Genomic DNA, 72,089 nt, shown 5'->3' with positions numbered 1-72,089 from the left:
AACAATTTGTTGAAGGAAAAAATAAAAAAAATTGAGGAGGAGAAGATGATATTGGAGTTGCATGTTGCGGATGTCATCGATGATCACAAGATCAAGATGGATGCAATGCGCTTGAAGATTAGAAAGATTAGAAAATATGCCATTCATACCGAGGCTTGGTATCATTATGCTGTTGGATCAATTGTTACCTTGGTTGCGATTATGATCGCATTTGTTTTCGCATTGAAATGTTTTACATAGTTTCAATGTATGGTTTAATTAATTAGATGCTCTGGAGAGCTATATGTTTTTAGATGAGAACTATGTATGCACTTTGGTTTTAATGTGATGATGAACTTCTATTAATTTGGACACTTAATTACATATAATGCACGCAGATGAACCGGCAATGGATGTACGGTGACAGACACACCTGCGAGTACATTAAGGGCGTGCATGAGTTTCTCGATGCGGCTGAGGCAAACAAGCAGAACGGTTTTATGTGTTGTCCATGCACTGAATGTGGGAATACGAGGTCTTACTCTAACCGGAAAATCCTTCACTCCCACCTGCTTTACAAGGGTTTCATGCCACACTATAATGTTTGGACGAGGCACGGAGAAATAGGGGTTATGATGGAATACGGCGAAGAAGAAGAGTACGATGACAACTATGTGCCCCCTGAATACGGTGATGCTGCAACCGGGGGAGCTGGTGAAGATCAAGAGGAACCAGACGATGTGCCCAATGATGCTGCAACGGGTGAAGCTGCTGAAGATCAAGAGGAACCAGACGATGTGCCCGATGATGATGATCTCCGCCGGGTCATTGTCGATGCAAGGACGCAATGGAAAGTCAAAAGGAGAAGCTGAAGTTCGATTGCATGTTAGAGGATCACAAAAAGGGTTATACCCCAATTGCGAAGATGGCAACACAAAGCTCAGTGCCGTACTAGAATTGCTGCAGTGGAAGGCAGAGAATGCTGTGGCTGATAAAGGATTTGAGAAGCTACTGAAAATATTGAAGAAGAAGCTTCCAAAGGATAACGAATTGCCCGACAGTACATACGCAGCAAAGAAGGTCGTATGCCCTCTAGGATTGGAGGTGGAGAAGATACATGCATGCCCTAATGACTGCATCCTCTACCGCGGTGCATACAAGGATCTGAACGCATGCCCGGTATGCGGTGCATTGCGGTATAAGATCAGACGAGATGACCCTGGTGATGTTGACGGCGAGCCCCCCAGGAAGAGGGTTCCTGCGAAGGTGATGTGGTATGCTCCTATAATACCACGGTTGAAATGTCTGTTCGGAAACGAAGAGCATGCCAAGTTGATGTGATGGCACAGTGAGAACCGAAAGAAAGATGGGAAGTTGAGAGCACCCGCTGACGGGTCGCGGTGGAGAAAAATCGAGAGAAAGTACTGGATGAGTCTGCAAAGGACCCAAGGAATGTATGGTTTGCTTTAAGAGCGGATGGCATTAATCCTTTCGGGGAGCAGAGCAGCAATCACAGCACCTGGCCCGTGACTCTATGTATGTATAACCTTCCTCCTTGGATGTGCATGAAGCGTAAGTTCATTATGATGCCAGTTCTCATCCAAGGCCCTAAGCAACCCGGCAACGAAATTGATGTGTACCTAAGGCCATTAGTTGAAGAACTTTTATAGCTGTGGAATGGAAACGGTGTACGTACGTGGGATGAGCACAGACAGGAGGAATTTAACCTTAAGGCGTTGCTGTTCGTGACCATCAACGATTGGCCCGCTCTCAGTAACCTTTCAGGACAGACAAACAAAGGATACCACGCATGCACGCACTGTTTAGATGACACTGAAAGTATATACCTGGACAAATGCAGGAAGAATGTGTACCTGGGCCATCGTCGATTTCTTACGACCAACCATCAATGTCGAAAGAAAGGCAAGCATTTCAAAGGCGAGGCAGATCACCGGAAGAAGCCCGCCATGCGTACCGGTGATCACGTACTTGCTATGGTCAATGATTTACACTACATAATCTTTGGAAAGGGTCCCGATGGACTAGCTGTTCCGAATGACGCTGAGGGACACGCACCCATGTGGAAGAAGAAATCTATATTTTGGGACCTACCCTACTGGAAAGACCTAGAGGTCCTCTCCTCAATCGACGTGATGCACGTGACGAAGAACCTTTGCGTGAACCTGCTAGGCTTCTTGGGCGTGTATGGGAAGACAAAAGATACACCTGAGGCACGGGAGGACCTGCAACGTTTGCACGAAAAAGACGGCATGCCTTCGAAGCAGTATAAAGGTCCTGCCAGCTACGCTCTTACGAAAGAAGAGAAAGAAATCTTCTTTGAATGCCTGCTCAGTATGAAGGTCACGACTGGCTTCTCGTCGAATATAAAGGGAATAATAAATATGCCAGACAAAAACTTTCAGAACCTAAAGTCTCATGACTGCCACGTGATTATGACGCAACTGCTTCCGGTTGCATTGAGGGGGCTTCTACCGGAAAACGTCCGATTAGCCATTGTGAAGCTATGTGCATTCCTCAATGCAATCTCTCAGAAGGTGATCGATCCAGAAATTGTACGAAGGCTAAGGAGTGATGTGGCGCAATGTCTTGTCAGTTTCGAGCTGGTGTTCCCACCATCCTTCTTCAATATCATGACGCACGTCCTAGTTCATCTAGTCGACGAGATTGTCATCCTGGGGCCCGTATTTCTACACAATATGTTCCCCTTTGAGAGGTTCATGGGAGTCCTAAAGAAATATGTCCGTAACCGCGCTAGGCTAGAAGGAAGCATCTCCATGGGCCATCAAACAGAGGATGTTATCGGGTTTTGTGTTGACTTCATTCCTGGCCTTAAGAAGATAGGTCTCCCTAAATCGCGGTATGAGGGGACACTGACTGGAAAAGGCACTCTTGGAAGAGACTCAATAATATGCAGGGACGGATATTCTTGGTCTCAAGCACACTACACAGTTCTACAGAACTCTACCTTGGTGACCCCGTATGTCGATGAACAAAAGAACAGTCTGCGCTCCAAACACCCGGAGCAGTGCGACGACTGGATTACATGTGAACACATCAGGACTTTCAGCAGTTGGTTGGAAACACGTCTCAGAGGTGACAACACTATTTGTGATGAGTTGTACTTGTTGTCCAGGGGACCATCTTTGACTGTATTGACTTACAAAGGATACGAGATAAATGGGAATACATTTTACATGATCGCCCAAGATCAAAAGAGCACCAACCAAAACAGCGGTGTCCGCTTTGATGCAGCAACCGAGAGCGGAAAGGACACATATTATGGTTACATAGTGGACATATGGGAACTTGACTACGGACATGATTTTAAGGTCCCTTTGTTTAAGTGCAAATGGGTCAATCTGTTAGGCGGCGGGGTACAGTTAGACCCACAGTACGGAATGACAACAGTGGATCTGAAAAATCTTGGGTACACTGACGAACCGTTCGTCCTAGCCAATGATGTGGCACAGGTTATCTATGTGAAGGACATGTCTACCAAACTGAGAAAAAGAAAAGATAAGGAAGCGAATACATCATACGATGAGCCAAAGCGCCACATAGTTCTTTCAGGAAAAAGGGACATCCTGGGAGTGGACGGCAAGACAGACATGTCTGAAGATTATGAAAAGTTTCATGAAATTCCTCCCTTCAATGTCAAGGCTGACCCAAGCATCCTGATAAACAATGAAGATTATCCATGGTTACGGCGCAATAAGCAAATGACACAAGCGAAGAAAAAGTGAAGACTTTCTCCCGCAACTATTATGATGATACCATGCCAACTTTGTAACACATGAACATGCTACCATTGTCCGTTTTGTACATGCACATGTTATGTGGGTGAAATTATGATACCATGCCAACTTTCAACTTTTTCAGAGTTCATTTGAAATGCTTTCATGTCTTATGGTTCGGCCCTCGTAATACCATGACCATTAGTCCCTGGCCCATGCCAACTTTCAACTTTCTAAAACTAATGGCACTAACAGAAAGTTTATAATTTTGCTCCTCGCCCCTGGCCCATGACCATTAGTCTCGGTTTGTGCCACAAACCGGGACTAAAGGGTTGGTCCTCGTTGCGGGCAGAGTTTAGTCCCACCTCGCCAACCGAAGGGGGCTCACACCGGTTTATAAGCCCTTCCCTCTCTGCCTTGTTGAGCTCCTCTCAAAGTGAAAATAGATGCCCTAATAGAGAAAAGTTTAACCTAAATTCATAGTGAATTTCTCTGAAATTCATAGAAATTTACTAGGAATTTAGGTTGAATTTTCTCTATAAGCGCATCTATTCTCATTTTTATTAAGTTAATCACAAACTTGTGATTCAAACAATTTTCAAAGAATTCAAATTTTAACTATTCAAATTTGAAAACTAATGGCACTAACAGAAAGTTTATAATTTTTCTAAAACTAATGGCACTAACAGAAAGTTTATAATTTTGCTAACCTAAAAGCAAACCGAATTAAAAATTAAAGCAAAAAACAAAAGAAAATAAATAATGCAAAAAACAAATCAAAAAACAGGAAAAAAAACTATTTTTATAGTAAAGTTAATCACAAAATAAAATAAATAAAGCAACAAAGAAAACTAAAAAACTAAAAAAGTGTTTTCAAATTTGAAAACTAATGGCACTAACAGAAAGTTTATAATTTTTCTAAAACTAAAAGCAAAAAGAATAAAAAATAAAGCAAAAAACAAAAGAAAATAAATAATGCAGAAAACAAAACAAAAAAAACTGGAAAAAAATAGCAACAATAAGTATTTTGTTGTAAGTAGAAACAAAATAAAATAAATAAAGCAACAAAGAAAACAAAAAACAAAAAAAGTGTTTTCAAATTTGAAAACTAATGACATTAACAAAAAGTTTATAATTTTTCTAAAACTAAAAACATAAAGAATTAAAAAATAAAGCAAAAACAAAAGAAAATAAATAAAGCAACAAAAAAACAAAAAAATGCCACCTACTGGGCCCCCACGGCCTGAATACGACTAGAAACCCATCCAAGGGCCAGGATTCAGGCCCGCAAGAGGCGCAGTAGGCCCACAGGCATAGCACTGACAATTAGGCCCGTAAGCCTGCAATGGAGAGGAGCTCGAGAGGGGTGCGGCAGTGGGGCTTATAAACCACTGCGCACCCCTCTCAACTAGCGAGGTGGGACTAAACTTTCGACGCAGCAGCCGCACAAGGCCTCTTTTCAGCAGCCCAAAGGGCGGGAAGCAGCGGCCTTTGGTCCCGGTTGGTGGCACCAACCGGGACTAAAGGTGGCATTAGTCCCGGTTGGTTTCACGAATCGGGACCAATGCTCTTGCTATATATACAGCACTTAGCAGTTTTCGACCAAATCACCCACTTCTCCCCCGACGCCCCTGCTCCTCCTCGTCGCCGTCGCCGCCCGAAGCCCCTGCTCCTCCTCGTCGCCATCGCCACCGACGCCATCAGGCTGCTCGCCTTCGCCGTCGCTGCCGCCACCGACGCCGTCAGGCTGATCGCCTTCGCTGTCGCCGCCGCCCCCTGTGAGCACAGCCCCTCCCGTCTCGCGCCCCTGTCCTGCGCGGCCGCCGCGCCGCCGCCCCTGCCCTGCGCGGCTACCGTGCGCCACCCCTGCCCTGCGCTGGCGCCGCGCGCCGCCCAGCCGCCACTGCCCTGTCAGGCCGGCGCACCCCCCCCCCCGGATCTGTTTTTTCATGTATATATGGTGTTTTTTTCAGATTATATGTATATGTGTGAGTATATGATTGTATGTATATATATGTTCTCTGTGTATATATATATATGTTCATGTATATATGCAAAAGATAGATGCTTGTTTTATATATATATATGCTTGTTTTTTATATATATGTAATGATTTTTTTATAGAATATGATGTTTTTTTCATAGATGATCCCATATATGATGTATGCATGAATGTGGATGAAATATAATGTTTTTTGTTCATAGAACATGATGTTTTTTTAATTCATAGATTTTTTTTTGTTCATGATCAGGCGGGACGTTGAGGGATAATAGATGTATTTTTTCAGAATTTTCTATCGTGCATAGACGGATTTTAGACCACGGGAGCACCCCCTCCCTATCGTTGCAAAATTTGCTAAGTGATATTAAGAAAGGAAGGAAAAGAAGGATAGGAAAGAAGAAAATAAGAAGAGGAAAGAAAGAACAAGAGGAGAGGAAGAAAAGGAGAAATAAATAAGAAGAAGAAAAAAGAAGAAAAAGAAGAGGAGAAGAAGAAAGGAATAGTGGAGAAGAGAAAATAGAATCGGGAACTAGGGTAGAGGTTCGAGGGTTCTATAGGGTCGAGGGTTCCAGGGTCGTCTAGGGGTCGAGGGTTCCAGGATCGTCGAGGGTTCGAGGGGTCTAGGGTCGCCGAGGGGTCGAGGGTCGTCGAACATGAGAGGAAGAAGAGGATAAAAAAAGAAGAGGAATAAGTAAAAAAAGAGGAGAAGAAAGAATAGAGGAGAAGATCTCCTCTATTATCTCCTCTATTCTTTCTTCTGCTCTTTTTTTTCTTCTTCTTCCTCTTTTTTTATCGGGAACGAGGGTCGTCGAGGGTCGCCGAGCGGTAGAGGAGAAACCCTAAATAGAAAGTATCGTCGGTGTGAGATACATGTACCGTCGGTGTCAGACACTACATCCACGATACTTGCTATTTAGGGTTTCCTCTACCGTTCGGCGACCCTGACCCTCGACGACCCTCGTTTCTGATAAAATAAAGAGGAAGAAGAAGAAAAAAAAGAGAAGAAGAGAAGAAGAAGAAGAAAAAGAAGAGAAGAAGATTTTCTTCTCCTCTTTTTTTCTTCTTCTTCTCTTCTTCTCTTTTTTTCCTTCTCCTCTTTTTTTTCTTCTTCTTCTCTTCTTCTCTTTTTTTTTCTTCTTCTTCCTCTTTATTTTATCGGAAACGAGGGTCGTCGAGGGTCAGGGTCGCCGAACGGTAGAGGAAACCCTAAATAGCAAGTATCGTCGGTGTGAGATACATGTGGCCGTCGGTGTCGGACACTACATCCACGTCCCACAAGTGGCGCGGGCTTCGACGCCCACATCACTTGTGGGACGTGGATGTAGTGTCCGACACCGACGGCCACATGTATCTCACACCCATGATACTTGCTATTTAGGGTTTCCTCTACCGCTCGGTGACCCTCGACGACCCTCGTTCTCGATAAAAAAAAGAGGAAGAAGAAGAAAAAAAGAGGAGAAGAAAGAATAGAGGAGTTCATCACGGTCTCCTTCTTGCACCGGCATTGGGTCACCGGAGCCGTCCTCACGGTCTCCTTCTTGCACCGGCATTAGGTCACCGGAGCCATCATAATCATAGCCAGCTGCTTCCAGACCATCGGTGTCGTTGAGAAACAACGAGCAGACGACATCACTTCCTCATGCGATTATGTCCCCCAACAACTCTTCTTGTACTTCGTCTCGGGCGGTGTCCATAGTTTCTACAAATATTGACAACATGGCAATTATTATTCAAACATGACAGATGGATATATTAGTGGCAAACGTAGAACTAATATTAATTAGTGGCCTCGATGCTGCTTCTCTAGGGTTTGGGGTGGCCTCGACGCTGCTTCTCTAGGGTTTGGGGTGGCCTCGACAACGCTTCAAGGATAAAAAAAGAAGAGGAGACCGTGATGACGTCTCCGGTGACCGAACCGAGTCCGGCCAGGTATATATATTAGTTAAGCTTCTGCTGACTAGCTAATTGATGCATTCATTGTTTTGGTATGTACACATATTAATTAAGTCTTTGTTCTTTTTTCTAGCCCTCCGGATCGAGCACAACTTCGGTAAAGAGACGAGGCCCGGAGAAAAAGTTGAGTTCGGATGAAAAGTTTGAGATCATAGCAATCGCGCCCGACGGCCAACCGATTGAACCCCTCCGGACAAAGAGCGCATTTGTTGCTCAGTGCGGGGTTTTGGTTAGGGACAAGATCCCGATCAGCATCCAGCAATGGTTTAAGCCAGCTACAGAAGACCCTGAGGTGTCTTATGTCAATGATATGCAGAAAAATGATCTTTGGACTGAGCTGAAGTCAAATTTCACCCTACCGCCAGAGGATAATCCAGAGAAGCCAGTTAAAGAGCAATTAATCAAGTCTTTTGCTCTTAAGAGGATGGCAGAACTATTCAGGAGGTGGAAGAAAGATCTGAATAAGTTTGTCGAAAATAATGAGACACCAGAATTCAAGGGCAGATATGAGAAGATCAGAGATCACTGGCCCGCATTTGTGGCCCACAAGACATCGGAAAAGAGTAAGAAGATGTCGGCGACAAACAAGCAAAATGCTGCAAAGAAGAAGCATCACCATCGCACGGGGTTAGGTGGCTACCTCGTAGCCCGGCCCAAGTGGGACAAGACTGAGAATGATCTGGTTGATAAAGGGATCGAACCAGAGACAATTAACTGGCCAGACCATTGCCGGACTTGGTTCTTCGGGGCTGGCGGAACCTTGGACCCTGTAACAGGGAAGTGCATTTGGACGAACGATCAAATGGACATACCAGTCAGGAAGCTTCAGCAGTATATTGAAGCAGCGCAGCAAGGGACGTTCTTTCCAGACAGAGAGAACGACAAGCTCACAATGGCCCTCGGGAATCCTGAGCACCCTGGACGGACACGAGGCACGCCAGGCTCCATTCCGTGGAAGGTTGGGTTTCCGGACACAGGCGGTTACAAATCCCATGAGAGGAGGTAAAAAGTGCAGCAGACCCAAATGCAGGCGCTGCAAGCAAGCGTACAAGCGATAGAGGAACGAGAAGCAAATCGCAGCAAACGTACTGCCGAAGCTTCCCCCGAAGCTACCCCGCCATCTCAGCGGAGAAGCAGCGTGGCTTCCACCGAGCTGCTTCAGCCGGAGCATGCCTTGACGGCTCCTGCTAGCTATCCCGTGGATGCTATCACGGAGTCTCAAAATTGCCACCTTATGACGCAATGGATGAATTTGAAGGTCAAGGCGGCTGTTGGCTCTGTTTATCCTACTGAACCCGGCGCAACTTTTCACTGCCGGCCATTCCAGAAGGATATGCTAGGGTGATGGTGGATGAAATAACGGAGGGATTTGAGGACCTCCAGCTTGACCACCCTACCGGTGAAGGGAAGACTAGGCTGGGGTCTGCTCTGAAGACTCCATGCCTATGGCGGAAGGAGCTCATCAATCTTTCGAACTGGATGCCTCCGCCTCCTCCTCCTCCTCCGGCAAGTCAGGGCACTCCGTCTCCTCCACCGCCTCCTCCTCCGGCGAGTCAAGGCACTCCGCCTCCTCCACCGCCTCCTCCTCTGGCAAGTGACGATCAGGGCACTCGACCGGCTCCTTCTCCAGCGCGTGGCGGCACTCCGCCTCCTTCTCCGCATGCGTCGACGCACCAGAGCAGCCAGCCTCCTCCTTCTCCGCCTCGTCAGCAAGGGCGGAAGAGACCTGCCGCCGCTCCGGCTGCTCCGGCGCGTCGTAGTCCTTCTCCTCCGCCTCGTAAGCAAGTAAAGAAGACAACCGCTTCGTCTGCTCTGCCGGCGTCTAGCACTACAGCCAGAGGCAGGAGGAAATACAGATTTGGTCCTTCTCTGAAGACTCTAAAGAAGTTACCATACGAGAGGACCCCGGAGGAGAACGCCGAGATCGCACGAACCGAAGTGGATGACTGGTTTCAAGGGTTGAAAGCAAAGAGACATCCACCTCCGGAGGAGAAGGTAGGTCCGGTGAAAGCGAAGCGCACTCTGGCTGCCCTGACAAAACCACCCAAGTCTCCGCCGAAAGGAAACTATGAGCGCATTATTGGAAAGGAATTTGCCGAAGCGGAGCGGTCGGGAAGTACTGTTAGTGATCAAAGGCTGAAAGAACGACGAGCTGGGAAACAAATTGCCCAGCTCGGCGAACAAGCGAAGCAATCGTGCCCCCCGCTCAAGGTGCCTAGCGACAACGTCGCTAATGATCCGAGGATGGTGCCCGGTTATAGCAATCTTGCCGATTACCTGCCCGACGATGTACATTATGAACCCATGGAGGTGCAGATACAAAGATACGAGTACGGGAAGCCTCTCGTCAAACATGAAAGATCTCTATCAACGATGATGCGAAGATTGCATGATTGGTACTTGAAAATCTGCAGAGACTCTGGGGGGAGGAGTACTTTGTATGTGAAAGTTAAAAAGGAGCATGACCTCGTTGGAATTGAACTGTTGCCTGTTCCATTTGAGGAGTTCTTTCAGTTTTTCAATCAATTGGCCCTCGATAAAACAACGGTCACCTGCTACTGTCTGTAAGTAGTACTACTTCTGTCATTAAGTCTCTCTATATAGCTCAGCTCTTTCATTGCATGTATTTATAATCATCCTCACTATAATGCAGATTGAAGATCGCCGAATTGAAGAAAAGACAAGTCGGTGATATTGGATTCATTAACACATATCTCATAGATGCAACTCAGGTTAAATTTCATGCCGCAGATACCGAGGCCAACTTGCTATGATCGTTGGTAATAAATGAAAACAAAGATATAATACTCTTTCCTTACAACTTCAAGTGAGTGTTACTGTCTAGTGCGTATTCGGTTTCCCTTATATATATATATATATATATATATATATATATATATATATATATATATATATTAGTCAAGGTCATAGTAATGTAATTGATGAGTTATGCATGTGTGTGCAGTTACCACTATATTATTCTAGAGATTAAGCTTAAGCAGGGACTAGTAACTGTCTTAGACTCAAAACGAAAAGATCCCCAGGACTATGCGGACATGACTCAAATGCTCGAGAAGTAAGTTAAATCGATCATTATCCACCATATCAGCAACTTTGTTCATTTTCTGATATATCAAGTAATTGTTTTCTTTGTATGGCAGGGTTTGGAAAAAATTCTCCAAAAAAGCTCCAGGACTCCCGAAGAAGCTGCAATTTAGACACCCGAAAGTAAGTACAATAGTAGCATGTTCCGCGCATCTTCTATTGATTTGGCATTCTTGCTTATCAGTTTGATTGACCTCTATTTCTTGTAAAGTGGTTGTGGCAGGAAAAAGGGAATGATTTCTATGGATACTATGTTTGCGAGTCCATCCGCCACACGACCTGTGAGCAAGGCTACACTGACGAACAATATGAAGTACGTAAATAACAACATTCACAATTTTATTTTATTACCATCATTTGTGTTGAGTTTCATTCATATATATATATATATATATATATATATATATATATATATATATGTATGTATGTATGTATTGACCCCCTTCTTCAAATTAGATGTTTCGGAAGCGGGATGAACTCCTAGCACCAGCTCGCATGCGAACAATTCAAGAGGAATTGGCGGCATTCTTTCTTGACCATGTGATCGCTGAAGACGGAGAATACTATGTGGACCATGAGTCCGTATGATTATATTTGTAAGAGATAATTATTGTATATATGTAGCCGGTAATGTCGGATAGATATACGAGAACTTGTTGTTCGACCAATCTCTCGGAGAAGGAGGGGTGGTCGATATCACTTCTCTCTGTATGCATATATGTTCATGACGATCTTCTAATTCCTTCGTTTGCTTACTAGCTAGCTAGCGTGTCTAGTCCTCTCTATACGTATGTATAGTACGTAGCATCGACCAAGCACGGACATAAGAGAGGACACTTCTCTCTATTAATTATAGCTAGCTAACACAATATATGAAACACAGGCCACGTGGAGGCCCATCAGTCCCGATTCTGGATTGAACCGGGACTAAAGGGGCAAGGCATTAGTACCGACCCTTTAGTCCTGGTTCAGGAATCGGGACAAAAGGCCCTTACGAATTGGGACAATATACCCTTTTTCTACCAGTGTAATAATTCAACCAACTTATCTTCTTTGCTTCCATTTCATCATTCCCCAGACCCCGAGGACCTAGCCGAGCTTGGCTGGGAGTTCCGGAGTCGCCTATTTAGTTTATTCAGAATTAGTTGATACCAACCATGGAACATGCTATGCATATACTCTAACTTGGCGATCACGCCACTGCCACAGCACGCATGTTAGCATCATCACGTGCATGCTGGCCTTGCTCAGCAAATTGGGCCTCTTTGGAGCTATCTCGTCTCAAATGAACGCTAGCCCATGGGCCTGATTGTTCCATCGAATAAAGCTCTGTGTCCAGAAGCCATATATTTATTTCCTAAAAAAGCCACATATTCGTTTCTGAAAAAAGAGTCATATATTCCTCTCTCTCTAACCTCTTTGCCGTAGATTTTTCACCGTTGTAATACCCCACTAGATCATGATTGGAGCGTGTTGCTGCACCCTCCTATTTTTTCAATATATTGATAGTACTATTTACAAATATATTGACGTGGAAGAACTAAATTCCTATTTTCAATGGTAGAACTTCTGAACCATCATGTAGATGAACCAAATATTTATCATTTTATGTAACTGTCCACTTCTATAATTTCCATGTCATATTTTCCTTCCTCTTAGGTTCATGTCTACCAAGATTTTTGTAGCACCTCATAAATTGGACCATAAATCTACAACCCAACATTTATGACCACCAATGTGCCAAAAGGTGATCGAGAAGGAAAGTGATTAAGTGAAGCCAAATGGCATTCCATGATACTGACTACTATACTAATCTTGACAAAATTTCTCAGCAGGACACGTCAAAATAATAATAGTGTGACATCCTTATAAAGCAATATTTTCTCCTAGTTAGATATATGTAAATGACATCGGCGATACAATTAGAAGATGGTGTGGAAAGGTTCGCAGGCTCTGAGTGAATGGATTAACACTTTCAACCATTGGTGTGTTTGATACTCTCAATGTTTAAATCCTATATTTGCATAGAAATAAAACAGTACTACATATATATAGAACCAAAATGCAACAATGACCTTTCTATTCAGATCAATACAAATGAAAATTTAGTATAAATAATAACAGTCAAAGACACTGCAAAAATACTACTTCGTTCATAAATGTAAGATGCTTTGGATATTTCAATATGGACTACATACAGATTGAAATGTGTGAACAAACATATTAAAACATGTCTATATACATCCAATTGAAAAAAAAAAGAGTTAGACCATCTTATATTTGTGAATGGAGGGAGTATTTAGTGAGCTGTTTGGCTGCAGTTTGGTGATGTACAAACTCACCTATTTACAAACTATGCAAATATGAGTATACACTATTCTTAGTTCTTACCAAGGGAAGCTACATAATCAATGGTAGCTTTTGATGGTTCAGTGCATGTACAGAAATCACCGGCTGGTCGCAGCAACACCAGTTTCTCAATGAAACTGATGAACGGGAAGATGAACATATGTGAGGACTAAACTGGACTAAACTAAAGATGCAATGCAAAGGGTAGTATTATGATAAATTTGTACGCATCCAGATAAGATGCAACAATGCCCTATTGCTCATGATAGACCGCTGTAATAGGTTCCGAAGAAGAAAGTCATATAAAGTAGGATGACTCATTTGGCAAGAAACCCAAGAAAATGTAATACATCTTTATTCTAAAATGTAATGTAAGGAAAAGATAATTCAAGAAATGAAAGGACAATACGATTTGAACAACTATTCATCTAAAGACCTTAAGAATGAAGGGAATGTTTATTGCAAATACTAATGTAAGAAGAAAGAAATTATTCCTATAATGTTTTTATTCCAAATCATAATGCTAATAATTTGGCATATCATCATTGTACTGCAAAGTTATAGCGATTTGCCTATATATAGATAGTAATACAGACCTAATCTTGGGATTGCAAATGCTACCCCCTTTTATTTTCCAACTAAATAACATAATCAGTTACTTGATACGGAGTTAGTGGACATATTTTCCATCCATATAGCCTCTCAAAATTAACCATTTCAATCAAAACAATGCTTGCCTTACGTCATATGAAAGTCAACACAAATGTGTTTCATCGGAAGAAACATTCCTGCTATCAGTGATCATTAATAGATCATATTGTAGATGCCACCATCCAGTCCAACATACGAAGTTAAATTATGCAAGAACAAAGATCGTGCATTAGTAGTACCGAAGTCAAAATTAATTTCAATTCTTTGTAATCAAGAATCCTCATCTCCAATTAAATACTCCCTCTATATCACAATATAAGACATTTTTTGGTCTAGATTTAGGTAAGAAATGTCTTATATTTTGATACGTAGGGACTACATTGCCATGTCATCTTTTTCATTGATCCATAAAGTCCGCCAAGATTTCTAATTTTCGTTGTTACCTAAATCCTAGCCCCAAATCCACAAGCTAAATCACATGAACAAAACCAGGTGGAATCAAACCAATGCAATCCAGACTAAGATCCAACTGTAAACGGAAAATGAAGAAATGAAGCAATCAAGAAGAGTTGTCGCAGCAGTTGGCTAGGAAAAGCAAAGCAACATACCTGATGCTCAATTTTGTGGCTCTCCTTCGCTCTACATGATGAATGCGATGTGATATTCACTGATGGTCACGATTGGCAAGTACGGGTCGACCATTCAAGCGGTGGATGAATGTTTTCGATCCCTGATCATCAGTTCTAGTGAATGAAGGACGTCTTTGAACATGACTCATTGCACGGAATCAAATAACGACATCAACTCATGCGAGAGAAAGAGAGTTGAGGGCGTGCGGAGATGGGGCTCACATGTGGTGGCGACATGAACCAGAGTCGCCGGTTCACCACCGCCATGGTTAGGGCTACCAAGGACCTACGGGAGAGAGGTGAAAGGGTTTGAGATGAGCGAGCTATCATGGGAGAAAGAGAGATGGGCCGTCGGCGACATCACCCGCCACCAGACAGATAGGGTGCACCACCGCCATGATCAATCGATCCATCCCCGAATCATCCTCTCACCTCTCACGTGGCGCCGAATCCCCTTCTCATTTCTCTCGTAGCAACCGAGCAGTTCCGTGTGTTGGAGCATTTTTTTTTCCTTCGGGAGGGTTAGCGACCGGGTGGATCAGGCCTTCAAAAAACTCACCAGAGTAGCGGCCCATTAGGACAGGCGGCCCAGCTCACGGTACATTGTGGCTGAAACGAAGATCTAACGGCCAGAAACTGTTCGAACGCATAATCTAACGGTTGAAAACGCTGATATAGTGAGGCATCTCAGTTTAGGCTCAGTTTTACTGTGTAAAAAACCCTAAAAGATTAAGATTTGGACCATATAAAACATCAGACAACCCTCCGCACCGTCCTCTCGAGTGCCCAAATCCCCCAGCGCCGCCACTCCCATAGTGCCTCGGAAATGCCGAACTCGCAAAAGCAGAAGGCCACCGTCACGCCGGCACCGCGGCGCCGCCTGCCGCCCCGCATGGAGTACCGCGCGCGGTCCGACGAGGCATGGTACGGCGCACGCGTGGTGGTGCAGGACGGCTGGCTGCGCGTCATGTTCGAGAATTTCCCCGAGGATGCGGACGAGTGGTACAATCCAGGGGCTGACCTCGCATCCCCGGGCGACGTGGACGCGCTCCGCGCCAGGTTTCGCCGGGCGTGCCTCGCCCTCGACGACGCCCATTGTGGCGACCTCCGCCCGGGCGACCAGCTCTGCCTCGCCTGCGACATGCACGGCGGCGAGATCAAATACTACGACGCCGTCCTTGAGGCCGTACGTCCTCCGCGCCGCGTCACGCCCTACCCAATGCATTCACCACACACATATACGCATGTTGTAGGAGTAGTAATAATTGGCGCCGACCAAATATGCAGGTAGAGAAGGCGCCTCACGGCACCGTGGACGGCGAGGAGCGGTGCGCGTGCCGTTTCACGGCGCGCTGGACGGAGGGGCCGCGCCGCGGTTGCTCGGACAAAGTGGGCGTCGAGGTGGTATGCTGCGTGCAGGAGTCACCGATCCAAGATCCGGTGCTGACCGAGTTCCTGGACCATGTGAGAAACCGGTTCGGCGACGACCAGGAGGAGGCGACGGCGGCGTCTCAGCAGGCAGCCCCGAGCGGTGAGGGGGAAATTGCGCCGGTGTCCAGCCTCACATACTCCTCGAGTAGCTTGTCTTCTTCTAAGGTACTATTATCTCCCTGAATTCATTAATCAAATAGTAATTACTTGCAGGTTTGGGCTGTTTGGATTGGAGCCCTGGACTGCCCATCCAAAAAAAATTGGTTCATTGACCGGGTCCGGGCTTTCTCGCTGATGGTCACTAATTATGTGGTGCGCCAAAGCCCGTCTCGGTTCCTTTAATTCAATTCTAATAACCAGTGAAAAAAATAGTGCGCTACAGGAACATAGTGTCGGTTTAAAATCCACCTTTGGTGTACTATAATTATGATATAGCATGCTACTTCCTTCGTCCGGAATTACTTGTTAGATAAATGAATGTATGTAGATGTATTTTAATTTTAAATACATTCATTTTTATTCATTTCTGTGACAAGTAATTTCGGACGGGGGAGGGAATATATCGCACTATAGCATGCAATAAATGAGATATTATACATTCATTGATATAACGATCTATTGCTCAGCACACTATAGCGTGCTATTAGTGGCGTTATAGCGCTCTTTTTTTTTGAGAAATTCTAAGCCAAACTGTTGGCGAGTTGTCTAGGAAAAAATTGTCGCCAATCATTTGGCTGATCTATGTCTGACAGGGCGGCGGGGGTTGTCCGATATATATTTGCCTAGTTGTGAAGAGTGTTGGGCGACACATGGATGGAGATCCTAGTGGTAGCCATAGCCCCGTTTCTAGAGGAGAGATCAGACCTGGTTGCACACAAGTATGTATGTATGTACTCTTCCCAGCGTCTTTCTGCCCCATTCCTGACCTAGAAACGAGTCTTCCCCATTTTTGGGTGACGTCTCCAACTCCCAGACCTAGGGTTTCACCCATGTTTGCCTGGTGCGAACAGAAGGTTAGAGGTGATCCACATTTGTTTGCGAAGTAGTTGCCTCCCCGTTTCGTCCTCCTGCTTTCCTTCTCTCTGGCCCATTTGTTATTTGGCTTCTAGCCGCAAGAGAGGTAACCGCCAAGATGGTTTTGGTGATGGGCGATAGGAACACAATGTTGGGAGGTCTGACTATGGTCAAGACCACAGTGGCAGCGCGATGAGATCGGGGAATTTGGAATCTCTTCTTCGAACAGATGCCAAATCCATTGGCGCCAAGCATGCTGAGATGTGGCCGCCAACAACCAGCCCCCGGCCCCTAGAGCAATAGGCGCACACGTGCAGCTGCCTGCGAGTGTGGGTCACGCCATCGATACTCGACAACAACCTAAGTAGGCTGACGAATCCTCAAGGGCACGAGCATCCGGCCCCAAATCTTAAAAACATGAAACTTAAACAACAAGGGTGAGAGCCCCCCCCCCCCCATCTAACACCCTTAGCGCTCTTAGAAACAAGGACCAGCGGTGTTATTCAATCTAACATTCAAATTACCATTTTAAGAGCACACTTCTAATCTAGTCACACCACACAGGATTAAAACCCCACTCAACATGACAATCCAAAAGAAAATCTTAGTTGACCTTATCGTGGGCCTTTTAAAAGTCCAATTTAAGAACAATACCAACTTTTTCCAAATGTGACGTGATGATGGATCTCATGTAGAGTTAAGATACCATATATGATATTTCCGAGTTATTTTTCTAGGAAAGCATTCTAGTGCTTACTAATCAACTTATCACCAATGGGATCTACTCTAATATCCACTTTAGTAATCCATGTGTAAAGGCATTTAAGCAAGCAAATAATTCTAAATTGTTGAATTCTACTAGCCCGTGAGATTTTATTAAACAAAGTTATAATACCATAATTAAGCCCATGAACATCGAATATCCGAGTATGAAATAATGGAATAGGGCAATGACATAATACTGCACCGCATCCCACAGATTTGAAAATAATCCAATAAGTATATTGCCACACCCGGGTGCCCTATTGGCATCCATGGAAATAAGGCTTATTTCATTTCTTCCACATAGAAAGGTCTAATAAACATTACATTATCCATGTGAGTCTCTTTTTTATCCCTCATCATACCAAGTACCCAGGAATAAATTGAAAAGGTGTCTAGGAGCTAGACGAAATAAATCATAGTACTATTGAGTAGCATGAATAAGGAGATTTCCAGTTCCCTCAATACACACATCACCTACAATTTAGAAGTGTATGATATATTTTTCTCTTTCTGCCATTAGCAATTTTATGAAAATATGAGGTATTTTAATCCCTTTCTGAAACTACCTTTGGTGTCATTGTTTCAACCAACTGATTTCTTCATCGGTGGGGGTGTTATTGAGTTCCACCATAATGTCAAGTCTTCTACAATACAAGCCAGGAGGGAGAGAGCTTAATGCAAAAAGGTCATGTAACTCAGGGAGCTCTTCCCTAAGATTTTATTTCCTCTTTTTAGAATGCCCAAATTGACTAGCCCCATAAGTTAAAATGTTGTTTAAAACTCTTAACTTTTATATTCATAACATATATAGGGTCTTCAGAGAAAATACTCTTATTCCAAACTTTATCCACTTGGGGGTGGGGGATTAAACATTTTTTTCATCGTGAGATCAAACCTAAAATTTGTAGCTTCAGGGGGTATAGCCACCTCACCACTAGAGGACAATAACAAAGGTGTGGGGTCTGATAAATCTATAACTAATTTCCTCAAATTAACAATGAGAAAATATCTTCCCAGTCTACAAACATAAGGAATCTTTCAAGTTTTTTCTAAGGTGTGGTGTTTATGTTTATTATTCCAAGTGTACTAGCCCCCATTCATATGAAACTCGCTTAGACCAACAGTATGAATGATAGATTTAAAGACATCTACAACATGAGAGTGGTGCAATATTTTATTTTTCTCCTCACAATGACTAAGAATATTAAAATCACCCAAACCAAATAAGGGATATCCATATTACAACAATATAAGCAACCAGTTCAACTAGAATTTCCTCTTTATGCTCTTGATGAGCTGCTCCATACACTGCACGTAAGCCACACTTAATATTTTTAAGAATATCCCAAAGACACATTTCTAGAATATATTTACCACACTAACAAGGAACAATTTATGGGTTATCTTTCCGAGTACAACACATTATCCCTCCAACTTTCCTATAAAACGAATCATTTCCCAACAGAATATGCTATAAGGATCATACTTTCTACATAAACTAGGAATACAACCTTTCTTCATAGTTTCCTCATGCGCGAGGAAATCCAGGAATTATAATTTTTAAATCACAGAGGCAGGAACCCATTCTCCTCTTCCCTGGCTCCCAACGATTCCAAACAATACCTTCATTTATATTTGTCAGGAGGATTTCTTACCTGGATCTCCTAGGAGGATGGCAGATTTATTGTTTTTATTTAGGGGGGGGGGGCATTTTTGTTTAATCATAATCATTGGTTTAGAAACCACCACATTAACTTTCATGTATCTCTCTTTTTATCTAACAAAAGTAAGAGATTCTTGATCAATGGTAGTGTCACAGATCCATTCTATGTCAATAGGAGTATGCTCCCCTTTTTCACCAAAAATGTGTAAAGTAGCAACATCAACAACATGTATGTTAGTGTCTATGCACATTCTAGATTTTCCAAGTTCTCTAGGAATATCAACAAAAGTAAAATCATGATCAGTGATAATCACACGACATTTAGCAGCCCTAAGCATCAAATCTTTGTTGGTAAGGAACCAAAGGAGTTAGATCCAGGATTAATAGGACTACCATCCAGATTCCTCTTCCTTGTCAAAGAAACAACTCTTGCTTCCACACATATTTTTGACTAATTCTCATATTAGCTTCAAGGAGAGGGGAAGAGCAAGAATCACATATTCCACCTAATCAGGCAGAGTTGCTAGGGGACTGGACCACATGTGTACCATCAATGTTTAAACCACACGCTTCATTGTCCTCCACCTCCACTACCTAGGGGTGTTAGTGACCACCTCCACATTCCGCCCAAAGAAAACAGAGACAGTAAGTGTATCGCAGGCTACCTGTTGAACAAGTTTGTGCAAGTTCTCATCGCTAACTTACACATCACTAGTAGAGGAAATCATCCAATTACACTAAAGAGAAACAAATTTATTATTCCCCTTATATTCTCACTTTCACCTTCAACTTTTTAAGATTTTTCCTGAATAGTAGACAAGTTTTCCTATACTTGTCATTAGGAGTAGAATGACTACATCCAGCAAATTGTTCTTTAGTGGTATCATGAGTTTTGGTCCTTTTATATGATGGAATACCTTTATTATTTTGAGCACTCGCATTAATAGGACCAATTGTCCAAGCGATCGATACAACACCAGCCCATTCCTAAATAGAAAAAATAAAGCTTATAGTTTCCCTAGCTGAAGCACTACCCTTAACCATGGTAATAACGATATCGTTCGAACAATCTTTAGTTTGCTTAGCGGTACATGAATCCTGTGTATAATAGAATCCTTGCCCTTATCCTGAAAGCCACACATTGGCGCTATACATTTCAAAGGAAGAAACTCGATGCATATCGAAGCTAGGCCCCCCATCTTTCCACTTCTCTCACAAAATGCTTGAGGGCAATGAACACGAAAGTGACCAGGAGAGTTGTAGATCTGACAAACATCATGCTTGTAGATTGTATCACTAAAAATGATTACTAATGAATAATAAAATGATATGCTTGTGGGTTTAGATCCTAATCTTAAGGGGCGGTTGTACTCCATTATTTTGATGAAATTGTGAATCTTATTGAACTTGTGTATGTCTTAAAATTTTATTTCCAAGTTCTTTTAAAGCTTCTGCATTAAGGGGTGATGAGGTGGTGTCCTCATATGCGGACTTGTTCAATTTTCCAGATTGGACATTTTCCTACTCCCTCCATTTTTATTTAGTTTGCGTATTAGCTTTGGTCAAAGTCAAGTTTTGTAAACTTTGACAAAGTATATAAACAAAAATATTAACATATACAATAACAAATCAATACCATTAGATTCATTATTGAATGCACCTTCACCTCATATTGATTTGCTATGTTAAATGTTTGTATTGTTTTCTATTAACTTGGTCAAACTTTATGAAGTTTGACTTCACTCAAGTCTGATATGAAGAGTAAATAAGAACAAAGGGAGTATGATGTACCTGGGGATGCTTGTTAGTTACCATTCACTTAGGGTTGGAGACTAGTATTTTATTGAGAAACTTGACACATGGATTGGTAATATGTTGTCCACAAGAAGGAGGCATATTCTACTAAATTCTTTATTGTTTAGCAGTTCCTACTATCTTATTCCCATGTTTCTGATGAATACAACATATGTGGAAAAGTTATATAAACACAGAAGAATACTTTTTTGGCAGTGGTGCAACAGTAAGAAAAGATACTATTAGGTCAAATGGTCCACAATATGTAGATATAAGGAAATGTGGGTTTGGGTGTTAATGATCTCATGAAAAAGAACATTAGTCTTCTTATTAACTGCTGGTGAGAATTAGAAAAGCATGTGCATATAGGAGGATGTGATTAAAGCCAAATACCTTAAAAAATTTGATTCCCATAGTTGGAAGGCCTTGCTCAAAGTTAAAGACTAATATATGGTAGCGAGGATAAGAAATTTTAATTTAGATGATTTAGCTAGATATTGGAAAGATTCTCTATATAATAAGCCTCCCATGTGTGACAAATCCCATGAATTGTCTAACATCTATAATATTCCTGATTTCACTATTAAGTAATGTATCTTGGATATTGAATCTACCTCTTTTATAAGGATATTGCCCCTGAGCTTAATAAAGAATGGAAGGATGTTAATCTAACAATGGAGATTTGCTCAAATCTAGGGCTTGGGATGATGTTTACTAGGCTATGGGCAAGAAATATTTTTTCAATACAAAATCTATTTATGAGATGCTCGAGATGCATCTGAATGGGGGACATTACAGCTGGATTTCAAAAGCTAAATACCTTTTAAATTCAAATCTTTTTGTGGCCATTATTTCAAAATGTTGTCTTCACAAGAAATTTATTGAAAAAATAGATTGGAGTGGTAATCCTAATTGTTCATTCTCTAATGAGTATCACTCAACTCATCACTTATTCTTCCTATGACCTAGGTCTAGAGTTCTTTGTTTCGTCATAGGATATGTATTTTTAACAGGGTTATGCCCTAATAATATTTTTCAATATTATTCTTGGTGCTTACTTTTTTTGCCTAATGGTGACCATTTTTAGGTTGATCATGCCATTGTTGTTTGTGCCATGTTAAATCACTGTAGTAAGGCAATCTTTGAGGCAAAGATCCTAGAGGCTCCTTTTAAGATTTTGTTTGATGCTTGTGCTTACCTATTATCTTGGACAGGTATTAAAAACTTGAGTGGATGGATGCTGTAAAACAAGGGGTTACTCAAGGATAATGATGTGTCTATGATGAAGATATGTGTGATGGTGCATGATGCTCAAGCGACGACTAGGACTGATCTGGAAGTCTGGGTGCTTCGTTTGTTGGAGATGGTTTGCTAGTGCTTTATATAACTCTATTTTTCATTTGGTTGTGATATCAGTCTGTAAGACTTGTGCAGTGGAGGTGCTTTATATAACTCTAGCTTCTCATTTGGCTGTGATATCATCCTGTAAGACTTGTGCACTGGAGGTGCTTTATATAACTCTACTTCTCATTTGGTTATGATATCAGCTCTGGAGGTGCACCTTTTCTTATTAGGAAAATTTTCTTCACAAGTGCTAGCAGGTTTTCGTCCCATAGTGCACATACCGATTGCGAGTGTGTGTAGTGGGTCTCTTGTTAGTTCTTAACTCGCTTCTATGTCTTTCCTGTTCTCTGTGACTTACTCTCTACACTATTATATGTCCGTTATGTGAGTAATGGAAACGAGTTTAGCCCGGTTCAAATCATTGATGGACATAAATGTACTCCATCAAAGCAACGGAAGTAACAAACCACGATGTGTCTTCACTGAATCATCTGGCAGTAGCCATGTGTCGCTATACATCGGGGTGAATGCTTTTGTTCAATCAAACACCTCGATTGGTACTGAGTTTTTTTGGATCCTCCCCGGAGATATCCATGCCCTTTTCCTTTGGTGGAGTAGCGACAAATTAGGTGAATCATAGATGTTAGGTGGCAATATTTGTGTTTCTAAGAAAACTCGGTGTGGGAAACATCAATTGCAACAATCATTTCTATCTCATCTACACAAGGAAAATCTTTAGCATGATGTTTTGTTCAGTAAATTCAGAGAAATTAAAGGAAACTTCATCTCTCCGAACTTAACATACACCTTTTCCTTTTGGCAATCAATAACAACAATACAAGTATTCAAGAAAGTTCTACCAAGGATAATGGAAAAAAAGTTATATTGCCTAGTTCCAAGTATTAAGAAATTAGTAGGATACTTAGTCTTACCACATAGAACTTCAACATCTCTAACAATAGATGAAATACTAGACCTATATGGTAGTCTAATGGTCAAAATAAATTTCTTCTATAGAATAAGGTGAAATATCTCCAGCAACTTCTTGACAAACAGTAAAAGGAACAACACTTATGCTAGCTCCAATATCACATAACCCATGATAACAATGAGTACCAATCTGAACAGAAATAACAGGCGCACCAACATCATTAGGAAGCCTTTTATGGTTAACAATTTTAGTTGCTTCCTCACAAAAATGAATAACATGCCCATCCACATCATCGTAAACAAATCTTTAATCATAGCTATCTGAGGTTGTGTTTTAGTTTGATCATAAGGTTTATGAGATTTCTATGTACTTTTATAGGTTACTATAGTTACCATAGAATTTTGTTTAATTCTAATAGAGACTAAACGCTATGCAGGTGGAGGTTCTCTCCTAACCACATGGGTGGCAAAGGAGACCCATCCCAACAAATCATTAGCAGCAAACATATCTATAGTTGATCAAAGTAGCAGAAGAGAATAAAAAATAGCAAGCACGGTAAACTTTTCTCTTACCAAGAGTGCTACACACCCCAGAAACCGCACTAGAAAGAGTCTTAATAGCCCACAAGTGTACATGATTTGGCGTAGTCCTTTTGATAAGTAAGAGTGTCAAATCGAATGAGGATTAGAAGGAATTGCTTTTTGCAAGGAAGTGAGATTCATTAGAGTGTTCGACGGTTTGGTTGAAAGCAAGAGGATTTGCAAGAAAATAAATAGTAAGAAAGGTCAAGTGGGGCAATCCTTAATTATGATAAGGATAAATTGGTTATTTAACTTATAGGTATGAAGGTGTGCACGAGGACACATGGGAGTTTTGTCAAGTTAGTTTCATCAAGATTCATTGAGTTACCATTCATTAATTTGATAGTTTGTTATGTGGTGAAACCTATGATAAAATGATGTTCTTACTTGAACAAACAACCTATTTATGATTAGACTCCTTGTGCAAGCATCCACAAATACAAGAGAGTAATTAAGATAGCATCTAACCATAGCAATAAATCCTAGGGTTCCATGATCCCTCATGCAACAGTTCATAAACCTAGGGTGTAGTAATACCTATCACTCCGGCCACCCAACCTTAAACAAACTACTCACATGATGCTCTTCTCTGGGTGCTTAAAGGTGAAGTGGTGTGTAGTCAACGTTCACACAACACCACTAGAGAACTACACCACAACACAATATCAAATGTTGAACTAGATTCAACTTCACAAGATTACAGTAACAAGATTTATCCCATGTCCTCAAGAACTGAATGGAATACTCACAACACATCATATGTATCATGATCAGTGGAGATATATGAATCTTTCACCAATAAAACTTCTAAGCATCAACTATAAGGAGTAATCAACAGCAGAAACTAATCTCAGCAAGGGATCTGAGAACAATGTTCATAGAACAGAGAGATGGGGTGAAGGGAGTTGATGAAGATGGCAGTGTTGATGAAGATGTTGATGGAGATGATGATCGGAGTGTTGACGATGACGATGGCTTCGAGTTACCCATGTTGGAGGGATGGATCTCTGACGAGCCCGGCCCCTGGCTTATATAACAAACCAGGGGGCCTAGGTTTATAGGACTAGGTAGGCTATGTTGGTGGAAGTAGAGTCCTCCACGGCTTTGGTATCCTTGGATTATACTCCAAGTCTTCCGGAATCTTCGTGTATTTAGTCATGGGTCGTCCAAAGTGGCCCAAGACGGAACCGACTTAGGGGTTCTCAACCTTGCCCACCTGGCCGAGAACCGATGTGGTGCGAGACCCCTTAGCCGGGACAACATCATTGCGCACCTAGATTACATAAGATAAAAATGGAAATAAACAATGAAGTAAAGCTGAAGAATAGAATCGGGTAAAAACAAGCTAGAGTAAATACCTATTATGGAGGTAAAGTATGTCAGGAAATGCTCATTGATGTACCAATGGCATGTGGCACTGCTACTGAGGCCCAACACACCTGTAATCAGCCACAAAGATAAAACATAAGCCATGAGGGAAATAAGTATTGAAGAGAGGTCGATAGTACACAAAACAGGCACATGAACTATGAAATGGAGGACCACTACCTTTTAACATCTTGGGTAGCATGCTCACAGAGATCACAATGACAACATCCTTCTCACTTGCGGTAAGCACCCCATCAACGGGAAATTCATTTGCATGATTGACCCAAAGAAAAGCCTAATCTAGGATCCTTGCAGTTAATAACAAAGGTTATAGTCCCAACATGGCAAGAAGAAATATGCTGTGGCAATGCTGGCTAGAAATCCACCATAGATCAGTAACCGTCCTAGTGTCAGAAGGCTGCTTCTGATGATACGAGTAAATGAGCACCACGTCGGAAACAAGGGTTATCTTGCAAATCACGTCTAAAGCAAGCAAAAGCATAAAACTACGTGAATGGATAAACCAAGAAAAGTACAAAAGCAACACAGAGAACTCAAGGAACAACCAATGAAACGGGGAGCAATGCCTGCAGGTATAAGAATCTCCGCAAACGTAGATAGAGTATAAGTGCAAGATAGGAAATCACCCTCAAGACAGGGCTGCACAGCAGCTGTGCTAAGCCGTGCAAACTGCATCATATTGCAAAGGAAATTTTTCAGGAGGAAAACCTTTCCCTTAACTAGCGTGCCCTGCAACCGTTCAACTACCTCGGGAGAGAGTTGTGCATACATATGATTCCCCTGGAAACAAAGTACACAAACGAGAAGTCAAGATAATAGATGGGGCAAGAGTATGGAGGTTAGACATATGTGAAGGCAATACAAAACACAATATCAGGCCAACCTCCTGATAAAGCACGACCAAGTCAGTATGCATAATAGGATGTTCGTCCGTACCGCTACAAAAGTGTCACATGCATGCGTGAAATCAAGACACAGGCGGCAGTCGACTTCTTTTCCTTGTCATTCATTTGTGAAAGCATGCTAACTCCACCAGACATGTACAACGAGAGAACTAACCACCGAGCGAAATACAAACAATGCTCGTACCACAAACAAATCTAAGCTCCTTGGAAGCCGAACAACCATCGTAAAAGATAGACCCAGGCATTTCTTAATGATCATCACATATCACATCTAGCAGGCAATCACTAAGGAACCGAGGCAAAAAGCTATGAAAAAGCCATCCTTGTAAAAGACAGGCAAATATATAAATAGCACCCCCCCCCCCAAATATAGAAACCAGCCATAAGAACCGTCTCAACAATTGTCTCCACAAAGCTAGTAATCAAGTTTTTATAACAATGAACGTCCATCAGCCAGACGAGCGTCCATCACATGGCATGAATCTGTAGCAAGAACAGATGACGGGCAAAAAGAAACACAACCAGAAGAGAAAAGAAAAACAAACCTACCAGAAGAAAGAAATAGGAAACAGAAAAAATAACAAATGGTGCCACATGCCGTAAACCCGACTAGTGAATATAAAAAACCTACGCTGCATACAACAAAGAGCCTGTGTAAAATTCTATACCTACTCGGCCAATGTCAACCCGGGCGAACCGAGTAGCAACATGTTGTCCCACACAGTCCGATAACCAGCATACCTCGTCACCTCCCACTAGAAACACACCCTGAGTGGCGGCATAGCCCACCCTGAAACCACCGACCATCCAACGGAAACTGCATTTGAGTGGAAACATAGAAACGAAACGTGTGCAATTGGATTGCAAATCTTTGGTCCAGATCAGTCTACACGTTCCCTGCATCTAGCAACCTTCTTCTTGGCAGCCATTGTGTACACCTTGTTATTTCTCCCCATATTGAAATGAATCTTTGAAAGCTGGCACTGCATGTTTGGAGTCTCGAACCTTGTACTCCATGCCATTATTGTTTTTCAGATTTAATTGCAGTAAAGTTTATGTGTGTTGTTTTCAGATTTAACTGAATTGAATTAATGTACAATTTCCTTTGGCATGCTGTTTTGGTCTGAACATGTTCATTTTAATTCTATTTCCATGGTTCGGAATTGAGCAAAATGCATATACATATTTAAGTCGATGGTCTCTATCTTCCGGAATGTTGGTACTGATGCATTATCTAGATAGAAGTATACTACTCCCTACAAAAATAGATATAAGTATATTATAGAAAGTTATCATGTAGTCAAAGAGAATGTTGCGTTTATATTTCCTTGGTACGTAGTATAACAGATTGTTGCTTGAGAAAAACTAGAGATTTCAAGGATAACATCTGTAGAGAGACGCAATGACACTACTAGGAAATAACTTATAGGTAGCATCTTAACAGTATCGTTGGGTAATAGCCCCACACTATTGTTAATTAGCAGCAGCGCGGACGTACAACCCACGCTACAGGTAATACCTAGTAGTAGCATGGGCCTAAGGCCCAAGCGCTGCTGCTAAGTGGGCCACAAGGCCACCCCGGATCTAGCCTTAGTAGCAGCGTGGGCTGGGTAATCCGTGCTACAACTAACATGTTAGATATAGCGTTGGGTTCATGACCCACGCTGCTACTAAAACTGCATGTGGGCAGATGGTGGGCCCAACTTAGCAGTAGCGCCGGGCGCCAAACACGCGCTACTGGTACTAACTTTAGCCGTAGCGCGGGCCGCCTAGCCCGCGCTACTGCTAAGCCCACCTTATCCCCTACGTACCCCCACCCGCATGTTCGTTCCCTCTCCCTCATCACCACACTCACTCTCTCCTCCCTCCGTCGTAGCCTGCCGTCGTCGCCCGCGCGGCACCGCCACCGAGGTAGCTCCTCCTACCTTCCTCTCTCCTCCCTTTTTCTTGCCTCCCTCCCCCCTCTCTCTCCCGCCTCCCTCCTCCCTCCCTCCTGCCTTCCTCCATCCCGGTATCCTCCCTCACTCCTCCCTCCCTCCTTCCTCCCCGCTCCTCCCTCCCTCCCTCTCTCCCTTCTTCCTCTGTTCTTGTAGAATGTAGGTAATTTGAATGTAGGTTTTAGAACGTAGACATTGTAGAATGTAGGTTTTTAATAGAATATTTTTTAGGTCATTTGAGTAAATGTAGGTTTTTTGAATAGAATAGGAAATTTTAGTAATTTTCTTTCTCAATATAGAAATTTATAGTAATAAAATTTAGGTATGTGAATTTTAGTATTGGATAATTTAATTATTTTTATGTCATTATCACTTTGTCATAAAAGAATGTTGTATGAGATTTGATGATCTAAAACTTTCAATCAGTGGAATATGCGGGCTTTGTCGTTGGAGCCTCGTCTACTTCCTCTACACCCGAGTCGGTGAGCTAAAAGTCCACCTCCTCCTCTTCTCCTCGGACATGTGTACGATGATATTTGGGCATGTGGCCTTTGTTTGCAAGGAACACCTCCGAGTGGCCTATGTTTTGCCGGAATGTTGATTAATTTCCATTCCGGCAAATTTCAGGCACTCAATATGTCCTGTTTTAGTAAAGGCCATGCCAGAATTTTTCGTGGATTTCAGCATGACTTGTGCTATAAAGTAGGAAATATCGACTGTCCGTGATTTGCAGGAACAGGAATTAAATGACATTCTGGAAAATCATAGGTCATTTTTTTATGTCATTACTCGATATATGTAACGGGTTGACTGTCATTCTATCGGGGCTCCTTGTGTGACTTTCAGTCTGCTCTTGAAGGAAGGATGCCGACTATTGTCGTGGGGGTCGTTTCCTTTCCTTCTTCTCGTGATATACCTTGGTAATGCACGAGAGAAGGAGGGGAAGCAACCATCACCAGCGGTCAAAATATCTGTGAGGGAGTGTCCACCATATACTGTCGAAATATGAGAGAGGAAGAATCCCGACTGTTGTCTTGGGGGTCACTTCTTCTTCATTCGAAAGTGCTAGGCATTTTGGTGTAATGCACTTTGAATGAAAGGAGGAGCGACCATCACCGACAGTCACAAAATGTCAGAGAGGAAGAATCCCGACTTTTGTCGTGGGGATCGCTTCTCCTTCGTTCCCGTGTGCTAGACATTTTGGTGTAATACACTCGGAAACAAAGGGAGGAACGACCATCACCGACTATCGAATATACTAGAGAGGGAGTGTCCACCATATACACCACGTGAGATGAGAGTTTTCAAGGAAAGACTCGATAGACCGAAAGTCAACCCGTGGTGAATAGTGATCTGTGTGTTCAGTTCCTGGTAATTGTTGTCAATTTATAATCTTTGAATTTTGGACACAGGAAATGTCTGATGATGATAGGATCCCCGAGTGCGAACACTGCTGTGATGGCCGGGGCATGTGCGACAGGGAGCCTCACCTGCAAAATGGTAGGTTCTTCACCGTCAAGCTGGAAGAGACCTTTGATGTTTGTACGGTACGCAACGATAACAAGTATTTCTTCATAATTAATCATGACTTGTGCTTCTTTGCTTCAACGTGTAATTTCCGTTTTTCTTTCAATTCGACTAGTGCATGCCCTGCCATGCAAGACCGTATGTCTTGAAGAAGCTTGGTTTCCAAGAGTTTGAGAATATGGAGACGATGAGAGCTCACCTCAGAACTAAACATGGTTATGCTTTTCGGATTAAGCACTACAATGCGCTTAATCACTCACATTTCAGTTGCTCTAATTGGGGAGCTCTCTGCAATGCATATGGATTTGAGGAGAATATGCAAATAACCTTCGATATTCGTCCTGAAGATGATATTGAAGATAATATCGACATTTTGGTGGATGTGGATATGCCTCCAGTTTTGTCAAACAAATTTGTTAAGTAATTTATATTGTTTATTTAAAAATATTTGGCATTCATACCTACTAAAGTTGTTTATTTATAATTGTCAGCCTATTTCTTATCTTCAAGAAATACTCGGAAGGTTGTAGAGAAGACATACTACAGCTATGGCTACGAGCTTAATTGTGAGGAGAAAGGATATCTTGTCTCATTTATAGATGATGTTGAGACTTTTAAGACCAATCACTTTATCAACCCAAATTTTAGTGGATACGTGCCACTAGTCCACGTGTTGCAGATGTTGGAAATATGCCCTAGAGGCAATAATAAAAGCTTTATTATTATATTTCCTTGTTCATGATAATTGTATTTATTCATGCTATAATTGTATTATCCGGAAATCGTAATACATGTGTGAATAATAGACACCAACATGTCCCTAGTAAGCCTCTAGTTGACTAGCTCGTTGATCAACAGATAGTCATGGTTTCCTGACTATGGACATTGGATGTCATTGATAACGAGATCACATCATTAGGAGAATGATGTGATGGACTAGACCCAATCCTAAACATAGCACAAGATCGTATAGTTCGTTTGCTAGAGTTTTCCAATGTCAAAGTATCTTTTCCTTAGACCATGAGATCGTGTAACTCCCGGATACCGTAGGAGTGCTTTGGGTATACCAAACGTCACAACGTAACTGGGTGACTATAAAGGTAGACTACGGGTATCTCCGAAAGTGTCTGTTGGGTTGACATGGATCAAGACTGGGATTTGTCACTCCGTATGACGGAGAGGTATCACTGGGCCCACTCGGTAATGCATCATCATAATGAGCTCAAAGTGACCAAGTGTCTGGTCACGGGATCATGCATTACGGTACGAGTAAAGTGACTTGCCGGTAACGAGATTGAACGAGGTATTGGGATACCGACGATCGAATCTCGGGCAAGTAACATATCGATTGACAAAGGGAATTGCATACGGGGTTGATTGAATCCTCGACATCGTGGTTCATCCGATGAGATCATCGTGGAGTATGTGGGAACCAACATGGGTATCCAGATCCCGCTGTTGGTTATTGACCGGAGAGTCGTCTCGGTCATGTCTGCTTGTCTCCCGAACCCGTAGGGTCTACACACTTAAGGTTCGGTGACGCTAGGGTTGTGAAGATATGTATATGCAGAAACCCGAATGTTGTTCGGAGTCCAGGATGAGATCCCGGACGTCACGAGGAGTTCCTGAATGGTCCGGAGGTAAAGAATTATATATAGGAAATGCTGTTTCGGCCATCGGGACAAGTTTCGGGGTTATCGGTATTGTATCAGGACCACCGGAGGGGTCCCGGGGGCCCACCGGGTGGGGCCACCTGTCCCAGGGGGCCACATGGGCTGTAGGGGGTGCTCCTTGGCCTTCATGGGCCAAGGGCACCAGCCCCACTAGGCCCATGCGCCTAGGGTTTCCAAGGGGGAGGAGTCCAAGTGGTGGAAGGCACCTCTGGGTGCCTTGGGGGGGAGGGAATCCTCCCCTGGCCGCCGCACCTAGGAGATCAGATCTCCTAGGCTGCGCACCACCCCCCCTTGGCCCTCCTATATATAGTGGTGGAGAGGAGGGATTTCATACACCAGCCCCTGGCGCCTCCCTCTCTCCCTGTTACGTCTCTCTCTCGCAGTATAGGCGAAGCCCTGCTACTGTGACGCCCTGCATCCACCACCACGCCGTCGTGCTGCTGGATCTTCATCAACCTCTCCTTCCCCCTTGCTGGATCAAGAAGGAGGAGATGTCTCCCGTCCCGTACGTGTGTTGAACGCGGAGGTGCCGTCCGTTCGGCGCTTGGTCATCGGTGATTTGGATCACGTCGTGTACGACTACATCATCACCGTTCTTTTGAACGCTTCCGCACGCGATCTACAAGGTATGTAGATGCATCTGATGACTCGTTGCTAGATGAACTCCTAGATAGATCTTGGTGAAACGAGTAGGAAAATTTTTGTTTTCTGCAACGTTCCCCAACAGTGGCATCATGAGCTAGGTCTATGCGTAGTTCTTCTTGCGCGAGTAGAACACAATTAGTTGTGGGCGTAGATTTGTCAACCTTCTTGCCGTTACTAGTCTTTTCTTGCTTCAGCGGTATTGTGGGATGAAGCGGCCCGGACCAACCTTACACGTACGCTTACGTGAGACCGGTTCCACCGACTAACATGCACTAGTTGCATAAGGTGGCTGGCGGGTGTCTGTCTCTCCCACTTTAGTTGGAGCGGATTCGATGAACAGGGTCCTTATGAAGGGTAAATAGAAGTTGACAAATCACGTTGTGGCTTTAACGTGGGTAAGAAGACGTTCTTGCTAGAACCCTAAATCAGCCACGTAAAACTTGCAACAACAATTAGAGGATGTCTAACTTGTTTTTGCAGCAAGTGGTTTGTGATATGATATGGCCAAAGTTGTGATGAATGATGAATGATCTATATGTGATGTATGAGATGTTCATGCTATTGTAATAGGAATCACGACTTGCATGTCGATGAGTATGACAACCGGCAGGAACCATAGGAGTTGTCTTTATTCTTTTATATGACCTGCGTGTCATCGAGAAACGCCATGTAAAATTACTTTACTTTATTGCTAAACGCGTTAGCCATAGTAGTAGAAGTAATGGTTGGCGAGCAACTTCATGGAGACACAATGATGGAGATCATGATGATGGAGATCATGGTGTCAAGCCGGTGACAGGATGATCATGGAGCCCCAAGATGGAGATCAAAGGAGCTATGTGATATTGGCCATATCATGTCACGTTAATTATTTGATTACATGTGATGTTTATCATGTTTTGCATCTTGTTTACTTAGAACGACGGTAGTAAATAAGATGATCCCTCATAACAATTTCAAGAAGTGTTCTCCCCTAACTGTGCACCGTTGCTAAAGTTCGTCGTTTCGAAGCACGCCGTGATGATCGGGTGTGATAGATCCTTACGTTCACATACAACGGGTGTTGACGAGCCTAGCATGTACAGACATGGCCTCGGAACACATGCAAAACACTTGGGGTTAACTTGACGAGCCTAGCATGTACAGACATGGCCTCGGAACACAGAAGACCGAAAGGTCGAGCATGAGTCGTATAGAAGATACGATCAACATGAAGATGTTCACCGACGTTGACTAGTCCGTCTCACGTGATGATCGGACACGGCCTAGTTAACTTGGATCATGTAATACTTAGATGACTAGAGGGATGTCTAATCTAAGTGGGAGTTCATTAATAATTTGATTAGATGAACTTAATTATCATGAACTTAGTCTAAAATATTTTACACTATGTCTTGTAGATCAAATGGCCCACGTAGTCCTCAACTTCAACGCGTTCCTAGAGAAAACCAAGCTGAAAGACGATGGCAGCAACTATACGGACTGGGTCCAGAACCTGAGGATCATCCTCATAGCTGCCAAGAAAGATTATGTCCTACAAGCACTGCTAGGTGATCCACCCGTCCCACAGAACCAAGACGTTATGAACGCTTGGCAGACACGTGTTGACGACTACTCCCTCGTTCAGTGCGGCATGCTTTACAGCTTAGAGCCGGGGCTCCAAAAGCGTTTTGAGAGACATGGAGCATATGAGATGTTCGAAGAGCTGAAAATGGTTTTTCAAGCTCATGCCCGGATCGAGAGATACGAAGTCTCCGATAAGTTCTTCAGCTGTAAGATGGAGGAAAATAGTTCTGTCAGTGAGCACATACTCACTATGTCTGGGTTACATAACCGCTTGTCTCAGCTGGGAGTTAATCTCCCGGATGATGCGGTCATTGACAGAATCCTCCAGTCGCTTCCACCAAGCTACAAGAGCTTTGTGATGAACTTCAACATGCAGGGGATGCAAAAGACCATTCCTGAGTTGTTCTCTATGCTGAAATCAGCGGAGGTAGAAGTCAAGAAGGAACATCAAGTGTTGATGGTCAATAAAACCACTAAGTTCAAGAAAGGCAAGGGTAAAAAGAACTTCAAGAAGGACGGCAAGGAGGTTGCCGCGCCCGGCAAGCAAGCTGCCGGGAAGAAGCCAAAGAATGGACCCAAGCCTGAGACAGAGTGCTTTTATTGCAAAGGGAAGGGTCACTGGAAACGGAACTGCCCCAAGTACTTAACGGACAAGAAGGCCGGCAACACCAAAGGTATATTTGATATACATGTAATTGATGTGTACCTTACCAGTACTCGTAGTGACTCCTGGGTATTTGATACCGGTGCCGTTGCTCATATTTGTAACTCACAGCAGGAGCTGCGGAATAAACGGAGACTGGCGAAGGACGAGGTGACGATGCGCATCGGGAATGGTTCCAAGGTCGATGTGATCGCCGTCGGCACGCTGCCTCTACATTTACCTACGGGATTAGTTTTAAACCTCAATAATTGTTATTTAGTGCCAGCTTTGAGCATGAACATTGTATCGGGATCTCATTTAATTCGAGATGGCTACTCATTTAAATCCGAGAATAATGGTTGTTCCATTTATATGAGATATATGTTTTATGGTCATGCTCCTATGGTAAATGGTTTATTCTTAATGAATCTCAAGCGTATTGCTACACATATTCATAGTGTGAGTACCAAAAGATGTAAGGTTGATAATGATAGTCCCACATACTTGTGGCACTGCCGCCTTGGTCATATAGGTGTCAAACGCATGAAGAAGCTCCATGCAGATGGACTTTTAGAGTCTCTTGATTATGAATCATTTGACACGTGCGAACCATGCCTTATGGGTAAAATGACCAAGACTCCGTTCTCAGGAACAATGGAGCGAGCAACCAACTTATTGGAAATCATACATACTGATGTGTGCGGTCCAATGAGTGTTGAGGCTCGCGGTGGCTATCGTTATGTTCTCACCCTCACTGATGACTTGAGTAGATATGGGTATATCTACTTAATGAAACACAAGTCTGAAACCTTTGAAAAGTTCAAGGAATTTCGGAGTGAGGTTGAGAATCAACGTGACAGGAAAATCAAGTTTCTACGATCAGATCGTGGAGGTGAATACTTGAGTCACGAATTTGGCACACACTTAAGAAAATGTGGAATAGTTTCACAACTCACGCCGCCTGGAACACCTCAGCGTAATGGTGTGTCCGAACATCGTAATCGCACTCTATTAGATATGGTGCGATCTATGATGTCTCTTACCGATTACCGCTATCTTTTTGGGGCTATGCTTTAGAGACTGCTGCATTCACTTTAAATAGGGCTCCGTCGAAATCCGTTGAGACGACACCGTATGAATTATGGTTTGGGAAGAAACCTAAGCTGTCGTTTCTAAAAGTTTGGGGATGCGATGTTTATGTGAAGAAACTTCAACCTGAGAAGCTCGAACCCAAGTCGGAAAAATGCGTCTTCATAGGATACCCTAAAGAAACTATTGGGTATACCTTCTACCTCAGATCCGAAGGCAAGATCTTTGTTGCCAAGAACGGACTCTTTCTGGAGAAAGAGTTTCTCTCGAAAGAAGTAAGTGGGAGGAAAGTAGAACTTGATGAAGTGTTACCTCTTGAACCGGCAAATGGCGCAACTCAAGAAAATGTTCCTGAGGTGCCTGCACCGACTAGAGAGGGAAGTTAATGATAATGATCAAGATACTTCTGATCAAGCTCCTACTGAAATTCGAAGGTCCACAAGGACACGTTCCGCACCAGAGTGGTACGGCAACCCTGTCTTGGAAATCATGTTGTTAGACAACGGTGAACCTTCGAACTATGAAGAAGCGATGGCGGGCCCGGATTCCGACAAATGGCTAGAAGCCATGAAATCCGAGATAGGATCCATGTATGAAAATGAAGTATGGACTTTGACTGACTTGCCTGTTGAACGGCGAGCCATAGAGAATAAATGGATCTTTAAGAAGAAGACAGACGCGGATGGTAATGTGACCATCTATAAAGCTCGGCTTGTCGCTAAGGGTTATCGACAAGTTCAAGGGGTTGACTACGATGAGACTTTCTCACCGGTAGCGAAGCTAAAGTCCGTCCGAATCATGTTAGCAATTGCCGCATTCTACGATTATGAGATATGGCAAATGGAAGTCAAAACGGCATTCCTTAATGGTTTCCTTAAGGAAGAATTGTATATGATGCAGCCGGAAGGTTTTGTCGATCATAAGAATGCTGACAAGGTGTGCAAGCTCCAACGCTCAATTTATGGGCTGGTGCAAGCATCTCGGAGTTGGAACATTCGCTTTGATGAGATGATCAAAGCGTTTGGGTTTACACAGACTTATGGAGAAGTCTGCGTTTACAAGAAAGTGAGTGGGAGCTCTGTAGCATTTCTCATATTATATGTAGATGACATACTATTGATGGGAAATGATATAGAACTCTTGGACAGCATCAAGGCCTACTTGAATAAGAGTTTTTCAATGAAGGACCTTGGAGAAGCTGCTTATATATTAGGCATCAAAATCTATAGAGATAGATCGAGACGCCTCATAGGTCTTTCACAAAGCACATACCTTGATAAGATATTGAAGAAGTTCAATATGGATCAGTCTAAGAAGGGGTTCTTGCCTGTGTTACAAGGTATGAAATTGAGCTCAGCTCAATGTCCGACCACGGCAGAAGATATAGAAGAGATGAGCGTCATCCCCTATGCCTCAGCCATAGGTTGTATTATGTATGCCATGCTGTGTACCAGACCTGATGTAAACCTTGCCGTAAGTTTGGTAGGAAGGTACCAAAGTAATCCCGGCAAGGAACACTGGACAGCGGTCAAGAACATCCTGAAGTACCTGAAAAGGACTAAGGAAATGTTTCTCGTTTATGGAGGTGACGAAGAGCTCGTCGTAAAGGGTTACGTCGACGCTAGCTTCGACACAGATCTGGATGACTCTAAGTCACAAACCGGATACGTGTATATTTTGAATGGTGGGGCAGTAAGCTGGTGCAGTTGCAAGCAAAGCGTCGTGGCGGGATCTACATGTGAAGCGGAGTACATGGCAGCCTCGGAGGCAGCACATGAAGCAATATGGGTGAAGGAGTTCATCACCGACCTAGGAGTCATACCCAATGCGTCGGGGCCAATCAAACTCTTTTGTGACAACACTGGAGCTATTGCACTTGCCAAGGAGCCCAGGTTTCACAAGAAGACAAGGCACATCAAGCGTCGCTTCAACTCCATTCGTGAAAATGTTCAAAATGGAGACATAGAGATTTGTAAAGTACATACGGACCTGAATGTAGCAGATCCGTTGACTAAACCTCTCCCTAGAGCAAAACATGATCAACACCAGAATTCCATGGGTGTTCGATTCATCACAATGTAACTAGATTATTGACTCTAGTGCAAGTGGGAGACTGTTGGAAATATGCCCTAGAGGCAATAATAAAAGCTTTATTATTATATTTCCTTGTTCATGATAATTGTCTTTATTCATGCTATAATTGTATTATCCGGAAATCGTAATACATGTGTGAATAACAGACACCAACATGTCCCTAGTAAGCCTCTAGTTGACTAGCTCGTTGATCAACAGATAGTCATGGTTTCCTGACTATGGACATTGGATGTCATTGATAACGAGATCACATCATTAGGAGAATGATGTGATGGACTAGACCCAATCCTAAACATAGCACAAGATCATATAGTTCGTTTGCTAGAGTTTTCCAATGTCAAAGTATCTTTTCCTTAGACCATGAGATCGTGTAACTCCCGGATACCGTAGGAGTGCTTTGGGTATACCAAACGTCACAACGTAACTGGGTGACTATAAAGGTAGACTACGGGTATCTCCGAAAGTGTCTGTTGGGTTGACATGGATCAAGATTGGGATTTGTCACTCCGTATGACGGAGAGGTATCACTGGGCCCACTCGGTAATGCATCATCATAATGAGCTCAAAGTGACCAAGTGTCTGGTCACGGGATCATGCATTACGGTACGAGTAAAGTGACTTGCCGGTAACGAGATTGAACGAGGCATTGGGATACCGACGATCGAATCTCGGGCAAGTAACATATCGATTGACAAAGGGAATTGCATACGGGGTTGATTGAATCCTCGACATCGTGGTTCATCCGATGAGATCATCGTGGAGCATGTGGGAACCAACATGGGTATCCAGATCCCGCTGTTGGTTATTGACCGGAGAGTCGTCTCGGTCATGTCTGCTTGTCTCCCGAACCCGTAGGGTCTACACACTTAAGGTTCGGTGACGCTAGGGTTGTGAAGATATGTATATGCAGAAACCCGAATGTTGTTCGGAGTCCAGGATGAGATCCCGGACGTCACGAGGAGTTCCGGAATGGTCCGGAGGTAAAGAATTATATATAGGAAATGTTGTTTCGGCCATCGGGACAAGTTTCGGGGTTATCGGTATTGTACCGGGACCACCGGAGGGGTCCCGGGGGCCCACCGGGTGGGGCCACCTGTCCCGGGGGGCCACATGGGCTGTAGGGGGTGCGCCTTGGCCTTCATGGGCCAAGGGCACCAGCCCCACTAGGCCCATGCGCCTAGGGTTTCCAAGGGGGAGGAGTCCAAGTGGTGGAAGGCACCTCTGGGTGCCTTGGGGGGGAGGGAATCCTCCCCTGGCCGCCGCACCTAGGAGATTAGATCTCCTAGGCTGCGCACCACCCCCCCTTGGCCCTCCTATATATAGTGGGGAAGAGGAGGGATTTCATACACCAGCCCCTGGCGCCTCCCTCTCTCCCCGTTACGTCTCTCTCTCGCAGTATAGGCGAAGCCCTGCTACTGTGACGCCCTGCATCCACCACCACGCCGTCGTGCTGCTGGATCTTCATCAACCTCTCCTTCCCCCTTGCTGGATCAAGAAGGAGGAGACGTCTCCCGTCCCGTACGTGTGTTGAACGCGGAGGTGCCGTCCGTTCGGCGCTTGGTCATCGGTGATTTGGATCACGTCGTGTACGACTACATCATCACCGTTCTTTTGAACGCTTCCGCACGCGATCTACAAGGTATGTAGATGCATCTGATGACTCGTTGCTAGATGAACTCCTAGATAGATCTTGGTGAAACGAGTAGGAAAATTTTTGTTTTCTGCAACGTTCCCCAACAGCAGAATGGTAACTTCATTGTCAAAAACTTGGTATGATTTTGTTAATGACGGTAACTTGATTGCATACATTCTTCTTAAGTAAACCATAGTGCTAACTACATATGTTACTATTATGTTGTTCAACAGAAGCTCTCGAAGGAGGTTGTGCCTGACATGATGCTTACCGAAGGTCATATATATATGGTTAGCTTACGATCGTTTCCGCTGACAGCTTACCAAAGTGCATGCTCTATTTCTTTGAAAGATGCAAGGCTCAATATCAAAGAATGGAGCAAACTAATGAATGTGCGCACGCAACCGATTGGTGACAACATGCATGTGCGCAAGCCACAAGTTGGCGACAGGTGGATCTTCATTCTCCATTTTGAAGATGGACCAGTTTACCTGTTTTATGCTATTTTACCAAAGAGAGAGGAGTAGGTCCTAGGTAGTAAGAACAATTAGTTAGTGTTAATTATGACTATGATGATGAGGAGGAGTTGTTATTATGATGATGATGAGTTATGTGATAGAATGTGTTAGAATGATGAGTTGTTATATGACTCATAGATGATGATGAGGAGGAGGAGTTGTTATATGACTATGATGGTGATGAGGAGTTGTTATATGACTATGATGATGATGAGTTGTTATTATGATGATGATGAGTTATTATATCAGTGGGTGAAAGAAACGTGTATTAGATTCAAGTGGATAGATCCAAAGTGGCCAAGCTGGATTAATAGAATGACCAAGGTACAAGCTACTGCTATTTAGCAGTAGCGCGGGCGAAAACCCACGCTGTTGATAACTGACTTAGCAGTAGCGAGGGGTTAAACCCGCGCTACTGCTAAAAGTTAGCTGTAGCGCCATAGCAGTAATGCGGGGCCCGCACTACTGCTGGCCTCTAAACCAGCGCCACTACTAGGGAAAGGTTTTCCCTAGTAGTGTGATGATTTAATATCATTATCTCAGGTGCACCTACAATGAGTTGGTGTCTCAATTGCAGATTCACAAACATAATACTCACTGAAACAACACAGTAGATTAACCATATAAACTATCTAAGGACAGTCATGTGTTCATACTGGATGAAGCAGCTCACTTGGGAAGCACAAGCATTGCTAGTCGAAACAGAACACGTTAATTCTTAAGTAACATCATTAAATAGTAATTCCTATGAGAAGATTGGAACATCCCTACGAGAGGATTTACAAATTCTGAAGGTTTGAAAACGAGCAGTGTAGTAGCAGGGAAGCTTACAAGGGTTGGTTTCTTAACCCACCGTTAAGTAATAATAAGAATACATTCAGATAAGCCTGGGCAGTACAGTACTATACAGAGATCTAAAAGTAAATTATTTTGACAGAATATCCATCAATCCAAAGGAATAGCACAAATTCATGTTAATGAATTAGCAGTACGCCATCTGTGTTCGATCTGGCTACCAAGCACCTGCGATAAAAAGAATGGTGGAAATCTCAGTTTAGCATATGAACTAACACTTCTCTGAGCCAAATTCAGCTAATTCAGGCAGACTGAAATCCAGTGTTGATTTGGCATAACATGAACACACTGCGTGCTTACTGCTTCAGAAATTGACTGGACAGCTCGTTCTTGCTGGTCCGGAAAACAGGGCAGGGTTTCAAGGATTTCCTCAATTTATTTCAAGACCGATCACAGATTGTACAACCAAGCAGACGAAATGACAAAAAGGATCAAAGGAAGGCAACATTTCAAAATTACTCGAACTGATATCGCGCTAACAAAACGAATAAGCCGATGGTCTTTTTAACCATCCAGTTAAGAAACAGGATGGTGCCGAGCCCTAGTTAGGTACACTTGCTTGAATAGTTTGATTGAATAAAGTATGAATATTGCAAGGTCTCTCCTAGTTAGGTACACTTGCTACCTTTAATCAACACAATTTGAACATTAAATTGAGCACACCAACTGACACTTCGCATTAGTCAAACACTTAAACCCATGTACATTCACTCACTCTTTCTGTGGTCAACTTGTCCACTGCATCACTCAAACCAAATTCAACTCATGTACCCACTACACAATACCCTGCAAATTTCAGTACTGGCATTTAGTGTTAGTTGGATTCAGTACACAAGGATAATTCAGCAACATCTATCAATAAGTGAAGTAACTAAGTCTAGAATAATTGACCATTTGAAAACCCTAAAATTCAGTTAAACAAGACATGAAAATTCAGTGACAAACAGCAAGATTCAGTTAAGTAGGTTCACTTAACAACTAGGTCCAGTGACAAACAGCAATATTCAGTTAAGTAGGTTCAGTTAACAACTAGGTTCAGTGACAAACAACAAGATTCAGTTAACACCTAGGTTAAGTGACAAGCAACAAGATTCAGTTAACTAGGTTCAGTAATTCAGTTAATAACTAGGTTCAGTGAGAAACATCAAGATACGGTTATCTAGGTTCAGTTAAGAACTAGGTTCAGTCACAAACAGCAAAATTCAATTAACTAGGTTCGGTTAACAACAAAATTTGCTAGAATTCCAGCAAAATACATCTAACTGCATTCAGTTAAGAACTAGACCAGTCACAAATAGCAAAATTCAGTTAACTAGGTTCAGTTAATAACATAATTTGCTAGGATTCCAGCAAAATACAGTTAATGACATTCGGTTAAGAACTAGGTTCAGTCAAAAACACTAAGATCCAGTTAACTAGGTTCAGTTAACAACAAAATTTGCTAGAATTCTAGCAAACCCTAGTTTTCAAATCTGGAACCCTAGAATTCCACCAACGAAATTTGCTAATACAGAGAGGCAGGCAGCTCTCCTAGGGTCTCGACCACTACCATTTGACAGTAGCTCAAAGGAATTTGCTCCAAATATGGCGACAATGAAATACTCTTAGGTGAATATGCTGTGGCCGCACAATCTTCCTTCTCGCCGTGGGTGCCCCCTGCCACGCCGGCCAGGCACCGTGACTGGCTCTATCCACCACGCCTTGTCCCCACCACTCTCTCGTCGATGGATCCGGAGCCACCACCGCCGCCATGCCCGCAAGAGAGAGGACGGGGAGAGAGAGCAAGGGATAGGAGGGAGTGAGGGAGCGTTCGGGTTCAGCCGACCCAATGGCTTCGGACAGAGCCATTAACGACAACGGCGCGTCATCATTGCTGTCAGACCGCGAGGGATCAGACATGACAAAACGCGCTCAAAAAATGGCTCAGTGTTTTTTGCCACTGTCAATTCTTCGGTTCGGTGCAAAATGTCACATTTTGTAAAGTGGTGGGTTTTCGCAAGTCGTGACACAAAAGTGGTGATTCTGTGCATTTAAATCATCTCATTTGGCATGGTGTTTTGGTCTGAACATGTTCGTTTTAATTCTATCTCCAAAGTTCGGAATTGGTCTCTATCTTCCGGAAGTTTGGTACTAATGCATTCCCTAGATTAAAGTATATTATAAACTAAAACCACGACGAGTAATTTGAAACAGAGGGAGTAGAAAGTTACCATATAGCCAAAGAGAATGGTACGTTCATATTTCCTTGGTACCTAGTGTAACAGATTGTTGCTTCAGAAAAACTAGTTATCTCAAGGACAACATCTTAGAGAGATGCAATGATGATTTAATATCATTATCAGTTTATCTCAGGTTCACTTACATTGTAGGGTCACCCTGTGGTCTCGCCGCCTTAAAAAAGTGGAGGACAAGGTTCAAGCCGGCTTGTGAGCCCCCCCCCCCCCCCCCCCCCCCCCGGGCCTGTGGTCTCACCGCCTTAAGAAAGTGGAGGACAAGGCAGGACTTCTTTTCGTCCCGCCTTCTCTAGTTTGTAAAACTTTTAAAAAATTGAAATATATTCAAGTGGGACCCCCCCCCCCCCCTCCCCCGTGTCAGCTTAAAAAAACAATGAGTTGGTACCCCAATTGCAGATTTACAAACATAACACTCACTAAAACAACACAGTAGATTAACCATCTAAACTATCGAAGGATAGTCATGTGTTCATACTGGACTAAGCAGCTCACTTGGAAAAGCACAAGCATTGCTAGTCGAAACACAACGCGTTCATTCTGAAGTAACATCATTAAATAGTAATTCCTATGAGAAGATGGGAACATCACTATGAGAAGATTAGAACATCCCTGTGAGAAGATTTATAAATTCTGAAGGTTCTGAAACGACATGGATCACATACAAAACATCTGTTGTGTTTTGATCATGACAAGCAGTAGCAGGGAAGCTTACAAGGGTTGGTTTCTTAAACCCCACCGTTAAGTAATAATAAGTAAGAATATATTAAGATAAGCCTGGGCAGTACAGTAGCTAATCCACTAACAATAAACTATACAGGGATCTAATAGTAAATTATTTTGACAGAATATCCATCAATCCAAAGGAACAGCACAAATTCGTGTTCACCTCTCTGTACATACTCTGTAGTGTATTAGCAGTACTCCATCTCTTTTCGATCCGGCTACCAAGCATCTGCGATAAAAAGTATGGTGGAATTCCCGGTTTAGCATATGAACCCACACTTCTCTGAGCCAAATTTAGCTAATTCAGGCAGACTGAAATTCAGTGTTGGTTTGGCATAACACGGACATACTGTGTGCTTACTGCTTCAGAAATTTGACAGGACAGCTCGTTCTTGCTGGTCCGGGAAACAGGGCAGGGTTTCAAGGTTTTCCTCAATTTATTTCAAGACCCATCACATATTGTACAACCAAGCAGACGAAATGACAAAAAGGATCAAAGGAAGGCAACATTTCAAAATTACTCGAACTGATGTCGCGCTAACAAAACGAATAAGTCGATGGTCTTTTTAACCATCCAGTTAAGAAACAGGATGGTGCCGAGCCCTACACATATCGTCCTGTTACAGAGATCGTCATCACGAGCGTGCCCAAATCAAATTCCCCACCACATCCGACGAAAATTCAAAGAACCACAGCCACAGGACCTCTATCCGCCACAGAGAAAATCACAAGAGGATTCAGAGAACAGAGATCACAAGAGGATTCAGAGACCGGAAGTCACGAGAGGATTCAGAGAACAGAAATCACAAGAGGATTCAGAGAACAGGGGGCAACAACTTCACAGTACCTCAGAATTGCATACATCGATAATGGTCAATCAACAGTATATTAACCAACAGTTTCACAGTAAGCATCTGTTTGCATCAACGCAAACCAAAACTAACACGATCTAAAACGGCAGGCGGCGAATCAACTACTGCTGGCGAACGAACGGCGGCATGCGCTCGAATGCGGCGGCGGCGGGGACTTCTGGGGTCGGATTGGTCTGGCTCCCGCTCAGGCGCGCTCCCCGCGGATGCGGCGGGCGAGCTGGATGTCCTTGGGCATGATGGTGACGCGCTTGGCGTGGATGGCGCAGAGGTTGGTGTCCTCGAAGAGGCCGACGAGGTAGGCCTCGGCGGCCTCCTGGAGGGCGAGCACGGCGTGGGACTGGAAGCGGAGGTCCGTCTTGAAGTCCTGCGCGATCTCGCGGACCAGGCGCTGGAAGGGCAGCTTGCGGATCAGCAGCTCCGTGCTCTTCTGGTACTTGCGGATCTCGCGGAGCGCCACGGTCCCGGGCCTGTAGCGGTGCGGCTTCTTCACGCCGCCGGTGGTCGGGGCCGACTTCCTGGCGGCCTGAAAACAAATCGATTCGATTCAAACACGTCAGCGAGACCCAAGTCGAACAGATCGGAGGAATTGACGAGGAGGGGAGGGACGGGGAGGGGAGACGGACCTTGGTGGCGAGCTGCTTGCGGGGCGCCTTGCCGCCGGTGGACTTGCGGGCGGTCTGCTTGGTACGGGCCATGGCTCCCGGCTTCGAAACTTGGCTTCGGTTGCCTTTGCTGTGCTGGTGCGGGTGCGGGCGGTGGAACTCGAACTCGACGGCGGCGAATTGGGTGGTGGGAGAAGAGGTGGGAGGTTGGCGGGGAATTTATAGTTGGGGGTGGGCGCGCGGAGGCAGGGCATCCCGGATTGCGCTCGGATCTGACGGCTGGGCTCGCGTAGAGCCGATCCGCGTGCTAGGCGCTGGTTGGCGGTGGAGCGAGGGGGTGCGGATCGCTGACGTGGCGGTGGAGGGCCGGAGTGCGGTCTCCTGTGTGTGTACGTGTCCCATTGTGGGCTGGTATCCGGGCCGTCGGCCGTTTTTGGCGAAAGCTAAACTTCAGAGCTCCATATTTGATTTTCCTCGGGTTTCCTCTTTCCTTTTTCTCTTTGATTTTCTTTCGCTTTTTCCTATTAGTTTTTATAATATATATATATATATATTATTTTGTCTATGTCTTTCTAAATTTTCCTTATTTTTATCTTTTGTGTATGGTTTTTTTATTTCTAAAATTTCTCAGGGTTTTCAAGGTTTTCTTTGGGTTTTCCATTTTTTTTTGCTTCTAAGGTGTTTCTTTTGTTTCTCTGTTTCATTTCTTTGGTTCACATTTTTTTTCTCTATTTTTTAACACATATCTATTTTTATTACACATTTGTAGATGCTATGTACACACCAAGAACTTTATTTTTTACATTTTACCTTTTTTAAAATATACGACTAACATTTAAAAAAACTAATGTTTGATAACTACTTTTAATTCGCACTAGAACAATGCCAGTACGTTGCAATGGGATCTAAATATTCTAGTATGTTAGCTTGTGATTTATCTGTCAATAGTAATGCGATTGTGTAAATAAATGTTCATCAAATTATGTCCGTAAATTACCATGTATTTTAATTAAAAGTTTGATAAGTAAATTAAAGTGGAATTGGTTCGGAAGGTAAGTAAATTAAGGTGATCGATTATCATATACATGGAAGGTTGGACGAAGGGGAGGTGAGAAGAAAGGTGAAATGGGAACCTTATGTTCTTTTTAAGTAGTAGAGATTATACATGTTTGGTATATATCAGCAAAAAAATAATATATGTCCATTTTTTTAGAATATATGGTTTATAATTTTTATAAATGATCAAAAATAATTAAAATTTATGTTTTTATGTTAAAAAATTCTTACATGTTCTACATTTTTCATATATATCAGGAGAAATTTTGTGTACATTTGATAAATATATGATTAACATTTTACCCAGATATTCGTGTTTGATGACAACTTTTAAAAAGTATGCATTGTACGTTTTTGGTAAACATCAGGTAAATTGTTTTGTGGGTTTAACATTTTTGAACTATATCATTGACATGTTTTTGGCAAACGAACAATTTGTTATAGATTTTAACGCATTATGTTAAATATATTTTAATATATGTTCTAAATTTTTGGTATACATCTATAATATTTTTCAACTATATGATTGACATGTTTTTGGCAAAAGATCAATTTTTTAAAAAAATTCAGGCTTTATCATTTTTTACACGTGTTCTAAATTTTTGGTATACATCTAGAACATTTCTATACACGTTTAAAATTATTTAAACATATGATTAACATTTTAAAAAATATATATATTGGGTATCTAATATTTTTATGTACACATTATAAATATTTTGTATTGATGAGGAACATTTTTATATATAGGTTTAATATTTTCCAAATAAAATACGTATATCTTAAATTTAATTTTTTATCTCTACTTTTTGGTATACTCATTGTACATTTTATGTGTACATTTATCGTATACATTGGAAACATGTTTTTTCTATACACATTTAACACTTGTCAAATGCATTACTAGAATAACTAGACATGCAATGTTTTTCTCTCCTCCTCCCTGACGGCTGGAACCCTAGCCGCCGCCAGGAGAGGCCATCTTTCAGCGTCGTTGAAAGAACATGCGGTGCTCCCGTGTTTGGTTTTGGTAATTGATGACAATCTCTATGGACTAATGGTTGCCTTGAGTTATATTTGAAGGTTTTGTCCATAGGCTTTTCTTGGAGTACATGTGTTGGTTTCGAGAAGAGTTTGTGTCGACCAAGGTGCTATTCAAGGAATTACCTAAAGAGTGGTCTTGTGAGAGGTTGATCAAGACTAAGTCAAAGAGTGAATCAAGTTGACCAACCCACAAAGCGTAGAAAATGTACCGAGAGGGATCAAGTGATCCCATGGTATGGTAAGCATTGTCAATTACGCTTTGTGTACTAACCCATGGCCTTCGTGAGGGTTCTTTGTGGGGTTAGGTTGCGGTGTGCAAGTTCAAGTGGAGCATCACGAAGAGATCAAATGCTTGAAGCTTGTCGTCCTTTGTGGTGACAATGAACTTGTGAAGATGTGCGGAAGAATGGCTCACCCATAGTGGAGTATGGGGGAGCAATCAACTAGTCTTCTTCAAGTCAACACAATCAAGAAAGGTTGCGGTGTGCAAGTTCAAGTGGAGCATCACGAAGAGATCAAATGCTTGAAGCTTGCCGTCCTTTGTGGTGACAATGGACTTGTGAAGATGTGCGGAAGAGTGGCTCACCTATAGTGGAGTATGAGGGAGCAATCAACTAGTCTTCATCGAGTCAACCCAATCAAGAAAGGTGGTCCAACTTGCGGGAGTCAAGATCGTCATCATCTAGCTCAAGTGGACCATGTGCAAGGTAAAGGTTTGCCCTTGATAGGTTTTCTATTTTACCGGTCTCATGATGGTAGTTGGGAGACTGGGTTATAGGATCAATTGCCGTACCATCAAGGGGGGCTCTCGATGAGTAGCTTGATCGTATCGTTCGCTGAGAGCTCAAACCATTGCATCCTTGCATCATCTTTCTTGGTTCTTGTTTGGTTCTCTTTGAGAGTCTTAGAGCTTATGGTCATCTTGATGACAAGCTCGAGTTCATCGAAAACGGAGTTCACATGCTTCTTCTATGATGTTTTCGATGTTGGAGGTTTTGCCGGTTCTTCTCGGTTGGAGGTTTCACTCCTCTATTTGTTGGCATACCTCCCCTGCCTATTTTTACTATAACCAGTCGTTGTTTTGATGCTACTCGTCGTCTTGTTTCCAACAAGTTTGAGTTTGCTCAATTTGGAGCTCATATGCAGAAGTTATGGCAGTTCTTATTTTCTTGAGTGTGGTTTTGTCAGGGTCCCAGCGGTAGTACCGCTGAGGGGTCACAAGCGGCAGTACCGCTCCGCAGCGGTAGTACCGGCGGTGACTCCGCAGCAGTACTACCGCTGGCTTACCAGGTCCCTACCGCGTCGATTCGAGGGGTCTTTTTCTGTGTCGGATTGTGCGATACCTCGCTGCGGCAGTAGTGCGGCAGTACCGCCCTTCCTCCGCGGTAGTACCGCCCGGTTCCCTCTTTCCCTTTACCCTTCGTTCTGTGCGGCAGTACCGCCGAAGGGTGCGGTAGTACCGCTTAACCCAGCGGTAGTACCGCTGTCTCCTGCGGTACTACCGCCCCAAGGTTCATGTTTTGTTGCTCCTTTTCCCTGTTTCTTCCACCTGAGCGGTAGTACCGCTCGTGGAGCGGTAGTACCGCTCGTGTGCGGGCTGAACACATAACGGTTGGATTTTCCCCCTCCTATATAAGGGGGTCTTCTTCCCCAATGAACCTTATCTTTTGAGCTCGTGTTCTTCCCCCATTGTTGACCTTCTTCGAGCTTGCTAACTCTCAATCCCTCCATGGATTCTTGCTAGTTTTTGAGGGAAAAGAGAGAGAAGATCTAGATCCACATTTCCACCAATCACTTTCTCCTCTATGTGAGGGGAACCCCTTGGATCTAGATCTTGGAGTTCTTGGTGTTCTCCTTCTTGTTCTTCCTCTCATTTTCCTCCCTAGCATTAGTTGCTTCGGTGGGATTTGAGAGAGAAGGACTTGGGCACTCCGTGTGCCCTTGCCATTGCATTTGGTGCATCGGTTTGAGTTCTCCACGGTGATACGTGGAAGTGAAGGTTGAGAAGCTTTTTACTCTTGAGTGTTTGGGCACCCTAGAGCTTGTTCCTCTTGGGTGCCTTGGCGTCCTAGACGGTTGGTGTTGTTCGGAGCTCAATCATTGTGGTGAAAAGCTCCGGGCAAGCATCGGGGTCTCCAATTAGGTTGTGGAAATCGCCCCGAGCAATTTGACGGGTACCGGTGACCGCCCCCAAAGGTTGCCAAAGTGTACGGGCGTGAGGAGATTACGGTGGCCCTAGTGGCTTCTTGAGGAGCATTGTGCCTCCACACCGCTCCAAACGAAGATTAGCATCCGCAAGGGTGTGAACTTCGGGATACATCATAGTCTCCGCGTGCCTCGGTTATCTCTTACCCGAGCCCTTTACTTATGCACTTTACTTTGTGATAGCCATATTGTTCTTTGTCATATATCTTGCTATCTCATAGTTGCTTATCTTGCTTAGCATAAGTTGTTGGTGCACATAGGTGAGCCTAGTTGTTTTAGGTTTTATGGTTGGCAAATTAATCGGTAGGTTTATTCCGCATTTGTTCAAGCCTAAACCGTAATTATTTTAAAACGCCTATTCACCCCCCCTCTAGGCGACATCCTCGATCTTTCAGTCGTCCTCCGGCGGCTCCCCTCCGCCGATGACCTCGGTCGTCAGTGGTGAGGGGGGTCGTCGGATCCACACGCGTGGATCATTTTTACTCCCTTGTAGTCTAGATTTTTAGGTTGTTCATTGCCTTGGCTTCGGCGGTGATGATGACGGCGCTGAATAAAGATTCTTCGGACCCTTTCCCTTGCAAGACCATCGGTCCTATGGTTGGGATGGATTTGGAAACCAGGTTGTTCAAGCAAGGACGGCGTGGCGGTGACAGTATCCTCGTGGTAGACCTGTGTCCTCGGGCTTCGCCGTTGCGACGACGTTTGCTCCAGCGTCGGCCTGGAGCTTGGGAGGTAGTCTAGGAGCGGATGCAGATTGTGGCCTGCATCGACGACATCTGGAAGACGGAACATATGTTGGGTTCGTGGTTCGTGGATGACATGTATGGTTTCCTCCTTCGGCTTCTTAGTTGTGGTGTGGTGTCAGATCTGGAGTTTGATGGCGTGACCGGGGTGTTGCCCCAGACTGATTCGTTCAACGGCAATGGCTTCACTTTTGGTGAGCCACCTTGGAGGTCCGCAAAGCTGCATATCAGTGATGGAGCCACATCGAACTCGGGTGAGGAGGTGATCCGCCATTTTTTTCTTCGATGGCTGTTGTGGTGGTGCCGAAGGCATGTGACGGGCGTTGGTGTCAAGCTCAGAGATATTATGCTATTTTTTAGTTTTGTCATGTCGATCCTTACGTGACTTGTACTTTATTTTTTATGATATAAATGAGACACGTATTACCATGCAAAAAATGCATTACTAGAATATTCAAAAAATAAAAATAAAGTATTTTTTGTAATAGATATGTTTAGAATATTTGGAAGTAAAAACAAAATGAGAAAACGATATCAAAAACATGAAAAGCAGAAGAGAAATACGAGGAAGTGGAATCTCGTGCGCATGGGCCGGCCCAGTATGGCGCCCGCTTCGGTCAAACAAACAAAAAAAAATCTCACGTCAAGCAAGGGATAGGCGTGCCCCATAATTTGCGCCTTATGCATCAGTTAAGGAACAGACGCTCACGGGATTGGGAGCTCCTATACAGCGCTCCAGGCGCCAGTTAACGATCCGGCGCCTGCAGCGCTGCAGCGCTCCTAGCATGGGCCGGCCCGCTAGCGTGCTGCCCCAAGTTTTATAATTTTTTTACGAAAATAAAAATATGAAATGAAGAAACGTTTACAGATTTAAAGAAAAAGTTCATCCATTTGAAAAAAATACGTTGACATCTTTAAAAAAGGTTCATAAATTTTGAAAAAGTTCATCAATTTTAAAAAAGTGCATTAAAATTGAAAAAAAGTTCATCCAATTTAGAAAAAGTTCATTAAATTTGAAAAAAAATCGTAGAAATTGAAAAAAAGTTCATGTATTTTTAGAAAAAGTTCATGGGACTGAAAAAAACGTTCATCCATTTTCAAGAGAAATGTTCATTAAATTTCGAAAAAGTTCATCGATATTCAAAAAAGTTCACAGAATTTCAAAAAAAATTGTCAACCGGCCCTAGATGGGCCGGCCCATTTACAGACGCCACAGGCGCCAGTTAATAAAATGCAGCATGTGGCGCCAAATAGGAAATGCCCACGGGATGGCGCAATAAAATGTTGCGATGGCTGACTTGGTTCATGTTTAGTCACTCAAAAAACAATTCCGGCTTCGCTCTTTTCTTTATTTTCGTGGTTGACTCGGTTCCCAGTTGACAAGGTGACTGTAGATCATTTAATTTTCTGAAAAGTTCACAAAATTAAAAAAACATGAAAAAGATTCACGAGTTCTCAACTAGTTCATGTAATTACAAAATTCACAAGGTAGAAAATTTCATATATTTGAAAAACATGTGGATCTAAAAAAAGTATGTGAATTTGAAAAAAGTTCATGAAAGTTTGAAAAAGTTTGCGAAAGTTTGAAAACTTCACCAAAAAAAGGTTATGGATTTGAAAAAAAAAACTTCATGGATTTTATGAAAATCACTTGAAAAAATGTTAGGAAAACAAAAAAACTTCACTGATTTGAAAAAAAAGTTAATGGATTCGGCACGCGTATCTCGTGGAGCTTGCGATGCGAGGAGGTGGCGATCACCCCGTTGCAAAGGAGGTGGCGGCCATGGCCCTTCCCCTCACCAGGAATGATGAGCAACTCAGGATCAAGGGGCTTGGACGTAGGTTCAGCGTCCTGCCCGTGCACCTTCTGGAAGACCTCTTTGAAGGTCTCGTACTTTTCCTGCACCGACAGGCTGCAGAACTCGGCGCCATCCTTCCCCTTGTGGCCTTCTTTCCAGGCCTCCAGGATATGGACCGAGGCGACCCTGCAAAATTAACCATCAATTTTAATGAACGGAGATGCACCGTGCAAGAAATTTAACATCTTAATCCACATACCATGTGTTGCTTCAGAGTGGTTAGGTCTCGTCTCCCCTGGACATGAGCCGGGCCTGGCATTTTGCTGTGATCATTTCCCTTCTCCACATGCTGCGCCTGCCATGCCGGGTCACATCACATGCTAACCAGGGCCTCTCAGCAATCTTCCTTCACCAGGGTTCCCTCACCTAGTCAGACAAAATCGAATTATTGACTAACAAGAGGCAGGTCAATTAAAGTACTAGCAACCAATGTTGTCAGTTACCACCGACAAGTATTCTTCTCTCTCCAAGTTGGTCCGGCAAGCAGTCTTCCTCGTCATCTCAAGACCCTTGTCATCGAGCAGCCGACATTGCATCACGGCTTTATACTGCAGCGTGTGCTTGACGTCGGAGAGTATCTTCCCGGCTGATTTCACGATGCCTTTTGTCACCTTCTCTTTCTCACCATATGTTGGGGATATAACTACCAGGTATGACCCGTCCAGGAGGGGTCGGGTCAATCTTAATGGCGGGTTACTAAAAGAAGCCCGACGAGTATACAAGGCGACGGTTCATTATAAGACTTGTAGCAGGCCCAAGCCTAGAGGCGGCTTAAGGCCCATAATTGTAAACCGCCATGTATGAGTAAGACTTGTGAAGTAAGGCATGTAAAAGAAGTCACCGAGCCAGACACGTTGTGTGAGCCGGCCGGGACTCTGTAGGCCGCCAGGCGTCAACCCGTGTATATAAGGGGACGACCCGGCGGCGGCTTAGGGCAAGAAACAATAGATCGAGAGCCAAGCTAGCGTATTTTGCTGCTTGGTCATCGAAACCTAGCAATACCACAACCACTGAACTAGGCTTTACCTTCACCGCAAGGGGCCGAACCAGTATAAACCTCTCGTATCCTTTGTCCCGATTAACCCCTTTAAGCTTCCTAGTTGTGATGGCTCCACGACTAAGTCCTTTCACTAGGACATCTGCCGTGACAATTCCACGACAGCTGGCGCCCACCGTGGGGCCAGCGCACGGTGGACTTGAGTTCTTAAAGGGCAGCTTCGAAGGGCTCAAGGGATACACTATGGGACGGATGACCAAGAGTCGTCGCGGCAAGCTCTACATCGACGACGCGGGCTGGGGCCCCGAGGCCGGCTCAATTGAGTACGGGTACCGGGTTCCCTTCGGCGGAATCCACGTCTTCATCGGTCGGATCGGCGAGCCGGGCCCTGAGCCGGACATCTGCACCGACCTCATCGAGATGGCTCAGCATGCGAGACCCGCCCGGACTCAGCCGGTCGTAAGGCGTGCCTTCGTGGGTTGCATCCATGGAGGGGAGCTTTCTGAAGGATCTGTGGATGGCCGCGAGACGGCCGTCCACTCTGACGGCGAGTCGTCCACAGGTGAGATGGATTCATTGTATCAACTACAGGATGGCGGGCTTGGGGGCTGTTCCGATGGCAGTAGTATTCCGGACCCCTTTGAGCCGCCGAATCGAGCCGGGGTCTTCGTGGCTGGCACTCAACCCGGTCAGAATTCTATGGCCGCGGCAGCGGTAACCACCGGATCGGCAGCCGCCGGGTCAGGAGACCCCGTGCGCCCGCCGGCTCAGGTGCTGATGGATCTCATGGATAGGATGACGACCTTGTTGACCGTCGTGGTTGAACCGGCAGACAAAGCTCAGCACGATGTAGAGGTTGCACGGTTACGTGGGGAGGTAGCACAAGCCAAGGAGAATTTAGCAGCGGAGGACATAAGGATGGGTGCATAACGGGCGGCTCTGGATGCTCGTGCTCAGCAGCTTCAAGCAGAGACTTTCTGGCTCTCGGTGGATCTAAACGCATCAAACGAGGTCATGAGGAGAAGGCACCAAAAGGCTCAATCACGTCTGCCTCTGACTTATGATCCTAGGAACCTCTTCCACACACCTAGGGCTGGTCCCAGTAACCCGCTGGAGGCAAACCGGATCACAACACACGGGACTGGGGCGCCGGTTCAACCGCGTGCCATGGAACCCCCTTGTGTGAATACTGCTCCGCCTCATTACGCACCAATACAACCGGGTCACTTTTCTAACCCTTTGGAGAACCTGATCGTTGCGTCAGCTCGTTTGGCGGCTCTCCCGATGGAAGGCGACTCTCCAACAGCGATCGAAACACGAAGGGTCAGAGAACTTCTTCAAACGGCTCTGGCACAGCAGGATGCATACTCTTATAGTCGAGACAGAATCCATTCAACCCCTCGCCCAAGCCGGAGCCCGAGCTATAGCAGGCATATGGACTCAGCGGCCATGTCAAGCAACGCCCAACGCCGTAACCAACCACGCAGGCATGACCCGGCGCAGGATGGAGCTCTTAACTTGGTGGACCAGGAGAGGATCCTTCAAGAGGCTGAGCGGGCGGTTCAACAGGCAGCTGAGCTGGCAGCTCACCAGGCTTTTCCAATTTATCCAGCGACCTCTGTTGAAGCAGGTGTGGCTACGAGGACAGGAGGTGTCCCTTGTCTGGTGTAGGCTCTGCGTAATGAGCGTTTGCCAAAGGACTTTAAGGGGCCTCGTAAGGTACCTAATTACACAGCCGACCTGCAGCCCGGGGCATGGATTGAAAGTTACGAGATGGCCATGGAGTTATTGGAGGTCAGTGACGCAGCAATGGCCAAGTACTTCACTATGATGTTAGATGGAACAGCTCGCACTTGGTTGAAGGGGTTGCCACCCAACTCCATCGGCTCATGGGCGGAGTTAAAAGCCCGGTTCATTTAGAACTTCAAAGATACATGTAAGCAACCCATGTCGATCGTGGACTTGACTAACTGTAAGCAAGAGGAAGGTGAATCCATGACCCATTGGGTACGCCGGGTCAAGGAAATAATACATTCATCTGATAAGATGGATGCCGGCTCCGCGGTCTTAATGTTGGAGAAAAATTGCCGTTTTGAACCTCTGAAATAGAAGCTGGGGCGGCTCAAGCATGATTGTAATGACATGGGTCAGCTGATGGAGGCTCTGGTCAAGTATGCCGATTCTGGCAATACCAAGGATCCTGCGTCTGACGAAGAGAAGACAGGGAAGGGAAAGAAGAACGGCAACAACAAAGGTCACCAGCACAACCCGGCGAATCAAGGAGGTAATAAACGTAAGGCTGGCGGTAGTATGGAGTTTGTGGCTAATGCTAATACACAGGGCAACAATCAACGACGCAAGGGGAGACCACCTCCTCGGTCAGGCGGGTCAGGTCCCACCCTCGAGCAGCTGCTAAATGAACCTTGTCCAAGGCACGACACCCGGGAGAAGCCAGCTACCCATCTATGGAAAGACTGTACGATCATGAAGGCTTTTAAGAATTCCAACATGTTTGATGGTAACCACGGACCTGGCGACGGCTCAGGTGGTGGCGGCTTTCATGGCCCGGACGCCGGCTCAGGCGGTGGCGGTTTTCACGGCCAAGGCCCTCAAGGCAGTCAAGGCGGCTATAATCAGCAATCCGGCCAAGGTAATCAGCAAAAACATCAGTCCGGGTATCAGAGTAACCCAAAGCAGTTGAACAGTGGGCAGTATCATGTATTCACCACCAGTTTGTGCAAAAGGGACCAGAAACTTCATAAGAGGGCTATGAATGCTGTTGAACCAGCGGGTCCACGTTATTTGAGTTGGTCTGAGCAGCCTACTGTATGGAGTAGGGAAGACCACCCTCCCTGGGTTGATAATCCGGGTCATCTGGCTTTGGTGGTGGCACCTCAGGTTGGTGGATATAAATTCACTAAAGTGCTCATGGACAGAGGCAGTATGAAAGTGCGTTATATCGACTAGAGGGGGGAGAATAGGCGATTTTTATGAATTCTTCACTGAGGAATTTGCAGGTGAGGAAATTCCTTAGCGAAGAACTACTAGCAGCGGAATAAGTACTCAAAAGTAAACATAACAGAACACAAGCATAGTCATCATGATGAAATGAAGACAGGCACAGAGTACAGAAAGCGTAAGCATAGGATAACACAGGATGAAGACAAACAGACTGAAGAAATTGAACTGAGGAAATTGGGAAAATCTTCAGTCAAAGTCTTCAAGCACAGATATGAACAAGAACACAACACAGTTATGAGGAAATGAAAGAGTTGAGGAAATAGAACCAGTAAGCTTGTTGAAGACAATGATTTGGTAGACCTGTTCCAACTGCTGTCTCAGTTGTACGTCTGGTTAGGGCGGCTAGGTATTTAAACCCGAGGACACACAGTCCCGAACACCCTGTCCTGAACACGCAGCTCAGGACACTCAGTCCTCACCGTATTCCCCTTGAGCTAAGGTCACACAGACCTCGTCCAATCACTCATGGTAAGTCTTCAGGTGACTTCCGAACCTTCACAAACTTGGTCACTCACGATCCACAATTCCTCTTGGATGCTCTAGACCATGACGCCTAACCGTCTGGAAGAAGCACACTCTTCAAAGGTAACAAGCGTCGGATCCACGCAGGATCAATCTCTTCAGTGATACCCAATCACTTGGGGTTTGTAGGTGTTTGGGTTTGGGTTTTCCTCACTTGATGATTTTCGCTCAAAGTCCTCGGAGGATGGGTTGCTCTCAAATGACAAGTGTCAGTTTCTCTCGGAGCAGCCAACCAGCTAGTGGTTGTAGGGGGCGGCTATTTATAGCCTAGGGAGCAGCCCGACATGATAAGACATAAATGCCCTTCAATGATAAGACCGTTAGGTGGATAGATATTTTGGGACAGCTGGCGCATATCACAACAACGGTCAGAATTTTGAGTGGCGAAATCCTCAGGGCTATCATGTTCCTCACTGTGTAGGCAATCCGCACTGGCGAATTCCTAACTCCTCAGTCAGAACAAATTCCTCACAGACCAGAAGAACTTCGTCTCTGTCACTGAAGAATATGACTGAACTGTATGAGATTTCCAATGGCTTCACTCAAAGGGATTGGTAGGTGTAGGATTTGAGTTGAGCATCACATGGAAATTTTTCCTTAGTATTTCCTCGACCCCCTTTAATAGTACGGTGTTTCATATGACTCAAGAAAGAGAAAATGAAACTACGAAAACAAAAGTCTTCATGCTTCATGTTCCTCGAATGAATACCAAGTCTTCAAGGTCACACCAATTTCTTCACTTTCAAAGTCTTCAGAAATCCAAAGTCTTCAGTCGAAGAACTTCATTTTTAGGGGTCGACTTTCTCTGTAAATATCAAACTCCTCATAGACTTATAGACTTGTGTACACTCACAAACGCATTAGTCCCTTAACCTATAAGTCTTCAATACACCAAAATCACTAAGGGGCACTAGATGCACTTACAATCTCCCCCATTTTGGTCATTGATGACAATATAGGTTAAGTTTTCAACGAGGGTAAACCTATGAAGTGTAAATACTGATATTGAGGAATTTGATTGCGAGATATAGAAGAACTCCCCCTGAATATGTGCATGGTGAGGCATTTGCTTTTGAAGCATTGTACACTTGAAGAGTAGAATCATGGAGATCTCCCCCTATATCTTGTAATTCATACACGCATTTGACATATCACAATGAAGAATTTGAAATGCATGATGAAATATGGTGACTGATGTAATTCAGCATGCGTGCATGAGCATATATGAGGAATAAGCATGCAGAAAAACATATCAAAAGTATTAGAGCACCATCGGGTTTAAGTTTACAACTCGATCCAATAAAGTCTCAAAAGAATGAGAGTTGTAACTTAACAAAAAAACGCCCATATAGAAAGACCCGCTTGAAGACTAACTCAAAATCCCCCCCTTTGTCATCAAATGACCAAAATGATCGAATATGAGGACTAACGCCCCTGAAGAATATCAAGTTGATGAAGGAGCGCCAGCGTTGTTGGGGTCGTTTGTCGTGGAAGGGCCTGCCGCAGTGTCGTCCAAGTGTTCGTACTCGTCGGTATCACGAGATGAAGAATATGAGCTGGACACCAAAGAAGGAACCTTGACCTTCTTGAATTTCTTCGGTGGAGGTGCAGACCAGTCAAAATCTTCCTTGAGACCCATTTTCTTGAGATCTTCTTCACCATACAGATGTGATAGAATGGCCCAGGTGTGACCGAAAACTTCATGGAGGTAGTAATGGTTTTTCTTCACTGCATTGTGCGTAGCAGTCATGTTGTGAAGAAATGAACCAAACTGACGCTTAACCCATTTATGATTTCGATCCACCTTCTGGTGATGACTAAGCAGAAGCTCACGATCAGTCATCACACGAGGAGCAGTGGCTTGAGGAGTAGACTTGGGTGCATTGGTAGTGTCATGTGTGGCAGAGTCATCATTGGTGGAATAAGATGCAGCTTTGCGAAACTGTCCATCCAATGGACGAATGCCTTCATCTATAACAGCTGGTGCCTTGCCCTTTTCATCAACTGAGGAATAGGTCCGCTTGAGGACTTCAATCGGGGGCAAGTAGCTGAGGTGATTCTGAAAATCAGCTTTGTAGTTGAGTGAAGACCTTGTCCTGAGGAATCTCATAATCCAAGATGCATAAGGCTTCAGCTCAAACGGAGAAAGTGCAACATTTGCCAGAGTCCTCATGAAGAAATCATGATAATTGATAGGAATGCCATGAACGATATTGAATACCAGATTCTTCATGATGCCAACAATTTCCTCATCAGATGAGTCGTGGCCTTTGATGGGACTCATTGTCCTCGTTAGAATGCGATAGACAGTTCTGGGCACATATAGTAATTCCTTCACGAGGAATTTGGTTCGTGGGGCCTGACCTGGCTTCAAAGGTTTCATCAGAACTTGCATGTAGTGATTTGTAAGCTCAGGTTCACTGTAAATGCAACGAGCTTCTTCAAGGGGAGGACTGAGTGGTAAGGCACGAAGCAATTCAGTAGCTGGTGCTGTGTAGTGAGTGTTCTCAGACATCCAGTCCAGCACCCATGAATTCACATCTTCAGAATCTCCTGTGATGTGCAGCGTCGCATAAAATTGAAGAATCAGTTCTTCATTCCAATCACAGATGTCAGAGCAGAAATTTAACAGTCCAGCATCGTGAAGAACACTGAGGAATGGCATGAAGCACGACAGAGATTCCATATCCACGTGAGGAATGTGCTCATGGTAGAAGATTTTGTTTTTGTTGAACATCACTGAGGAATAGAAATTAGCCTGGCTGGCAGTCCAGAAACGCCTCTTCCTAATGCGAGCAGAGTCATAAGGGTTGTAGTCTGTGAAGAATACGTGCTCGCCGAAGAAATCATCAGCCTTGAATTTTTGCTTCCTGGAGAATGGATCCTTTGGCTTGGGTAGGGGAGTGTCAGTGAGTTACATCACGACCTCAGGAATCTCAATCACAGGTTCTTCAGGCTGAGAAATTTCTGGTTCCTCTTCAGTGGCAGTCTGCGTCTTCAGATGTTCAGCAGCAGCAGTTTCTTCAGCACTAGTGGCTGGAATTTCTTCACATACATATGAAAGTGGGGTGAGTTTCTTCAGAGCCCATTTGAATAGTTTGTGCAGGGGACTGAGGTATTTGCTGCAATGGTGTGAACATTGGAGAGTTTGGATGCCGACTTTCCCAGAATTCATCACTCATCACTAGTGTGGAGCAGCCAACGTCCACATCTTCATCTTCCATTTCTTCAACGCCAGCCTCTTCAGCAGTGAACTGAGGCAGAGGCAAGGAAATGATAGGTGTTGAAGGGATCTCATCCACTTCAATTTCTTCATCCAACTGCTCTGACGAAATAGCAGAAGAAGTTTCTTCATCAGATCCGCTGGGGATCACATATTCTTCATCGAAAGGAACAAGGTCCTTTGATGGCATGGCAGAGAGAGGAACAACAGCAATGGGATTTTCAAATGAGCTGGTCAAAGGCTTCATCTTCTTTGGAGCTAAATAATCTGAAGTAGCTGATGCTTTCCTTTTCTTCACCGCTGCACGCTCTTCAACCTTGGTTTTCTTCACATCTGATGCAGATGGAAGGATCGGAGTTGGTGTTGGCGCAGGAGGAGCAGAGGAATCTGGTTGATTTTCTTCAGGCACAACTGATGCAGTTGCCCTGATTTCTTCATATTCTTCAGGCGCACCACTAGTGGATGCCCTGGCAATTTCTTCAGCGGCTGGTATGCAGTCATCAGCCCTGGAACTCACATTTTCTTCAGCAACCTGATTTTCATCAGCGGTGCTGGCATGTTCTTCAGTTGGCTGAGCACATGCTTCAGCCTGAGGAACTTCCTGTTGCCTTGGGGCTGCAACATTTGAGGTGAAGTTATCCGCAAGTTTCACAAAGCACACCTTGGCTCCAAGCTAGTCAGCGCGGTATGCGTCAAATTCATCACTGAGTTTCTTGATCTCAGTTTGAACAGCAACAAGTTCTTTAGTTGTCATAGAGACAACATTTTTCTTCAGATAGCGCTCCTTCTTGTACTGTGCTTTCTTGATCTGCCTGGCCTTCTCATATTTCCATTTTTATTCTTGTATGAAGTGGGCCAGCATGTGACTTTGGCTAGGAGTTAGCTTGAAGTCAGGCATGGGAGTGTTGGGTCCTTGTGCCAAACATCAATGTATTCGAGGATCAACTTTGGATCCAAAAGTAGTGGCACATCTGTTCCCTTGGCTCTAGCGGCCCTGACTTGCCTATCTTTGATGATTTCAGCAAGCTCATCATCATCAGCTTCGTCTTCTTCAGACGGCACTTGGAAGGCGACCTGCTTCTTCTGAGGACTAGGGCGAGGACCTCGTCCAGCAGTGGCCTTTGTCTTCAGTAGAGAGGGCCCCGTTGAAGAATTTGGTGCAGCTGAGGAACTAGCTGAAGCTCCTGAGGCAATTGAGACGCCTGTGGTCCTTTGACACGTGGCGAGATGCACAGATGCAAAGGACTTTGTCGGAGCAGCTGAGGACTTGTGAGGAGCTGAGGATTTGGGAGGAACAGGAGCAACACGAGAAGTTGGCCTTGAGGGCTTTGAAGATTCTGGCCGTGAGGGCATTGCTGAGGAACTTGGCCTTGAAACCACTGAAGGTGAAGCACTTGGCTTGTGCGCAGGCTTCTTTGACATGGCCTTCTTAGGCTTGAAAGAGGCCTCAGCGGCAGCAGCAGCAGCAGAGTCTTCGTTGAATTTCCTCATAGCTTCTTTGGCTTGTTTAGCCAACTTGGCTTGGCGCTTGGCCCATTCATCAGGATAATCCTCACCACGCTTGAGGCTGGTGGGATCAGCTATTTGGCCAGGTGCGAATGGAGGTCTTGGGCATGGAGGATTGAGTGCGAATTTCTTCATGTATTTGGGAGTGACATATCTGTACTCTCTCCACTTTCTAGCCCATCTCCTCTCTATCTTCTGAATGCGCACTTTGCGCTAATTTTTGTCTTCCTTAGGAGGTGTGCAATACCCAGCATATATATCATCAGGGATCTCAAACGCCGTGTTGACCTCAGCCCTCTTTCCTCCTCTCTGTGGCTTCTTACCGTCAGCCATTTTCTTCAGTTGAGGAATTTGAACAATTGAATTCTCTGAAGAAGTATGCAACTTTTCTTCGAGGAACACTGCAAATGAGTTAAGTTGATGAGAACCTAGTGATTTAGCAGCTGACATGAGTACCTGTGAACAGAGTATAGTTGCGAGGAATTTGGAGAGGTCATATGCGTTCTCAGAAGGTTTTATAAAGAACAAGTTTGAGGAATTTGACCAGATAAGTCTTGAAGAATTTCACTAAGCGTTCTTAGTCCTAGGTTCCAGAGTTGTACAGATCAGAAATCCGCATGATTGAGGAATCTTGAAGAGAAATTCGCAGCTTAGAGAAATGAATTAAGAACAAATGATATGAGAGGTGTTTTAGTGTGTGAAGATATGAAGAAAAACACCTTTGAACATTTTGTAGATAATCATTCGAATCAATTAGGGCAGTAAAAGTAACTTTTAATTACCCTGAATGAAGAACACGACGAACTGGAGTGAGGAGATGTGAAGTTCGTCAGTGCGGATCTTCCACGCCCTAACTTGGTGGAGGAAGACAGCTACGGCCGCGACGGAGTGAAGATTTCCGCGGACGGCGCGAGTACGGCGGCGACGAGGTCGAGGCAGTGAAGCTCTTCCTCACCGGCGACGATGAAGTAGCAGCGGTGCTAGGGTTTGAGAAGCTCGAGCTAGAGAGAGGTCGAGCAGAGTAAAAGAAGTGAGGAAGGGGAGAGGGGTATTTATAGCCATGGTGAAAACCGTTCGCCTGAAGAATTTGGACGAACGTGCCCCTGACCCTTCTCATTCGCATGACATGTGTCACCCACGTACTGAGAAGTGGAGATCGTGTTAGATCGTGGGTGAGTGGATAAGTATGTCGTGGGATGCGGAACGGTTTGAGCGGCAACGCCCAAAAATTGGATAAGATAAGTTAAAAGTTCCGTTCGCAATTTCTTCAGCTGACAAGGACACAATGAAGATTTTGAACGAGTTTCAAATAGAACGCGCATGAAGAATTTGTGAATAGATTGGGTTGAGTATAGCATAGAGGGGGAAGAATCCGATCACATTCACTTAGCAGAAAAACCAACCTCAAGAATGAGAAGGGTCATAAACTCATATATATATATATATATATAGCCAATGAAGAAAAACAACGGAAACAGTGAAGACAATGCAAAGTTGAAGAATTTGAACAACTGAGGAATTTCAACTTTTGGTGGTGGCGTGACCCACCGTATAAGAATGATGATTTTAGACACCACGTACAATTATCGTAGGGTTCTGAGAATCAAATTCTTTGTTAATTTCTTCACACTTAGAGTGTTATTCTTCATTGATTGAAGAAAAAACGTTTCTTCATGTGTTGCACATCTAAGTCATCAATTTTGAATAAGTGTTAGGATGAGTGTCCTTTTCAAAGAACATTCGAAGATTCTAGGATATTTAGCTCACACCACAACTTGCTAAATCTCTTCTCATCCAAGGGCTTTGTGAAGATATCGGCTAGATGTTCTTCAGTCTTAACATGCTCAATAGAAATGTCGCCCTTCAACACATGATCACGGAGAAAATGATGACGAATCTGAATGTGCTTTGTCTTCGAGTGCTGAACTGGGTTGTGAGCAATCTTGATGGCACTCTCATTGTCACAGAAGAGAGGCACATTCTTCATGTTGACGCCGTAGTCCTTGAGAGTTTGCTTCATCCATAGCAATTGAGCACAGCAAGAACCAGCGGCAATATACTCAGCTTCAGCAGTAGATAGTGATACACAGTTCTGTTTCTTCGAGGACGAACACACCAAAGATCATCCGAGGAAATGACATGTACCGGATGTTGACTTGCGGTCCACACGATCACTAGCATAGTCAGAGTCAGAATATCCAATGAGATCAAAAGTCGAGCCCTTGGGGTACCATAATCCAAGTGTTGGTGTGTGAGCTAGATATCGAAGAATATGCTTCACAACCTTATGGTGTGATTCCTTCGGTGTAGCTTGAAATCGGGCACACATGCAAACACTAAGCATTATATCTGGCCTAGATGCACATAAGTACAATAAAGAACCAATCATGAAGCGGTATACCTTATGATCGAAGTCAATACCATTTTCATCAGTGCACAGATGGCCATTTGTGGGCATAGGAATTTTGAGTCCTTTGCAATCTTGCATGCCGAATTTCCTCAGTACATCCTTGAGGTATTTCTCCTGATATACGAATATGCCATTGCGTTGTTGACGAATTTGAAGACCTAAGAAGAATTTTAATTCTCCCATCATAGACATTTGATATTCTTCACTCATCATGTAGGCAAATTCATCACTCTAACGTTGGTCAGTACAGCCAAAGATAATATCATCAACATATACTTGGCACACAAACAATTCACCATCATAAGATTTAGTGAAAAGAGTAGGGTCGAGTGAACCGGGTTTGAAGCCTTTCTTCATGAAGAATTCCTTCAAGGTATCATACCATGCCCGTGGGGCCTGCTTGAGGCCATAGAGGGCCTTGTTGAGTCTGAAGACTTGTCAGGATTCTTTGGATCTTCAAAACCTGGGGGTTGAGCAACATATACTTCTTCCTCAAGCTTACCATTGAGGAATGCACTTTTCACATCCATTGATATAAAGTGATATCATGATGGTTAGCATAAGCAAGTAATATGCGAATAGCCTCAAGTCTAGCAACAGGTGCAAAAGTTTCATCGAAATCAATTCACTACAAGAATTCTGTTAATACATGACGGTCTGAATCCGTCACAGACATGTGCAAAACCATAATGGAAGGGTACCCATGACGGATTTAAAATCCGTCATGTATATCGCTTCATAATTTGACAACTGCACACTCCATGACAGATCGTCCAAAACCGTCATGATCCATGACGGTCCTTAGCCGTCTTGGATGGCACTTAACTAGCAAGCTCATAACGGCGTTAACTTGTGTGCCACATCAGAATCTGACATGGATCTGACGTGGGAGCCCATGAAGTAATCGACCCAATAAGAATTTTGGCTCCCTAAATTTTAGATCCATCTAAGACAAACACTCATGTAGTAATCATCCCAATTGGAAGTTTGGCCCGTTAAATTTTAGGTCTTTCCAAGGCCCACTAACTACAATCTTAGCACTTGGCCCATCTCATTTCTCTGAGCCAGTACACGTTTTCCAGAAGATGCTCATGTCATTATATAAAAAGAAAAAAAATACACAAATAAACTACACAAAACACTACACAAAAAACTTACAACTACACATATTTCCGGAGAATACATCTGTCAAGGACCAGCGAAACACAAGAACTAAAAATACAAACAACCTACACTAATTTTGTACACGGCATGGTCACTCCGTAGATTTCTGGATGCAGATCCGGCCATCCCCGCCGAAGTCATCAGAGAGAGAGAACCTTATCCGCTAATACCTCGCTCAATCCATGCTTGACATTTCCTGTGCGTCAACAAACCTTAAGACAGCCGAAAAAAATCCAAAGTAAGTAGAGAGGAAGAGAGATCTGTTGGGGCGAGCGGCTCATAGCCTGTCCTGGTCAACGGAGAGTCCAAAATAGCCTATTGGGGTTCAGTTGGCGAGAAAAGCCTTCTTCCTACATCTGCGAGTAAGGGGCAACCTTTTTTATTAATTCACAGGTAAGGCAAAGTGCTTTCTTTTAAAGAAGCATCTGGTTCCATCTTTCTTTCGTTAGTTAAGCCACCTTTTTCTAAGAAGGATTTTTGTAATTTAGGATTAATAGTACTTAGAATGGCTTTTTCATATTGAGAAATTCTGTCTAGTGGCATTCGATCACAGAAGCCGTTGACAGCAGCATAAATCACAACAATTTGTTTTTCAATTAATCCGGCGGTGAGGACTGCGTAGGCGACAGATGCGGGCCCCGTCACGATGAAGGATGGCAGTGTCTCAGCATGGCGCATCCCCGACGGCTAGCCCCGGTGGCGGATCTGTGCATCCCCGCTATTCAGCACGCCAACGACGACGTCACTCGCTCCCTGCAGCGACATGGCGAGGACCTGCATCGACGAGACTGATGCCGCGTGCACTAGATCAGGCTTTTGGGGCTGGATCGGCCGGTGGAGAGAGAAAGGGGTAGGGTAGGCAGTGAGGGAAGGGGGTGGTGTTGGTTACCGTAGCGTGTATGGAGGGAGGACGACAGTGGCCGCGTTGTGATCCGCCCACGGTTGCCGTTGACTCACGGATCTCGGTGGGATCTGGCCAGAGGAGAGGACACTACGGCGGCGCAGTGCGTGTGCAGGTGGCACGCCAGTTGAGGAGTAGCTAGGTACGGCGGGGAGGCGTCGGAATGGGGGGATTTGTGCACGACGGGGAAGATCTAGGAGGGGAGGAGGTGGGTATTCAGCGTATGGTGAGCTGGCGGCATGAGAGGAAGGAGGTGGGGATGGTGCGGTTGCTGCTGGAACAGTTTGGACGGCGTGGGGACGCTGGTCAGGTGCGAAGATTGCGGGTGGGTGGGCTGAAGAACTGATGTGAAAGAGGGGAGGTTTGCTACCCGTCGAATCTCTGAGGAGCAGACGGTTTAGATCCGCGATCCGAGGGAGGGGTTGTTCAACCAATCACATCGCGAGTTTTCCATCACACTGGATCACCACATCAGTAGGGGCGGTTTGCTTCCTTTTGAAAACAAGCTGCAGCAGGCCGTCACGGTTTGGACAAAGTTTAAAACAAAGCTAAGCCGTACAAGTTGCCGACCATGATGGTTTTATAGTGAATAGGTTAGACTATATGTTGATTCCCATATAGATGAAATTACCAAATTATATTCATTTTTTCTTTGAGTAATCATGAATTAAATTTTGGAGTCACATATTATATATGTATAGTTGTTGTGTAGGAGTGCAAATCATTATTTATGTTTGCAATCTGTCTCACCACGATTTTCTTGACCAACTGGTATTGAACTATTCAAGTAGGTGAGAGGTGCATGGTCCAATCCATGGCACACTTTTTTTAACTACTATAGTCGTCACACTCTAGTCTCTTAACCCAAGAGGTCTTGGGATCAAGTCTTGATTGCATTTTTATCATTAAAATTTAAAACACACGATCTCCAGAAAAAAAAGAATACCATATGGGCTTCGTTTGGTTTCTAGGCACATTTGCATTTTGCTAATCAGTGACGGCTTCCGTGATGGACGAGAGAAAACTGTCATAGATTGTGACGGATTTTCATAACGTCACCAGAAATCTGTCATGGATTAACATGTTTCTTGTAGTGATTCCTTCAACCCATGTGTAGCCTTGAGCTATGAGCCGTGCCTTATTCCTCACCACAAGGCCATTTTAATCTTGCTTGTTGCGGTAGATCCACTTTGTGCCAATGATATTGTGCTTGCGAGGATCTGGACGTTTGACCAGTTCCTAGACATTGTTGAGCTCGAACTGATGTAATTCTTCTTGCATGGCCTGAATCCACTCAGGCTCCAGAAATGCTTCATCTACCTTAGTGGGCTCTGTGATAGAGACAAAAGCATAGTGCCCACAAAAGTTAGATAAATGTGAAGCTTTTGAGCGTGTGAGAGGACCTGGCGCTTTGATGTCATTGATAATCTTTTCAACTTGCACTTCTTTTGCAATGCGAGGATGAGCTGGTTGTCGTTGAGGAATTTGATCAGCATTCTCTTCAGCACCATTTTCTTCAGTATTTTCTTCAGGTGCATTAGCTCGACGTTCTTCATGTTCTGGAATGAATTCTTCAGTAGATTCTTCAGTAGGAATGACATCCTTAGTAGCCTTGAACTTGATAGTTTCCTCAGGTGCTGGTTCATCTATCACAGTAGGTAGGTGCTCTCTTTGCGAGCCATTAGTTTCATCGAACCGCACATCTACAGTTTCAACAACCTTGTGAAGAACATTGTTGAAGACTCCGTAGGTGTGCGAGTCCTTTCCGTAACCAAGCATAAAACCTTCATGTGCTTTCGGTGCAAATTTTGAGTTGTGATGAGGATCTCTAATCCAACATTTAGCACCGAAGACTTTGAAATAACTTACATTGGGTTTCTTATCAGTGAGGAGTTCATAGGCAGTCTTCTTGAAGAATTTGTGAAGATATACTCTGTTGATAATGTGGCACGCAGTATCAATTTCCTCAATCCAGAAACGACGAGGCGTCTTGTATTCATCAAGCATAGTGCGAGCCATCTCAGCAAGAGTCCTGTTCTTGTGCTCCACGACGCCTTTTTCTGATGTGCTTGATCTTCACACCAAAGTTGGTTGAAGCCCTCGAGGAAAATCATTTAAAGACTTCTTGCACTTCATGTTTGTAAGTAACAATGTGTACCCATGTGTATTGAGAGTAATCATCAACAATAACAAAGCCATATAGAGATGCATCATTTGTAACAGCAGAATAATGATTAGGACCGAAGAGATCCACGTGAAGCAATTCAAATGGACGAGTAGTGGTCATGATAGTCTTTGCTGGATGCTTAGCCTTTGTCATCTTCCCAGCTTCATAGGCTCCACATAGGTGATCCTTGAGGAATTTGACATTCTCGATGCCAATGACATGCTTCTTCTTCGCAAGCGTGTGCAAATTCCTCATGCCTGCATGACCAAGTCGTCGATGCTAGAGCCAGCCTTCTGAAGCTTTTGCAAGTAGGCACACGGCTGGTTGTGGTCCTGTAGAGAAATCAACAATATACAAGTCTCCTCTCCTAAATCCTTCGAAGACTTTGGAATTGTCAGCTTCCATAACCACAACACAACGGTACTTGCCAAAGACAACAACCATATCGAGATCGCAAAGCATTGAGACAGACATGAGGTTGTATCCTAAGGACTCGACAAGCATGACTTTGTCCATGTGTCGATCCTTTGTGATCGCAACCTTACCTAGACCCAATACCTGACTTTTGCCTTTGTCGGCAAAGATGATATGCTTCAGATGCGACGGAGATAATGGAGCATCCATCAATATATTCTTGTCACCAGTCATGTGATTTGTACATCCACTATCGAGGACCCACTCAGTGGCTTTGGGTTGATCATCCTGCAAATGAATTAGTGCAACTTACGAACTCATATACTCCATCAGTGAAGAATATGACATCAATTCATCAGATCAATTTCATCAAGCAAAAGAACAGATAAAGCAGTATGAGGACGTGAGAAATGAAAGTTCATTTCTTCATGATTAGCCCGCGTCCTTTCAGGCATACTCAGGTCTCCAGCAGATTCTTCAGACGATTACGTACGTCTGGAGACCCGACCCTGCAGAAGAGATTAGTTCTTTTTCTTCACCACCCACATCTGAAGGGGTGGCAAAGAGTTCATCACTCTGCGAGCTCCATATGAGAAAGGTGGCATAGAAGCCAGTCCATTTTGTTTCACATAAGAGGAGTTAGGATAAGCATATGAATAAGAAGAGAAATTCTTCGAGGACTTATGAACATGATGATTAGAAGTATAATGCTCATATTCACAGCCCTTAGCTCTTCCCTGCGAAACAGAGTTGTTAGCACGATGATATTCATATGAGGACTTGGATCCATATGAAGAATTTGGTCCATATGAAGAATTTGCTATGGGGGTCCTATTCTTCACAGGTGGTGTTCTGAGGACATTCACCTGAAGACTTTCAAGGCACCTTTTGGGAACCCAGATTTTTTTCATAGGGGAACCATTCCTGCAGTTAGTGCCAACATATCTAGCAAATACTTCACCATTCTGATTTTTGAACAGTTTATAGTTGGAGTCAAATGACTCATCATCAGAACGAGGATATTCACATGCAAATCCAGATAAGTTAGATGGATCAACTAGAGGTCCCTTTGCAGCAACCCATGTAGTTTTGGGGTACTGCTCAGGCTTCCAATATGTACCATCAGCATTGAGTTTCCTCTCAAAGGCAATACCCTCTTTCCTAGGGTTCCTGTTGAGGATTTGCTTTTTAAGCACATCACAAAGAGTCTGATGCCCTTTGAGGCTTTTGTACATGCCTGACATGTACAATTCCTTCAGCCCTGCATTGTCAGTGATACTAGCAGTGTCCTTAGATGAGGAATTAGTGATAGTAGAGGCAGGTGAAGAATTTGTAGCATTAGAAGCATTTGAACATTCAGGTGAATAATTAGCGGATTCATGTTCAATGCATTTCAAACAAGGAGGAACAAATTCTTCCTGAGAAGCGCTGATTTGTTGATCAAGTAATGAATCACGCTCCTTTTGAAGATCTTCATAACTCACTCTTAGCTTCTCAAGGTCTTGCTTTCTTTGTAGAAATTCATAAGAAAGCTTCTCATGATCAGATAAGATAGTGTTATGATTACCTTGAAGGTTGTCAAACCTAGTCTGAAGTCTCTGAAGATTTTTAGTCAAGGGTTTAGTGCGATCCATTTCTTCATCCAACATATCATCACTTTTGTCTAGCATGTTTTGAACCTTTTCAAAAGCCATTTGTTGTTTTACAGCAATCTTAGCAAGTTTAGAATAGCTGGGCTTAAGGTTTTCATTAGATTCATTCTCACTTGATTCAGAGGAGGTATATTTGAGTACCTTGGCACCCTTTGCCATGAAGCAACAGGTGGGAGCGTAGTCATCATCGCCTTCATCAGCCTTGTTGGTGAGGTCATTTTCTTCAGTGTTGAAGATAGACTTGCTAACGAATGTAATAGCGAGGGCTAGGCTCACCACTCTGGATTTGGACTCCTCAGATGCCTCCTCTTCCTCATTTTCTTTAGATTCAGCCTCAGAGTCCATTTCCTTGCCAATGAATGCCCTAGCCTTCTTGGAGCTGCTCTTCTTGTGAGATGAGGATTTTGAGGATTTTGATGATGAAGATTTTGAGGATTTCTTATTTTTCTTCGCATCATCAGAACTGTAATCCTTGTATTTCTTCTTCTTCGATTCCTTTTCCCACTGAGGACAATCTTGAATGTAATGTCCAGGTTTCTTGCATTTGTGGCAGAGCCTCCTCTTGTAGTCACTGGATGAGGAATCATTGCTCCTTGAGGGTCTTCCAAAGCGACCACGTCTTGAGAACTTTTGTAACTTCTTCACGAGCAGTGCTAGCTCATGGCATAGTTCTTCAGGATCACCAAGGCTGCTACCAGAGTCTTCATCTTCGGACTCAGATACTGCCTTGGCCTTCAGTGCACGTGATCTGCCATAGCTCGAACCATAGAGATCTCTTTTTTCAGCAAGTTGGAACTCATGAGTATTTAGCCTCTCGAGAATATCAGCGGGATCAAGTGACTTGTAATCAGCACGTTCTTGTATCATCAATGCCAGAGTGTCAAATGAGGAATCAAGCGATCTCAGCAATTTCTTCACCGCCTCATGGTCGGTGATGTCAGTGGCACCAAGTGCTTGAAGCTCATTTGAGATGTCAGTGAGGTGATCGAAGGTTTGTTGAACATTTTCATTGTCGAGTCTTTTGAAGCGGTTGAAGAGATTGCGAAGAACATCAACTCGAGTCACGCTGTGTTGAGACTCCTTCATTCACTTTGGACAGTCTATCCCAGATAAGCTTAGCAGTTTCCAAAGCACTCACTCTTCCATACTGTCCTTTGCTCAGATGGCCACATATGATATTCTTCGCTTGAGAATCGAGTTGCTTGAATCTCTTCACATCAGCAGCATTCAGAGAAGGTGTGACTGAGGGAACACCATTTTCCACAGCATACCAGAGATCGTTATCAATTGCCTCAAGATGCATTCGCATCTTATTCTTCCAGTAGGGGTAGTCCGTCCCATCGAAGGTAGGACACCCAACAGAGACCTTGATCATACCTGCGGTCGACATAACTAAAACTCCAGGTGGTTAAACCAAAATCACACAGAACAAGGGAGTACCTTGCTCTGATACCAATTGAAAGTGCGTTATATCGACTAGAGGGGGGTGAATAGGCGATTTTTATGAATTCTTCACAATTCCTCTTGGATGCTCTAGACCATGATGCCTAACCGTCTGGAAGAAGCACACTCTTCAAAGGTAACAAGCGTCGGATCCACGCAGGATCAATCTCTTCAGTGATACCCAATCACTTGGGGTTTGTAGGTGTTTGGGTTTGGGTTTTCCTCACTTGATGATTTTCGCTCAAAGTCCTCGGAGGATGGGTTGCTCTCAAATGACAAGTGTCAGTTTCTCTCGGAGCAGCCAACCAGCTAGTGGTTGTAGGGGGCGGCTATTTATAGCCTAGGGAGCAGCCCGACATGATAAGACATAAATGCCCTTCAATGATAAGACCGTTAGGTGGATAGATATTTTGGGACAGCTGGCGCATATCACAACAACGGTCGGAATTTTGAGTGGCGAAATCCTCAGGGCTATCATGTTCCTCACTGTGTAGGCAATCCGCACTGGCAAATTCCTAACTCCTCAGTCAGAACAAATTCCTCACAGACCAGAAGAACTTCGTCTCTGTCACTGAAGAATATGACTGAACTGTATGAGATTTCCAATGGCTTCACTCAAAGGGATTGGTAGGTGTAGGATTTGAGTTGAGCATCACATGGAAAATTTTCCTTAGTATTTCCTCGACCCCCTTTAATAGTATGGTGTTTCCTATGACTCAAGAAAGAGAAAATGAAACTATGAAAACAAAAGTCTTCACGCTTCATGTTCCTCGAATGAATACCAAGTCTTCAAGGTCACACCAATTTCTTCACTTTCAAAGTCTTCAGAAAGTCTTCAGAAATCCAAAGTCTTCAGTCGAAGAACTTCATTTTTAGGGGTCGACTTTCTCTGTAAATATCAAACTCCTCAT

General features: G+C 44.0%; 2 protein-coding genes and 1 long non-coding RNA gene across 3 annotated transcripts; 1 reads left to right on the top strand and 2 right to left on the bottom strand.

Moving 5' to 3' along the window:
* Positions 1-15,214: 15,214 nt before the first annotated feature.
* LOC125525701 (uncharacterized) lies at positions 15,215-22,611 on the top strand. Its single transcript, XM_048690704.2, has 3 exons — positions 15,215-15,609; positions 15,711-16,019; positions 22,305-22,611. The coding sequence occupies exons 1-3, from the start codon at positions 15,250-15,252 to the stop codon at positions 22,317-22,319; spliced, it is 684 nt and encodes a 227-aa protein (XP_048546661.1). The 5' UTR covers positions 15,215-15,249; the 3' UTR covers positions 22,320-22,611.
* A 17,669-nt stretch (positions 22,612-40,280) lies between these two features.
* Positions 40,281-42,266, bottom strand: LOC125521824 (uncharacterized). Its single transcript, XR_007289458.2, has 2 exons — positions 41,136-42,266; positions 40,281-40,588 (listed from the first exon to the last, which is right to left on the bottom strand). It is a non-coding gene; the product is annotated as an uncharacterized LOC125521824 (long non-coding RNA).
* A 1,925-nt stretch (positions 42,267-44,191) lies between these two features.
* Positions 44,192-45,058, bottom strand: LOC125521004 (histone H3.3). Its single transcript, XM_048686043.2, has 2 exons — positions 44,873-45,058; positions 44,192-44,772 (listed from the first exon to the last, which is right to left on the bottom strand). The coding sequence occupies exons 1-2, from the start codon at positions 44,942-44,944 to the stop codon at positions 44,434-44,436; spliced, it is 411 nt and encodes a 136-aa protein (XP_048542000.1). The 5' UTR covers positions 44,945-45,058; the 3' UTR covers positions 44,192-44,433.
* Between the last annotated feature and the right edge of the window lie 27,031 nt (positions 45,059-72,089).

This window comes from Triticum urartu, chromosome 7A, assembly GCF_056163025.1.
Source record: "Triticum urartu cultivar PI428250 chromosome 7A, HENAU_Tu73, whole genome shotgun sequence".
Taxonomy (NCBI): Eukaryota; Viridiplantae; Streptophyta; class Magnoliopsida; order Poales; family Poaceae; genus Triticum; species Triticum urartu.
Note: the sequence above shows the minus strand (reverse complement) of the source record. Positions and strands in the feature narration are given on the sequence as shown.

Bases quoted from the DNA above. Each gene is read 5' to 3' on its own strand.
- LOC125525701 (XM_048690704.2), top strand. From the start codon at position 15,250: ATGCCGAACTCGCAAAAGCAGAAGGCCACCGTCACGCCGGCACCGCGG. The intron at 15,610-15,710 runs GTACGTCCTCCG...CCAAATATGCAG, and splicing joins ACGACGCCGTCCTTGAGGCC to GTAGAGAAGGCGCCTCACGG.
- LOC125521004 (XM_048686043.2), bottom strand. From the start codon at position 44,944: ATGGCCCGTACCAAGCAGACCGCCCGCAAGTCCACCGGCGGCAAGGCG. The intron at 44,773-44,872 runs GTCCGTCTCCCC...ATTTGTTTTCAG, and splicing joins GCAAGCAGCTCGCCACCAAG to GCCGCCAGGAAGTCGGCCCC.